The sequence below is a fragment of the Pinus tabuliformis genome, chromosome 2_1 (assembly GCF_031772625.1).
Source record: "Pinus tabuliformis cultivar Carrire ecotype Pingquan chromosome 2_1, CPIR1, whole genome shotgun sequence".
Classification (NCBI taxonomy): domain Eukaryota; kingdom Viridiplantae; phylum Streptophyta; class Pinopsida; order Pinales; family Pinaceae; genus Pinus; species Pinus tabuliformis.
This window is the reverse complement of record NC_142299.1, coordinates 703,057,079-703,129,167: the sequence shown is the minus strand read 5'-3', so window position 1 is coordinate 703,129,167 and position 72,089 is coordinate 703,057,079.

The following is a 72,089-nucleotide window of genomic DNA, read 5'->3' as shown; positions in this document are numbered from 1 at the left end:
ACTCGGTTTTTAGTGAATCGAGTTGCATTGGTATCTTTTCGCCGAGACGGATGCATTCGTTCATGTTTCAATCCATTCTGAGAACTTTGATTTTTGAGCTAAAACTTGAGTGCCTAATCATTCCTCCCCACTAGAAGCCTTTTGAACCCCAAAACATACTATCAATTGTTCAACATATGAGGGTATAGCTCCCTCACCTTCTCGATCTGCAACCATTTGGATTTAGAAGGATTTTGTCCCTTGAGTCCCAATCTAAGGTATTCAACATTCCCTCTCTTCAAAGTTCTGGTTCTTCTGTCAAGTATGAGATCGTACTGAAGTTCATCAAGATAATCTAGTGAGAAATCATCTATTGATGGCAGTTGAACATGCTCTCCTTGATCATCAATCAAAGGAGGCTCAAACAATCTCAAATTCTCAACATTAACAACAGAGTATATTTGCATATAAGGAGGCAAATCAAGCTTAAATGCACTGTTACCAATCTTTTCCAGAATTTTAAAAGGACCATAACAGATTGGCTTAAGGTTTTTACCTTCCCCTTGAAGTCTCTCTTTGCTAATATATAACCAAAATTCGTCTCCAACTTGAAATTTGTGATCGACCCAGTGTTTGGCATGCCTTGCCTTATAGCTGCTCTAACTTCTTTCAAGTTGTTCTTGCATTGTATGATGTATCAACTGAATTTGCTCTATGAACTTCCTTACCTTATTGATGTCGTTGTGACCATCGATGGCGACATGTTTCTCAAATATGAAGTCCAATGGAAATCTTGGAAAATACCCAAAACATACCTCAAATGGTGATGTGTTTGTTGAAGAATGCTTTGCCCTATTGTATGCATGATGTATGTAATGTAATTGTTCATCCCACAACTTGGGATGTTTGCTGCAATATCCTCTAGGAAGATGAATGATTGTCCTATTGACCACCTTAGTTTGTCCATTTGTTTTTGGATGAAAGGTTGTAATCTTCTTCAACTTTGTGTCCATCATGTCCCACAAATTTGACCAAAAAATCCCAACAAATCGAGAATCCCGATCACTTCCAATGGAAGTAGGAAGACCAAAATGAACCCAAATGTTTTGGAAGAAAACATGACTTGTGGAAGAAAACATGAGTTGCTTGTTTAGCTGTAATTTACTTTTTACATGGTGTTAGGATACACATTTTGCTAAACCTATCTACAACTACATACAAGTAATCATGACCTTTCCTTGACAATGGAAGACCTCTTACAAATTCCATTGAAATACTCTCCCATGGACATGAAGGTACTGGAAGTGGAGTGTACAATCCTAGTTTCCTATTGCTAGGCTTAATTGTTCCACACAAATAACATCCTCTAATGAAACAAGATACATTATCAAATATGTGTGGCCAATAACAATACCTTTGGATATGCACTATTGTCTTGGCTACACCAAAGTGTCCAGCAATCAATGAAGTGTGCACCTCCCTTATGATATTGTTTCTTTCTCCTTGTGGAATACATAACTTGCCCAAGTGATACAATTTTTTTTTATGTACATGGTAATCCAACTCTTCAATTTGGTTTTCTTAACTCAAGCTTGCATACACATCTTGAATCATATGCATATTTCTCAATGTAGCTTTCATGCAAAACAGAAGTATGCTTGAGTATAACAAATGAATTTACAATAGGCCTAGAGAGTATGTCAACTACCTTATTGTAGATTCCCTTTTTGTATTTGATAACCAAATGAAACTGTTGTAGAAAACCCATCCATCTGAAGTGTCATGACTACTACAACTTTGGTTGTGACTGTAAGTACTGCAATGGTTGATGGTCGGTATGGATAATGGTCTCCTTCCACATCAAGTAGTGTTTCCATTTTTTGACACTTTGTACCAATGTGTAAAGTTCTTTGTCATAAGTGGGATAGTTAGTCACAGCTCCATTAAAAATTTCAGAATGAAATGAAATGGGCTTACCATGCTGTATAAGAACTGCTCCCATGGCATAGTCACTAGCATCCGTTTGAATCTCGAATTGTTGTCTAAGATCTGGAAGAGCCAACACTGGTGTTGAGTTGATCTTTTGCTTCAAAGCATCAAATTCTTTCTGTTGTACATCTCCCCAATAGAAGACTTTCTTGACGCTAGTCAATGCATATAATGGTGTTGCAATGGTGTTGTTGGGAAAAGTATCCAATATGGAATGACCCTATCCCACTCTAAGGGTGATAGTACCTCAGCAACAATCAAAGTAAAGCTATTTGAGATTACTTCTTTATGAGATGTAAGAGAGAGGGGGAAGAGATCCACTAACCGATGTCTTCCGCTAATGATTGATCCAATCTTCTCTCTTTGCTGCTTGCTCCCAGCTCCTTGCTCTTTTACTGGCCCAGCTACACCAAGATCCTGCAAAATCACAAGAAAGGGAAACTACAAGAAGCATACATTCATAATTGATTCAAGGATTAGAATAAATCAAATATACAAGTATCAATACGCCATTGAGACACATGCATATAGAAGAACCTCAAATGCTTTATTAATGGAAGAAGTAAAGTTCAGGAAGTGATACAACCATAAAAGGCCCAATCCAGCATCACCTCCTAGTAGAAAGAAATCTCCTCTTCACCTCCTTCAAGCAAATCACCCAATAGTTCTATACTCAAACCAACAGCACTTCCTTACAGTCACAAGATTCCAGCCTCCCTAGACCTCATGAGAGAGCTCTATATATAGGAGTTTTGGAGAAAGGATGAGTCAGCTTGAGGCTGGCATGAAGCTGACTAGTGTCCTCTCCCACTTCAGTTATTCTTCAGTTCTTGAGTCCACTTGGAGGTTCTTGCTTCCACTTGGAGATCTAGACCCTCTTACTCATCACTAGGCGAATTCCCTGATCCAAGTGTCATTTTGGAAGCTTCCTGGGCATTGACACCTTGAGGAATGACTGTGCCACTTGGCCAATCTCGCCCAGCGCAGGTAGCCTTCATTGGAGTTGACATTCAGCGTAGGTACCGAGTGGAGCAGTTGACATTCAACGCAGATGCTCAGTGGATCAGTTGGCATGATCCAGAATTAGCTTGTTTTTGAGTGTTTTCAGGTGGAGAACTGATTTTCAGTGTTGTGGTTTGCTGACCTTGTTCCTCTAGGGGTAGGAACAACATGTTTGGGGACTTTGGATCCCTTAGATTATTGACATTTCATGCTTCATGCTGTAAGGCACAAAAATGTCTATAACAGTTGCCCCCTAAAGTATGAGGTCGTTTATCGGGTGAAATGCTTTATCAGGAGGATCCGAAGTTCATTCAATCGCTGAGAGGTGACCTGTAATAAAATACAATACAATACATTATTTTTCATTCTGCTTTCATGATCTAGCTGAGGCGGGCATTCCCATGCTCAGCTTTATAAATTCATTTTAGTACATAGAACATACGATCGTCTGATGATAGACTGATAATTCTCTGCTGAAATTATCATCCTTTGAGTAGGATGATCATGTGCTGCACTGATGTACATGTCAAATGTCTTTATGTTTACTGAATATATATCGCAGCCCGGATGGATGAAACTAGATCCGGGGTGTTCAAACTCGTTCGATCTTCACTCTAAGTACAAGTCGATCCATGTGAGAATTGCGCTGAAGTCGAACATGGAAAGACATCGCTTGATTACCGGTCAATGATGTAAACCGTTAACAAGCGCGAGAGGAATCACCAATAATGATAATGACCCTCAAGGTACTGCAGTACAATTCACGTGGTGTGAATATAGGACTTGGCGTCGAACACCACGCAAAATCTTCTGGTCGAAGGTCATTGATGTATACCTATCGCCGGAAGTGAGAAACTTGCCATTGAGGCATGCAAGCTTCAAAGTACTGAGGGGGGTGTTCCTAGATCAACTTCTTGGATAATGAGCTGAAGTCGACAAGAAGCGATCCGTCAAAGGAGGGCCTTAATGAATCCCACATCAGTGACACGGAACGGAGCTAATGATTTTAGTGGAGGTGAAAACAATTTGTGAAATATGATTCAGGGTGGCGATCATGGGTGGATGAAAGATGATGTATGGTAGTGGATGGGACACGGTTGACTCTTTTTGAACAACATCTCTTGAACATATAACGACACTGATGCGATGGATCGTTAGCATTACCCCAAATGTGGATGGTTTGGCGAAGACCATGGTGATGAGACCGGTGAATGAAACAACCCAACCCGATGTGATACGGAGGAAAAGTGTCATGTTCAAGAGCGACTTGCTACCATTAAAGCTTTGAGGTTCTCCCAATTTTTCCCCAGTCATTTCTGACCAGTACCTCTTTATTTTTGTCAAGCTTGAGGAGGATAACATATGCTTGTTCTATAACCTGCCATTCGGGCAAGCCCATCGCTATGTTTTAACGAGCCTAGCGATAGGGAAACTCATTCTCATCTAAAGACAAGTTTGTCACTATTTAATCGTTTTAACGAGTCTAACGACAAGGAAAACTCGATCCTTTTCATTTTTAGAGAGTCTGAAAAGGTACAGAAAGTTAACTCCAAAATTCCTTTTTCGTGATCTAATCCCTTAAGTCCGAAAAAGTATAAAACACTACAGAAGGGATGAATTTTCGATAACTTTAACGAGCCGAATAAAACAAGTGCTCGACCTTTTTGTGCAATAATCCCTCAGGTCCAAAAAGATTAAAATCTAGAGGAGGGATAGCTCTTCCGGTCATTTTAACGAGCTGGAAGGCCAAAACTCGGCAAACTTTTCATATTTTACGAGTTAGTTGAAAAGAGCTCAAAGAAGACTCGTCTTTTGAGGAACGAGTGATAAACAGGGATAGCAGCAGATTCCAGGTACAGGTTGGAATTTTCCAATCACGGCAGTGTTACAAGGATGGCTAGGTGAAATCACTCTTCGCAGCTGTTCCTCAAAATGGGTAAACAATCATATGGGGGTGAACGATCGGCCAAATGGAATGGAGGTGGCAGGTGCAAACACGACCAAGGCTTTTTATGGCTAATAACTTTACGATCATAATGGTTATTTACTGGAATAGGTTCATTTTTTAATGAGCTTAAACTCTGGAGGAAACTTTTGCTCATGCTTTTCTATTTTTTAACGAGCATAAATTCCACGGTAAAATTGCTCGATCTTATGTTTATTTTTTAACGAGCATGAACTATGTGCTAAAACTGCTCAGATCTCGCTTTTCTATTTTTTAACGAGCATGAACTATGTGCTAAAACTGCTCGGATCTCGCTTTTCTATTTTTTAACGAGCATAAATTCCACGGTAAAACTGCTCGATATACCAGTCATAAGATAAGAAATGTCTCCTGTGAGACTCCAATTTTTATAGAGCTTGCGCCTCACATAAGCTATGCTCCCTCTCATCCTTTCTTTATGCAAGTTCGGAAACGGCTAATCCCAAAAACAGATAAATAACTGCTCCTAGCTTGTACTCCAAAAGGTTTGCATGCCCCGAGGTATAAAGTACAATTTCAAGGCTGCCCCTACTTATCCGATAAAACATTTGTTTTAAAGGGTGAGGCTTGCCTCTTCCTGGTTACCCAAAGATTGTTTTGTTAACACCATCAAATGAAAACATTTCCTCGGCACTGTCTACCGTAGTAGACAATGGTGAATGACCTTTGTCAAACAAGTAACCTTATCAAAAGAATCCTGTTCTAGAACAACCCCTCTTCCATCCACGGATGGGGTACGGACTAGTCATATTCTTTCGCGGAAATTCTACCTTATACCCAAGGTTTCCTCTGCCCGAAGCAGACCAGGATGCATGCCCCCTGGGTTCCAGTCCCATCTTTCCGAATCACTCGCACTCATCGGGAAGGAGGACTGGGGGTGGAGACATTTCTTGAGTGAATAGACCATTCAGGGTTGGTATTTGACTATTTGCGATGCGTGATCCCGGAAATGAAAGTTGGTCTACGAGCTTGACCATTCTTCCTTCGTGTGGAAAACACATTACTCTAAAGAGTGAGGAGACTATAGCTCCCATGCAATATATATAGTCTCGTCCAAGGAGTAGGTTATAATCCAAGGGTCCTTGAACGACCATCATGTTCATTTGAACGGTCTTCCCTTTCAATGTAACAGGCACATTGGGGAGGATCCCTAATGGTCGACTGGTTCCTTTATCAAAACCCGAGAGATTTCTTATCTTAGGCAGAAGCGCCGGGGAACCCAGTGCTTTCCAAGAAATAGAGGAAAGGATACTCACAGATGCCCCTTCATCAATGATAGTTCCAGCCATCACCATTCTATAAATTTGGACTATGATTCTGAATGGTATACTGGCTGGCAACCGGGGTCTACCTAGTTGGTTCCAATCAAAGGACACAACCAGGTTGCTTGGTGGTGGGACCGAATACACGGCCGGATATGACCCTGACGATGTTCCTTCCTGCGATAAAGGAATGGGAGCATTGCCCTGATGCTCATTAGAATCTGTGTTGATGAAAAGAATCTGGATGGTGTCATCCTTATTCTCTTCAGTGAGGGTGTCATTTGAAGATGAATCTTCAGTGACGGTGTCATTTGAGGATGAAACCTCTGAAGGAAGAACCGGGTCAACTGCCGTATCGACCTTTATACTTTCGTCAGGTCTGGATTCAGTAGGTTCATTTTCAATGACTGACGCTTCAGCTGACCACTTGAGCGGGCTGGCTGTATTTTCAACCAACGAAGGACTTGGCACGAGTTTTTTGTATCCAGGAGGAAGTCTCAACGGTGAAACCGGGCGATCTTCCAAAACTCTCTTCGCTTCGTCTAAGAAGGGACAACGGTGGATGGCGTGATCACCTTCACACAGTCTGCAGGGGGATCTTGCTCCCCCTCTTTGTCTTGAACCTTCACTTTCGCTGGTTGACGGTAAGCATTCAACATGGTTATCAGAGGTTGATGCTCCCGAATTGTGCAACCGAGGGGACCAGTCCCTTAGTATCCGGGGAATACAGGGACAATCTCTATGGAAGTGGTCTCCTCTACATATGACACATGGCGATTTAGGCCCGGTCTGTGCTGTGTATGGATTTTTGTCAGATGTCTTTTGCTTGCCCCCAGTCGCCTTAGGCTCCTTCTTCTTCTTTTCTCTCTTCTTCTTCTCCTTCTTCTCCATGGGAGCTTGGCTTTTGCCGGCTCTACCTTGCGAAGATGAAGGATTGGAGGAAGAGTTATAGGAAGTAGAAGGCTAGTGGGCCGCTCTAGACTGATCTAACTGTTGACTCGACTGTTCAGGAACCATGGTGTTCTGAACTACATTGGTTGAGAATAGCCAAATTGGCAGGCCAATTGTCAGTCCTGGAAGCGACAATGTGGCCATGTGGGGCGCACCAACTTCTCCCCAAGAGGAGAAAGGACTAGGATTTCCATCATGTGGAATTCCTTGGTTGGGGCGTTCCATGTGTAGGAATTTACAGGGTAAGTTCCACAGAAAGAATACCAAAAGGACACCGCTCACAACCAGATCTCAAATCAATACACCAGTATTTTTGACGTGGTTAAAACCCTCAGAGTGCAAGGAGGGAAACAGTCCACGGCCTGTCCCAACGTGGGTACTACAGGCAATTTATTAATCAAAGAATGAAAATTTACATAAGCTTCTCTCATGCACGGATTACCCGAACAATGACCCTCCATGCGCTTTAAATAGAACTCATGGACCAATCGGGTGTCAAGCCATGGATCAAGTGTCGGTAATATCGAGGTGAGAGTGAACCGTCGGATCACTACATATCGTGACCGTCGGATTGTAAGTTACAAAATGTACAACGGTAAAGAAACACACTTTACCTAACTCTATACTAGATCAAGTTGAACTTAACTATATCCTATGTGTCGGAATATCCTAACATCCCCCCTTAAGAACAACTTGGGATAGGATTGAAGGATTTACAAATATGACACAATAGGAGAAGGAAGGAGGCACTAGAGCCTATCCCCCCTTAGTGACAACTTCCTGAACTCCAAGCATATATCGAAGTTTAGTGAACTTCGCCTCTGTGAGAGCCTTTGTGAAGATGTCTGCAACCTGATCATCTGTTGGACAATATTGCACTTCAAGAACATGGTCATGAATGAGCTTTCTGATGAAGTGCATGTGTAGTTCAATGTGTTTGCTGCGCTGATGCTGGACTGGATCTTTGCATAGCTGAATGGCACTTTGATTATCACACCAAAGTGTGGTTGGATGCTGCTGCTCAAAGCCAAACTCTGATAGGATCTGACGAAGCCACAAGGCTTCCTTACTAGCTTCCACGGCACCACGATACTCTGCTTCTGCTGACGAAAGAGAAATGGCAGCCTGTTTCTTACAAGCCCATGTAATAGGTCCTGAACCAAGAGTGAAGACATAACCGGCAGTAGACTTCCGATCATCAGGGTCACCAGCCCAATCAGAATCAGTGAAACCAACTAACAGAGGAGCTGCTTTGGCACTGTAATGAATCCCAAACTGTATTGTACCTCGAACATAACGAAGTATTCTTTTAGCTGCTTTCCAATGACTTTCACGGGGGTTTTGCATAAAACGAGCAACAAGGCCAACAACAAAGGAAAGATCAGGACGAGTATGGGTTAAATACAAGAGTTTTCCGACAAGTTGACGGTATAAGGTAGCATCAACTTCAGGAGAAGTACAAGAGACTGAAAGTTTGACTCCAGACTGAAAGGGAGAAGGGGCTGGCTTACAGTCTTCCATGTGAAAATGACGAAGAATATCACAAGCATACTTGGACTGGGAAAGGAAAATACCCTCTTGGGATTGCAAGACTTGAAGACCGAGAAAATAGTGTAAGTGTCCTAAGTCTGTCATTTCAAATTTCTTTTTAAGGCTGGACTTCACATGGTTTATAAGGTTGGGATCACTACCAGTAAGAATAAGATCATCAACATAAAGAACAAGGATGATAAGAGAGTTGCCCACTTTCTTGGTGTAGACAGTATTGTCAGAATGACACCTAGAAAAGCCAGATTCTAAAAGAAAGCTATCCATTTTGGCATACCAAGCCCGAGGAGCTTGCTTGAGGCCATAAAGGGATTTCTTAAGTCGACAAACAAGGCTGGAGTCTGTTTGTATGAAGCCAATGGGTTGTTCCATATAGATTTCTTCCTGCAAGTCCCCATGCAAGAAGGCAGATTTAACATCCATTTGATGGACTTCCCATTTTAAAGAGGCAGCAAGGGAAAGAACAAGGCGGATAGAGTTCATTTTGGCAACTGGAGAGAAGGTTTCAGTGTAGTCAATGCCTTCAACCTGTGAAAAGCCCTTAGCAACTAGACGAGCTTTATGTTTATCAACTTTCCCATCTGGTCCATACTTGGTTCTGTAAACCCATTTGCATCTAACAAGTTTGCGTCCCTTTGGTAGAGGAACAAGATCCCATGTATCATTTGTCATCAATGAATGATATTCTTCATTCATAGCTGCTTCCCAATGTGGATGGCCTGAAGCTTCTGCAAAAGTGTCAGGATCATGATTTACTGGAGCTTGAGCCAGTAAAGAAGAGGCTCTTTCAAACTGAGAACGTGTACGTCGCTGATCTGTAGGATCACCGGCAAGATCACCTGCTGCATCCCGAGTAGCACGGACCCATCTTGGAAGTTGAGGATCCTGAGAAGGTGGGGGAGGATTATCATCCTCGCTTTCATCATCAGAAGAAGAAATGTTTTCAAAGATAGAAGAGATAGGAAGAGGTGGCACATCCGCCGGACTAGGCTCGCAGGCCGATTTATTTTCATCAAATTTTACATCTCTTCTAATGATAACATTTTTGGACTTAAATGGAATAAGTCTATAACCTTTTACATCTTCAGAATATCCAACAAAAGTACATTTCTCACTCTTAGGTTCTAAAGCTTTATGCTTTTCATCTGGAATATGGGCCCATGCTTCACTTCCAAACACACGAAAGTGACTTACATCTGGTTTAATGGAACTCCAAGCTTCTTCTGGAGTGATATTCTCTAGAACCTTAGTAGGAGTGCGATTGATTATATAATTTGCACAATTAATTGCTTCGGCCCAAAAACTAAGACTGAGTCCTTTAGATTGCAGCATACAATTAGCCATTTCCTTTAAGGTGCGATTTTTCCTTTCAGCTACACCATTTTGTTGTGGAGTGTATGGAACAGTATGTTGCATTTGAATTCCATTTTCGGTGCAAAAGTTGATGAATGTGTTTTTAACATATTCTCCACCATTATCAGTTCTTAGCTTAAGAATTTGATGTCCAGATTGTTTTTCAACAAATGCTTTGAAGGCCAAAAAAGTGGTAAATACTTCGCTCTTGAGTTTTAAGAAGTATACCCAAGTGCGTCTGGAGAAATCATCAATGAAAGTTAAGAAGTACTTGCAGCCAGAGAATGAAGCAACAGGAAGAGGACCACATAAATCACTGTGCACAAGCTGTAAAGGGGCTGAGGCGTGCCAAGAGGCACGTTTGTCAAAACTGTCCCGATGATGTTTTCCGAGTACACATCCGGAACAAACACCATCTTTGCAAGATACCATAGGAAGACCTGTCACCATATTTTCTTTACATAGATGCTGAAGGGAGCGATAGTTTAAGTGACCAAACCGCTCATGCCAAAGTTTGCTCACTTCATCATTATGAGCAACAAATACTGAGGGAAGATGGGATGACCCAAAGTTGTGAAACTTATACAACCTTTTGGAATCATCAGCAAGACCAGTAGCTAGAATCTGTTTAGGATCTTTTAGATCCTTGATTACAACATCATGAGGTGAAAATTCAACAATTTTACCTTCACCTGAATGAGTTATCTGATAGACAGATAGAAGGTTGCAGGATAAGTTTGGAACACATAATACATCATTGAACTGACCATTGTCTAGATGAACAGTTCCAGTCCCTACAACATTAAGAGATCTATCATCACCAATATATATATTTTTGGTGTTACAATCATTTAAAGAAGAAAACATGGCTTGGTTTTTGGCCATGTGACAAGAGGCTCCAGAATCAATGAGCCACTCATGAGAATGAGAAGAAGAAGAAGATACATTTAATGCATAACCAGACTGAGATGATTGACGATGACATGCAGAAAGTGCCGTTCCGGAAGTTGAAGTTGAAGTAGGCTCCAGATGGATGTTATGTTTCTTCATTGCGGCTTCCAAGGCTTCCATCTTCTTAAAGCATTTAGATTCTAAGTGGCCATCTCGATTACAAAAGTTACAATGTCTATCAGTCTTCTTCCATTTGTTTTTATTGGTCTTATCATTTTGCTGAAATGATCTTTCATTTTGAGGCTGAGATGGTTTAGGACCATTCTTTTGAGGATATGACTTCTTAGGATTCTTTGAATTTGGGTACTGCTGGGCGGCTAACGCTTTCGTGGAAGAGTTTCCAAGATTAAGAAGACCAAGGTGTAAGAGTTTTTCTTGTTCTCTTATTAAGGAATCACAAAAGGAGTCAAAGGAAGGGGCCTTGTAGTCTTGTCCTTGACAAATGAAAGCTTCCCTTGTAGAATGGAAAGTGGAAACAAATACAGAGTAGGCTGGTCCTAACTTAGTAAGGATGGAATAAATAAGGTTACCATCATCTTTCTTAACTTTAACACCTTCCAAGAGATATCTAAGGGTCTTGAATTTGGACAAGAAATCTTCAATGCAAGAAAAATTATTAGGATCCAAAGTAAGCAGCTCATTTTCAAGTTGATGGGATCTAATTTCATTTTTAATCCCAAAAACTTTAGCAAGTTTTTCTAATGCTTCATGAGGAGTCTCAAGTCCTGCAATGTGGAATCTAAGATCAGGAGAAATAGACATCCCTATCAAACCACGTGCTTGATCTTGTCTATTTTCCCATTTTGCCGCCTTGTCTTCATCTGTTGGTTTCTTCTCTTGGTTTGTGGCTATTCTGAAGAGACCTTTACTTCTAAGTAAATCTTCCATGTATTCTACCCATTGGAAGTAGTTAGTGCTGTCAAGAATGACTTGGCATGGACTTTCCATTTTTAAAAAAAAAAAACTGAAGCTGAAGATGCTAAAAGTAAGTGTACCAACGGATAGATCTTGAAAAAATAGGCGGTTTTAAAAAAAACGGCTCTGAAAAAGGCTTCCGGATGAAGAAGTTATGGCTTTTTGAAAAAACACTTGTTGACGTTGCCAGCAAAGTGCGCGAATGTGCGGGAATGAAAAAATCCGCCCCCACAAAATGGAGACTTGAACCCAAGACCTCTACTCTCTAAAAATAGCTTTGAACCAATTGATCTATACAAAAAATTTGAGAGAGAGAGAGAGAGAGAGAGAGAGAGGGGGGGGGGGGCCTCGGTTTGCGTGCTTGCCTTGAGAAAGCTCTTTTTCCCTACAAAACACAAAACACAAAACCCAACACGAATATGCAAAGAAAAACGAACCTTGCGGCTCGAAGTTAGCTTTAGCCAAAAAACTAGAAATTTTAAAAAAATCTCAAGGTTAGCTTTAGCCGAAAAACTAAATATTTTTCTCAATGTTTCTGATTTTCCCAGATCACACTAAGGTGCAGGGAAAAGAGCATACGCATGAGAAAAATCCTTCCTTTCTGTTTCTGATTTGCCCAGATCGCACAGAGTCGCAGGGCAAAGAGCATACGCAGAAATGAAAGGTATAGATCCGGTTAAAAAAAAAGGCTAAATAAACTGAGACCGAAATAAGCAGAGAGAAATTAACAGTAAACTGCAAAAAAACACTGTATACCTCCCGATCTGAAAAATGACGCAGCTAGGGCTATCGGAAACCTTTTCGCATGAAACGAAAGGGGTTCCTCACTGGAACAGATGCTCCGAACGCAAAAGAGCAGTCCTCTCGGCCCAAAAGCAGTCAGAAACAACAGATCTAGGAAACGACAGCCACATGCAGTTCTACCGGCTTCATATTTGGATCACCAACGGACGCGACCCTCAAATAGCTCTGATACCATGTAGGAATTTACAGGGTAAGTTCCACAGAAAGAATACCAAAAGGACACCGCTCACAACCAGATCTCAAATCAATACACCAGTATTTTTGACGTGGTTAAAACCCTCAGAGTGCAAGGAGGGAAACAGTCCACGGTCTGTCCCAACGTGGGTACTACAGGCAATTTATTAATCAAAGAATGAAAATTTACATAAGTTTCTCTCATGCACGGATTACCCGAACAATGACCCTCCATGCGCTTTAAATAGAACTCATGGACCAATCGGGTGTCAAGCCACGGATCAAGTGTCGGTAATACCGAGGTGAGAGTGAACCGTCGGATCACTACATATCGTGACCGTCGGATTGTAAGTTACAAAATGTACAACGGTAAAGAAACACACTTTACCTAACTCTAACCTAACTCTATACTAGATCAAGTTGAACTTAACTATATCCTATGTGTCGGACTATCCTAACACCATGTTCTCAACCTACAGATCAACGCAGGAATAGGAGGTGATTATGTTCCGTTTAAAATAAATTTTATAACGACGCTTTAGACACAACTTACTTTTTCACTTTTTAAGAGTCGAGAAAAAGCTAAAGATGACTCTAGTCTCCTTCGATGTTTTAACGAGCCCGAAGTGACAAATGCTCGGATGGACTTTTTCAGTTATAGAGTTTGAAAAAGGCCAAAAGAAACTGCTCTGGAGATCTAGGCAGAGGGTGTGCCAAACCTTTCGCAAAACCACAGAATACGTTTTACGGTACGAGTGGTCGATCTTCGTGAATGTTGTGTTCACTGCATTGCGATCAATAGGGCGGCCGACACGGTTTCCTATGGATAAAGGCTTTGATCCTATAGGGGTCTCCCAATATATACGCAATGGTACGTGGGAGCATAAGTCCGTATTGATACTTATCGCTTCACCGTGGAGGAATCACCCAACCACTCAACGCTAAGATATCACGTTTAATGACGCCGGAACACGTCTCTAGCTTAGACCTCTATGTTTTTGCGTTATGTTTCAATGCGTTGTTATGTAAATTCAATTTATTTTAAGGTTGATCTTGTTTAGCAGTTTGCCTTTATGGATCACCACAAGATGTATAGTAACACTCCTAAATGCAGTCTAAGATGATAAGCAAGCTTTTCAATCTTTCAACTTTGAAAATCTTAACTACTGAGGGAAAAGAAAGACATCATCTTTTCACACAGATCATAGAGCACACACTAATGCACTTTTTCCTAAATCAACATGCAAATTGTCATAATGCACATGCACAATGCAAGTATTTCTTTTCTCTTTCTTAATGTTGGTGTGATACAAAAAGAAATCTGTTGTATAACTTTGAATTCAATTTCAAGTGAAAGCAAACAAGCTTGTCCAAAATCAAAAGACACCTTAAGATTTACTTGTTTCGACACTAGAAATATATAAATTCAAACCATATGACGAAAGCGAAAGCTTAATCAGCTATGAACAGTAAACAAACTAACTCTTAAGATCAAAACGACACTTATCACAGGTCTAGATCTAAGAGGCCACAACAAGACTAGTTCACTTTCGTTATGGGAAACTGTAAATGATACAAGAAATACACAAAGAACAAACACAATTTCTTTATACAACCGAGGTGGAATAGTGGTAAGGAAAGTTGGTTTCAGATAGGTACATTGACTGGTAACTGGCAGCAAAAACAAGAGTGAAAACAGGGCAATAAACAGGAGGGAACCCCAGTAGCACTAGGCAAAACTGGTTCAGCGCAGGTAGTACACTGGAAGTTTGACCTTCAACGCAGGTAGCCCCTTCGGGAACTGCGCTGAAATGCAGACTGCCTTCACAGTGCCTGCACTAAAGATTCAAACTTTCGTTTTTCTCAGTTTCCGGGTCACAGATTGTTCAAAAATTCACAGTTTTTGGCCAAATCAGAAGCTATCAGTCAAGTACACACTAAGGGATGAAAAGGAGGATGAAAAGCTATCACTAAGAGCTATTTAGAGTCCTTGTGAATCAGCTCTTCAAACCATAAACATGCCCAGAAACCGAGCTAGAGTAGCTGCCCTCTACTTTGCATTTGAAAGATCCAAATGCAGTTCGATTCGGTACTCCCTGTGTTTATGAAATGAATAGCAAAAAACACAAACAACCAACAAGATACGATCCCCAGCGGAGTTGCCAATTTGTTGTTGGGAAAAGTATCCAATACGGAATGACCCTATCCCACTCTAAGGGTGATAGTACCTCAGCAACAATCAAAGCAAAGCTATTTAAGATTACTTCTTTATGAGATGTAAGAGAGAGGGGGAAGAGATCCACTAACCGATGTCTTCCGCTAATGATTGATCCAATCTTCTCTCTTTGCTGCTTGCTCCCAGCTACTTGCTCTTTTACTGGCCCAGCTACACCAAGATCCTGCAAAATCACAAGAAAGGGAAACTACAAGAAGCATACATTCATAATTGATTCAAGGATTAGAATAAATCAAATATACAAGTATCAATACGCCATTGAGACACATGCATATAGAAGAACCTCAAATGCTTTATTAATGGAAGAAGTAAAGTTCAGGAAGTGATACAACCATAAAAGGCCCAATCCAGCATCATCTCCCAGCAGAAAGAAATCTCCTCTTCACCTCCTTCAAGCAAATCACCCAATAGTTCTATACTCAAACCAACAGCACTTCCTTACAGTCACAAGATTCCAGCCTCCCTAGACCTCATGAGAGAGCTCTATATATAGGAGTTTTGGAGAAAGGATGAGTCAGCTTGAGGCTGGCATGAAGCTGACTAGTGTCCTCTCCCACTTCAGTTATTCTTCAGTTCTTGAGTCCACTTGGAGGTTCTTGCTTCCACTTGGAGATCTAGACCCTCTTACTCATCACTAGGCGAATTCCCTGATCCAAGTGTCATTTTGGAAGCTTCCTGGGCATTGATACCTTGAGGAATGACTGTGCCACTTGGCCAATCTCGCCCAGCGCAGGTAGCCTTCATTGGAGTTGACATTCAGCGCAGGTACCGAGTGGAGCAGTTGACATTCAGCGCAGAGGCTCAGTGGAGCAGTTGGCATGATCCAGAATTAGCTTGTTTTTGAGTGTTTTCAGGTGGAGAATTGATTTTCAGTGCTGTGGTTTGCTGATCTTGTTCCTCTAGGGGTAGGAACAACATGTTTAGGGACTTTGGATCCCTTAGATTATTGACATTTCATGCTTCATGCTGTAAGGCACAAAAATGTCTATAACAAATGGAAGAAAAATTAGCAATAAATTTCCTCCCATATTGTGTTTCCCCCAAAAAGCTTCTTACCTATGTCACTGTATTGGGCTTGGGCCAATTCAGAATGACCTCAACCTTATAGGGGTCGATATTCAGCTCACTGTTGGAAATAATACTGAGAGGGGGGGGTGAATCAATATTATCACATTAATAAAACGTTTTCATTTCCATAATCAGATTCATATATGCTACTTCCACAACTTCTTATGATTAAGTTAATTGATCTTCAATGAGTGCATTAGAACATTATCAACCATATTATCAGATAACAGATGCAGTAATAGAGAATAGATCATCACACATAAGGCACACACATGAACACCATGATATAAGGTGGAAACCCAATGCGGGAGAAAAACCACCTGCTGCAAGTCATCTCAATCTTCTTCTTAATAAGAAAATCCTTTTACAATATTTGTACTGGTGCAGTCTTATACCAGTATGGGAGCTACAACCCCCTTTGCTCTTGTACTAGCCGATCCATTTACTAGTACGCAGGCTGCTACCTGCTACAATGTTCCAAATATCTCCCTTAGCTTTTGTACTAGCTTAGATACTAGTACATAGGCACTGGCCTACAATCTTCTCTCCTGCAGGTACCACGTTTCATCAATTTTCAGACTGGATACACTGAAGCACAACACATAATCTGAAAGCCCACTTTTCATCCAATTTTCATACTGGACCCAACAACAACATTGAAGCTCATAATCAATCAACCTTCTGAATCACCCAATCACCAGATCCATACATTATGAGAGTTATCAACCAGATCTAGTACATAAAGATAAGTCATTAATCATGTTGTTATCTGAACTCAATACCAGTAACCAAACATCAGTTATGCACCCAAAACCCTGCAGAATAGTCAAAGGCAGTTAAAACAAATTTTAAGCAGGGATCGCAACTTCACCGGTATAGATCTGCGGATATCTGTACTACCTCCGCACTGCGCCTTCTGTGGCGCCTCTGTGGCATCTCCACACTGCGCCTTCTGTGGCGCCTCCGCACTGCGCCTTCTGTGGCGTCTCCGCACTGCGCCTTTTGTGGCGCCTCCGCACTGCGCCTTCTATGGCACCTCCACACTGCGCCTTCTGTGGCGCCTCTGTGGTGTCTCTGCACTACGCCTTCTGTGGCGCCTCTACACTGCGCCTTCTGTGGCGCCTCCGCACTGCACCTTCTGTGGCGCCTCTGTGGCGTCTCCGCACTGCGCCTTCTGTGGCGCCTCCGCACTGCGCCTTCTGTGGCGCCTCCGCACTGCACCTTCTGTGGCGCCTCTGTGGTGTCTCCGCACTGCGCCTTCTGTGGCGCCTCCGCACTGCGCCTTCTGTGGCGCCTCCGCACTTCCGCAGCTGCAGCGCTCGAGAGATCACCCTTCACAGATTCGCTTTCAACTTCACTTTCATAGATCAAACATTCAAAACAATAACCCAATATTTTAGATCTTAAGATATTCAGTTGCAAGGATGAATTAGCCAAGTGATCTCCTTTGCTTTATATAGGCAAGCTTCTTCCTAAAATCATGGATCAATACCATAGATAACCAATACAAGGGGCCCAAAAACATGGGGCTCAATAATACCAAGGACTAACCACCATGGACCAAAGGTAAGTTCTCCAACATATACACACTTTTGACGAGGTACCATGGTCCAAAACCATAGGTTCAAATACCAAGGACTAACTACCATGGACCAAAGGTAAGTTCTCCAACATGAAAGTGCGTGAACTTTTTCTCTATATGAAAGAAACTTTTCTCTACATGAAATAAACTTTTCTCTGCATAAAAGTGCATGAACTTTTCTCTACGTGAAATAAACTTTTCTCTACATATAAGTGCGTGAACTTTTCTCTACATAGAATAAGATTTTCTCTTCATATAAGTGCGTGAACGTTTTTGCACTATAATTTATCATCTGAGATGAGTGGGTTGCCATCAAGTACAACATATGTATCACAAAGCCATACTAGAATCATAATGCCAACACTCACCTCCTCCAACAATGTGTCCCAAATACACTAAAGAAGTCTTGCCAAATTCACACTTCGACATCTTTAAAAACAACTATTGTTTTCTTAAGACATCAAGTACTTTGTTCACATGCATGACATGTTCATTTCTGGATTTTTTGAATATGAGAACATCATATATGTACATAATAACAAATTCATCTAAAACTAGTCTCAATACATCATTCATAACTCTCATGAAGTAGCTGGAGCATTTGTAAGACCGAAAGGCATAACAAGCCACCAAAAGGCACAACAAGCCACTCAAACAATCCTTGTTTAGTTTTAAATGTGGTTTTCAAAATGTTCTCTTCAGCTATTCTAACCTGATGATAACCACTTCGTAAGTCTAACTTAGTGAAATACTTTGCATACCTCAACTGATCAAGCAAATCATCAATTCTTGGGAGTGGATAACGATTCTTTACCGTGATTTTGTTCAATGCACGGAAATCCACACACATGCACCAAGTCTCGTCCTTCTTTGGCACCAAGACAATGGGTGAACCACATGGTGAATTATATGGGCGTATGATACCTTTTTTCAACAATTCTTGAATTTGCTTCTTTATTTCCATGCTCTCCATAATTGACACGCGATACATGCCAATGTTTGGAAGTGGAACATCCTGTTGCAGTTGTATCTCATGTTGAATTCCAGGTAACCCCTTTGGTTCCAGAAACATCTCATCATCCTTGCTTACCACATCAAACAAATAAGATTTCAATTTGTCATCACAACTTTCAAAAGATTCATAATCAATGTCATTATTTTTCTTGATCATGAGAAGCACAAAAATTTTACTTGCATTTACTAGTCTCTTCATCTGCCTTGCATTGACCAAAGAAATTTTTAGCTTTTTGCGATGTGCTCTCACAATTTACTCCACCCCATTCTTGAGCAATAAGTATTTGTTCTCATGGAAATAAAATATTGCTTTCCTATCATACAAATAAGGACTACCCAAAATGGTTCTTGATATGTCAAGTGGAACTACATCTAACTCAACTTCATCAATGAACTTTTCAGTAATGTCAAACTTGAATAAGGACTTCCTTGTAACTTGTAAATTTGCATTGTTGACTTTCCAACCCAATGGATATGGCTTCTGATGAGGTACAGTTTCAAGGTTAAGATTTTTGACCAAGTCTTCTAAAATTAATTTTGATTGTGACCCACTATCAAATAATGCATCAATCTTTGTATGATTTGAAATTACCCTTACATGAACAATTCTATTCTTGATTCTTCATTTGGAGTATTGTTCTAACTATGTGAGGAACTAATGCTTGCAAAAACTTCTTTTCCTTTTGACACCATGGCTAAAATCTTGGTCTCATCACTAGAATCTGATCCAAGATCATGTTGTGTGGTAGCGGTCGTCTTTTGTTTTCCCTTATTGTTTGGTTTCTTAGGCCTTAGTTCGGGATGTAATTTCCAACAATGGGCTTCATCATGCCCAGATTTGGAACAATGTTGGCATATGGTTTTCTCCCCTTCTTTATTCACACTTGCATTCTTCTTTCCCATCCATTTTCCTCCCTTCTCTTTTGCCTTGCCCTTGAATGGCTTCTTATTACTACCCTCTTCATAAATGTTCTTTCCCCTTGCTTCAAGGTGCGTGGCTTGCACACATACCTCATCCAAATTGCTTGGATTGAACATAAGGATAGTATGTTTTAAATAGGAATTTAAACCCCCAATATATTTCAACAATTTATCTTGGGAATTCAAGTTTACTCCTAATAACAAAGCCCTCTTTCTAAACTCCTGGGTATAGTCTTGGACTGTTTGGCCCTTGAGCTGCCTAAATTTTTTCCAACTCATAATGGATTTGCATATAGGCTAAAGGGTAAAACTGTCTTTTAATTGCAGAAACAAATTCAACCCAAGAAATGGATATCTTACCATGAATTCGCATTTCCTCTTGATTCTTTTCTTCCCACCAGACTAATGCTGCTCCTTCTAGCCTCAATGAAGCCAACTAGATATTTATGTCATCTTCTTGAAGGTTCTGAATTCTGCAATAAACCTCCAATTGTCAAATCCAATTTTCTAACCTTTATGCATTCACTTCACCATTGTACATGGGAAGTTCAAACTTAATGTCCAATTTGAGTAAGGGAGTTTTTCCTTTTGGGGTTTGGGAATGCGTATGGACAGTTTTTATGGTGGAAGTGGAAGATGTTGTTGTTTGAGATGTTGAGGATGATGAAGATGATGAGGAAGATGAATATGGTGGAGATGGAGGAGACTTTCCTCCATTACGCTTTGAATCCTTATTTTCATATTTTTTATCTCCTGAGCTTCCCTCCCCATGTGGAGGCTCAGAAATATCTCTAGCCATTCTAGTGTTCCTCTCTTCATAGAGGACTCTAACCATGTCAGTCAAGTCATAGAAAGCTTTCTTGAATGCTTCCTCTTCTAAAAGACCTTTAGTCTCTCTTGCTCCAAACATGATGACTTTGGATTCAAGCTCAGCTTCTGGTACTACTTGTACCTCCTCAATCTCAATTGAAGGTAAAACTTGAGGTCTTTCAAGTGCAGCTGGAATTGGAACTCTAGGTGGATATTGTGGCCTTGTGTCTCTCCTTCTTCTGGGCATTACCTCAAGAGTTGCAACCAACAATTTCCATTCTCCTCTTTACAACTTTAACCTTGTAAGCATCACAATTTTGAAACCATTAAAACCCTGCTTGCACAAAACTCAAGAAATCAAGCAAATAAACCTTGCTCTGATACCAACTTGATCTGTTGTTGAATGTTAGTTTTGTTGTGCTAATTTCAACTTCAGATTTATAAACAAATGCTTGTCAATTTCTTCATGTGCATGGTTCTCTTATGGTGTTTTTGATTGGAAGCAGGTAAATTTTATCAATTTTTTATGTGAGATACATGAGCAAAATATTATGAAAAAAAGTGTTCAATAGCAGCAATGAAAAGTACAACAAACCATCAACATGAACACTTAAAACGATGTTTTCATGAAGGATTTCACCCTCCCAGGATACATCTCCTTGGTCCAACTTCCATGGCTTAGGCCTCTGTATTAGCTCAATATGGAAAAAATTGTTGTTTATAAGGCTCTGTTGCACTAACGGTCTTCTCGGTAGAGGACACATGGTAGCATTAACTATCGAGTTATGGTCTTTAATCCACATAGTTTCCAAATGGTTGGCTCAACGGTTACATGGAGGCGAGGTCACATGCAACGTGTTGGAGTTTGAGGTTATGGTTTGTTGGAACCACCGGATGTGTGGTAACCGTAACTGCTAGAGCGTTCACATGGGAGGGTTGGCCCTCCTAACCCCTAACTTCATCCACATTAAACTTTAAATATGTGCGGAGATCTATACGGTTAAGAAACATTGGCATGGTGCAACCTTATGGCTTGTGGTTTATGCAGAGCAGGTCCCGGGTTCGACCCCCCGGCCTGCCATAAAATTTTGGTAAGCACTACACGCCGAGCTAACCTTTAGGGAGGGACACATGGTGGCCTCTGGGCTTGCCACTTGTCCCCTCCTCATTAGTCCGCCATTAACCAACCAAATCATGCCACATCACCACATTTGATAACCAACCAAAATATGACACTTGTCGAAGCCTGATTGGACCATTGACCATTGTTGAACTTGCACAGTCACCTGCCACGTCAGCAATACGAACTGTTGACTATGTAGTGACTATGCATTTTTTTCAAAAAATTATTCTCTTTCGCAAAGTGGAAAAAACTCATTATCTTCCTCATACGAACTCGGTTTTCAATGAAACAAGTTGCGTTGGGATCGTTTCGCTGAGTCAGACGCACTCGTTCAGGTTTCGAGCCATTCTGAGAAAATTGATTTTTGAGCTAAATACTGAGCGCCTAATCATCTTGTGATGTGGAATTACAATTTTCTCCTAATTTAATTCTAGGGAAAGTTAAATCAGGATTTTCTTGTTGCCATTTTCAACAACGCCCAATACCATCCATAAACTTCCAATATGTTTTGCATCCAATATTAGTATGGATTGTTTGATCAAGTCCTTCTCCACTATTGGATCTATCATATGCTATACTACACATTAACCTCTGCACATGTCTGCACCGAATGTTGATCTGGGACATCAGATCAATTTGTTCTTTATCGTCATATCTATCATTTGAAAACCCAAACGATTTCTTATGTGCAGGTTGTGCACCTGCTGTGAATTTGAATTGTTGGATTAAAACTTTCTCTATCATTGGCTCCATTGTGTGCACAAGAGCTTTTTAATCTCCTTACATGTCATGCACCCTATGTGAATTAGTATTGTTGGATTTAAACTTTCTTCGTTGTGCACACTCACTTTATAACCTATGCATATGTTTTGCACCTAACATCAATAAGATTCAATGATATTTGTTGATGGTGAGGAATATTACCTGTTGATTCATAATTCGGTTCATGTGTCATGTTATTTGACCATCTGCTACTCGAGCACATTATTCTCATCCTATAGCTTCACAACTTACTTTACAAGGTCGTGTGATGCTATTTTATTCCCTTGACGGTTACCTTACTTGAATTTCATAACTATTTAGGTAATGAGAATGTACTCTACATGATTTAAATGCTCGAATTTCCTGCTAATGCTCCAATTATACAAAACCTTCACCAAGTGGAACTTTGATTGTACTGCTACACTTCAAACCCAATTTCCTCCTATGTCCAACAGAGTTAGGCTAAGTGTTATATGTCATTGCAAATCTCTCTGAAAAGGATATCTAACCAAGCATTATTCATTCCCTTTTGGATAAGGTAATTATGGGGAAAAATCCTTCAAGGATAGGCTACTAGGTTACATATCCAATGATGGGTCCCTGTTGGGATTTGAAATGTCGAAAAGTATGATTATTACTGTGGGCACTTTGAGATTCAACTTAAAAGAAATGAACCATAGATGCCTGAAATCCAAAAATACATATCCAATACTCAAAGACAAAGACATCAATGACATCATTAGCTTAGCATATTGCTAATAAACTAAATAGGCTCTCCCTGAACTTGACATCACCTGACATAAATGAGAACAACAAGATGTCAACAAGTAATATATAATGTCGAAAAAAGGGTAACTTGAGGCATAAGCGCTCCCTTTACAAGGGTTCTCATGAGGATGAATATGTTATGTAAGCTTAATACTAGTGACATCATACCTATGAAACAAACATAAGACCAATATACCATTTACATTTACACTTACACCTTAATAGATTTTTTAGGTAATATTGTTTTACCTAGGTAATGGCACACCTAATAAGGTTTTACGATAATCCTCCCACACCTAAACTTGGTAAATTGCATAAATTCATAAGCTAGTGTGAATTTTGAAGAATATACTTATTGTGATCCACCAAATGACTTAGACATTGGACATGACTTGTTTTTTATGTTGCAATGACTCTTGTAAATACCTTGGATTGTCACATTTGGTTGCTCGGATCCCCTCCTTGATGATAATGCTTGCATATACATGGTCCTTTAGAGGATGTTGAAGATGACTTCTTCCACTCTTAATTGACGTTATTTGACCTTTCTTGGAGAGTGTTAGATATTATAATGACTTGGCACCCTTGATAAGACATCTTACAATGCATGAGAGGTGAGACATCACATATCTACTATGAAGTGGCACTTGGATGATGGAAGTTGCACCTCTACTATGATGTGGCACTCGGATGATGGAAGTTACACCTCTACTATGATGTGTCACTTGGATGATGGAAGTTGCACCTCTATTATGATGTGGCAATTTAATGATGGATGTTGCACCTCCTCATTATAATCGGACACCTTGATGATGATGTCACACCTTTTAGAGATCGATGTGACCCTTGGAGGTGAAACATTGTGCCTTTTGGAGGTAATGTTTCACTTTTGGAGCCCTTACTTGCCACTTGGAGTGAGCCATCCATTTCTAAAGTGTGTTTATGCCACACATGTGGCCTTGGAGCACACTATTTTATTAGGATGACTTGATAATTTGAGCATGATTATTTATTATATGGAATCATTAGGGGTTTTAATATCGATACACTCTTGTATCATGGATATTTTATGTGTTATTACCTTATCTCTAAATTATGTAAGAGAAAAAACATAATTTTATGTTTTAAGAGATTTTAGTGGATGAGGAAGTGCTAAATATCTCATATAAATAAGAGAATCACTTCTCACACAAAAATGATTGCTACTTGTGGAGATATATCACTACAATGGAGAGATGACTGAATGCACCTCCTTAAGGAGATAACTTGTGGATTAGTTTGCAACTTCAATGGATTTTTTTGGCTATGGTTTATGGTTGCACAATAATTTCTTGAGTAAGTGGTCTCTCTAAGTCTTGTGGATTTACTCACGAATGTTATTAAGTGGAAATGTACTTATCTAGTGGTGAAGGTGTGATCTCTTTGTATTGTTCCTATATAGATCCTTTATTTTAAACCCTATGAATATTTCTAGTGGAGAATCTTCCCGTGAATTAATCTTGAAGTTTGTAAAAGTACTAATTGGAGCTTCCAGGGTTAATGATGGACAACCCTAGTTGTCACCCTAGTTCTACTTACATTTCTTCAAGGGAATCCTTAGTTGAGCCCATATGCCAAAAAAAAATAGCAGACACTAGTCTTCTCCGACTAGTAAATCATTAAAATCCAAAATTAATCAACTATTATACATTTTCAACAATAGTTGGGTTAGAGTCTAGGGTTATTGTGCATTTACATTGTTAAAATTTTACCTTATCATTATATTTTGCGTTGTTTGTTTATTTTATAGCCCTTCTAGTGCTAGATGTCTCATGTTCTAAGGTTATTATATGCATTTTAACTTTTAGATTTAGTTAATTGATTAAAACCTAGTTTAATTAATTATTTGTTTTCATTGATAATTACTTGTAAAAATGTTGTTTTATTTATGGTTGTTATAATTGTTGAGCCTCCAAAATTGCCTTCTTTTTTATAATTTTATCTTTCATTTTCACCTATTTTTTCACTTATTCCCATCTCTACACCTCTTCCATGAGTTAATAGTCATTTGGGCCATGCAAATACTTTGATAAGATAAATGTTCATTATCATCTCAAATATATATGTTTTTCTTTAAAATTGGCTTGATTAGACATAAGCTACCAAATTGTGCATATTCTGCAGTTACTTTAACATTATGAAGTTGAATCAAAGGTTCTTTAGGTTCTATAGGCTGCGAAACATTACCGAGATGGCGATCAACTTATCAGCCACAGGTGGAAGTTCATAGGTTCATCACATCTCTTAAGCCAAACCCTTGGTTAAAGAAATTGTCTCATACCTATAGCAATCAAGATATCAAGTGAGCAAGATCCATCATCAATTCAACAAGGTTCAAGAATGAAGATTTAAAGGATGGAAGCTAATAATGTGTCTTCTCCGATAGTGAATCATGAGAAGGAAGATTCCTATTTTAATTAAGAAACTAAGATGTGAATTTAGATTCTAGTTATTAGGCAGCAGACTCTCGAAGTTGTTAATTTTGAAATCCTATATAAATTAATTTTGAAATTCTATATAAATTCTTCATCTGGAAGCAAATGCTAGTTCAGAAATTGATATATTTTCATACTTATTATCGCGGGGAGAAATTTTTTTACGCATTTCATATAATATAAATCTTTGTGATGACATTACTTTAATCTTTGGTGTTAATTTTAAGTTCATGATTTGAAGTTTCCACGTATTTGTACATTTCAAGAGGGCCCCCTACAGAAGTGTGAGAAATACAATAGTGTTATTTCAATTTCTTATGCTTTGCTCCACTCAAAAAATTTAGATTCATGCTCTATTTTTTTTTAAGATTATATGCTATGTTTTCCTCATTTATATTGCACTCTTTTTTTACTCATTTGTTTTCCTTAATCTTTCACAGGTCAAGCACTTGAGAAAAATCTAAAATAATCAAAAACATTTATTTTGTTGCTCTTGAAATTGCTTAGTCTCACATTTATAGATAGTTGATAGTTATGATTGGCTCTAATTTGGTATTCACACATCAGTAATCTTAATAGGATTTATGCACTTTAATTTCAGTTATTTGCTTTTTAATTTCAGTTATTTGCTTCTCACTTTAAAATAAAGTTTTATGACTTTCCTAGAATAGAGTCTTACAAATTTCTTTAGATTAGATTTGGTTTTAAAAATTTACTTCCAAATCCAATAGATTACATTTATTTTCAAGTTCAATAGCTCATATTTATTTCCAAAGCTTAATAGACTAGATTTATTTTCAAGTCCAATTGAATAGGTTTTGACTTTATGTTCACTAGAATAACATTTTAAAAGCTTTCATAGTATAGTATTAGAATAGCATTTTTGTTTCAATTCAATGAGATACATTACTTTTCAAGTTCTGAATTTGATGCCTTATTATCCTGCCGCATGCAGGTATTACGAGTTTGTTTTTGCGCTCACTGTGAATTACTTCGTTGTTTGAATCAAAATCAAATAACACTTTTTAAGGTTAACATTATAGATAGATAGATAGATAGAGAGAGAGAGAGAGAGAGAGATTTTATTTTATTTTTCTTCATTTTTATTGGCTATTCTCTTATTTTACAATGATTGATTTTTGTACCATAGTCATCATAACAGTTCTAAGGTTACAGGTTGTACAGTGTATTAATAATGATGAAACATTTAATGATACAAACATATACATCATATATTCACCGAGCTTCAATGTTTTACCTATGAATATCTCTATTATCCAACCAGGGCATTAAATTTTGCTAGTTTCTTAGACCCTCATGTCATCATCTTGGAGAACTTCAAAGTGTAAAGGTCTTTTTCATACTCACTTTTAGTGAACTTGGTGTACTTGTGATGTAAAGGAATCGGGATGTATATTATTAGTATTCTTGTGATACAAATTATCACAAATTATAAATTAAAATCCAAAGCATGGGAAATCTTGAATAGCTTTATCATAATATTTTTATCGTTGGATAATGTGCAGTGTATTAAAAAATCGTTTTATTCATGCGTTATGTGAAGTTAATTTGGTCTATATCAATATTTAATGCTATTTTATTTAGTTCCATTGTTATTTTATTATTTTGATTTGTTATTTTATTATTGTAACTATGTTATTTTATTTAGTTCCATTGTTATTTTATTATTATGATTTATTTTTTATTATTATAACTAGTTATAGTATTTAATTTTTAATATCTTTATTTAGGTCACTATTATTTTATTAATATGATTAACCACAGTGTTTTAAAAAAAGTGAAAATGTACTATTATAATTTGGGTCGAATTTATATTTTCAGGCTAAGCAAGTAATATATTTCAAATATAAATACAAATATAATTATATTCAATGCAACATTAACTGCATATTTGAGTTGGATAATGCAACTTTTATATAATGTGATTGCTTTGGAGTAGATTAATTTATAAATAATATTATTGTGTCCGCAATGATACATTACAATATGGAAAACCAGGAAAACTTTTATAGTTGACCGATAGCTCGTGGTATTGTAAATGTAATAATGGAAAGTTGGAACTTTGATCCCGAATTGACATCAGCTCGCTATGTCTCCATTTTTTGGCTCAGAGGGTTGGAAAAACAACTTTGAGGTGCATAAATAAGTATGCAAAAAATTCTCACTTACCAAAACAAAATCTTCTTACTAGGGTGAACAGATTATAGTTTTTTAAGGCTATGTTTGCACAGGCATTGAAATCAATCTCTTGTGCTCTTGCTCTTTAATTGCACAGATCAAGGCTTTACCAATCAGTAGAACCTAAATTGATCGAATTCTAAACCTTTATAATAACTTGCATTCTATGTTTTTACTCTAATTTAACTATATTTAAACTAAGCGGCAGGACTCGCTACTATGTAGCACTTATTAGTTATAGTCTTTCAGAAACAACATGTGTGTGTGCTCATTTATATCTTTTCATGAATAGGTTTCATTTTAGCCTTGCAATCATTTCCATAGGTTAATTTCTTTTTTGATTGAGAATTAATTTCCTAGCATATATTGTGTAAGTGTACTTCACAAATGTATGAACATGGATTGTTAATTTAATGCTAAGCAATTTAACTAACAATTAAATTACCCAACATTTTTGGCATCGTTGTCAAGGAAGTATACATAGGTGTTCACTTTCAATTTAGGATGTCTTTCTATTTACACAACTCTTTTTAGGAGGAGTGGTAAGAAAAGAGGTAAGAACATGTGCATCATGATTGTGGGGTTCTTCCTAATTAAAGTTGTCACAAATTGCATCTCATAGTAGTTGCATTCATTTTTAGATGCATAATTAAATATTCATATTGAAATAATTTAGGATGCATGTATAAAGAACAAGATTTTAGGGGTAGATTTGTTAGAGAATGTAGTTCAATCCCAACATCACCAACCACCCCCACTATACCACGTAGTGCCACACCATCTTCCACCACACACATTCCATCTTTTGCAAGTATATTGATACTCCCTGAGGTATAAAGATGCAAATTATACCTAGAGAATCACCAACTTCATCTACAAATACAATGGTAGAAGAACCTACATCTACAACCAAAGGAGTTATATTCCTTTCTTCAACAAGTGAAGAACACATTGGACAAAAGTTAGATTACCTAGTCAGGAAGGAGAAGAAGAGGAGGAAGAAACTTTTTCAGAAGAACCATTGATAGAAGAACCAAAGGAAGAGGAACTAGTTGAAGAAAATTATGTGGAGGAACCTTATATAAGTTCTGAAGAATCTACAATGGCATAAGTAGAAAGAGAGGTACATCATGGAGAGGAAAGACCATAACTTGGTGGAGGTAGATGAGGTAGAATACCACAAGGAGGTGGTAGAAGGGGTCGAGGTGGAAGAGGATGAAGAGGATATGTTGGAGTTATCATGAAGAGGAGGATCCTTTTGGATTTCATATCCAAGATACTGACATTATTTCTACTATGAAGAGTATTTCTCCATCCATTCTCCCTAACTTCCATGGCATGAGAACTGAGGATCCATAAACATTTCTCTTTGAGTTTGAGTTATTGTGTAGATATTATGATTATTTACTTGATATTCAAAAGTTGAAATTGTTTCCAAATACATTGAAATATGGGGCTCTCAAATGGTTCATGTGTTTAGGAAGTAATTCTATAAGGACATGGGATGACATGAAAAGAATATTCTTAGAAAAATATAAATATTATTGCATATATCATGACCTTAGAGAAGAATTTTTCAAAATGACTCAAAAATAAGATGAAAGCCTTGAAGATTTAGTACAGAGATTTACATATAATGTTAAAAGAGCTAAATTACATGATTTAGGATTTGACACATTAAAAACTCTCTTACTAAAATCTATAAGGGATGAATGGATTGATCTTCTTAACTTAATGGGTAAAGGAGATGTGTCTTAGTTATCTTTTCAAGAGATTTGTGAATTGTTCAAGCATATTTCAAGAGGAAAGTCAAAATATAGCAGTATTCTAAGAGATCCATTTATGTGAAAAGAAAATCTGCATTGGGAACGGTAAGTTGAGCAGAACTTGGTAATTTGCTTGATAATTTTAAAACTGATATTCTTGGAAATCTTAGTGAAAAACTTTATATTCTAAGAGTACAAAACAAGCAAAAAGCTGAAAATGTTGTTTTATCTAGTTTTTGTCCTAGATGTAGAATGAAACATGCATTACGATAATGTCCTCTTGACAGTGTTGAAAATTGTGTTATATGTGTAGAGACTCATGCTACAAAGGTTTGTCCTTCAATACGAGGACTGAAACTTGTTTACCAAGTGGAAGTTGGAACAAGTCAAACATAACAACTTTTTTATGTTGCTCCTAGAAGACCTTGGCAGCCTCATCAAACAGGCATGGCACAAGATCATAACGCACAATTTCATTCATATGCACAACCAAAATTAATTGGAACACACTCCTTCCATGGCAAAATTTTCCACCTCAACAATAAAACTCATATTGGTAACAAGAATGGAAATGTTCTTAAGGTATAAATCCCCAGTATCCTCAATATTTCCAACAATATCCTTAATACCAAGCTCAGTATTATTCTCCACCCCAACCTCCACAACCTACCCAACCGCAACTCCAACCTCAATTGACTACAAGTCAACTCCTTCCATTACCATCCACTTCATCTCCTCAAGAATTGAATCAGTTAGATGCAGAACCACTACCCAATCCCAATAATAAAGTGCCTCAACAACGCATTTATAGTCTCGAAGTCCAAAATTTTCAAGCTTATATGATAGTTCCTCTAGATTTAAATGATGTCCGACTTAGAGTTTTACAAAAGAAAACTCCCCCTATTTTCATTCAAGAATATAAAGAGGAGAAAACTCCTAAAAAGGAGAAATCTCCTTAATAGGAAAAGACTCCTCAAAAGGAGATATTCCTACACAAGAAGATGAAAATAAATAAAACCAACTCCTACAATTCATATAGTTGAGCAACCCTATATTTCCTTACAAAATCCTCCCTTTCCAAAGAGACTACAAATTGATAAAGATGTCGAAACGAAAATAGTTTTACTTGATTCTAACATGCTATATGAGATAAAAAAAAATATTTGCATCAAAAATCCATTGCTTTAAGCTATAAACGAAACCCTTATTTTTGCAAAAACAGTAAATGAGTTGTGTGTTAAGAAACCTGGAAGAAAAAAAAAAGTAATGGTAGGAAAAATTGCAGACATTATGATGGGAAAACAAATAATTGAAAAATACTTAGATCTAGGTAGTCCTGTTGTAAAGATTTGTATCAATGGCATTGAAATTCCAAACACTTCAATTGACTTAGGTGCAACTATAAATATCATGACAAAGAATACTATGGTTAAATTAAGATTAATCAATCTTCAATATACTCCTACTTTGTTGCAATTAGCATACATATATGTTATCAAACCTGAGCATATATTAAAAGATGTATTTGTATCCATATATTCATGGGAGTATCCTATGAATTTTATGTTATTAACTCGCAAAATAAATCTAGGACATCCATTGATTCTTGGTAGGCCATGGTTAGCTACAACTGATGCATTCATAAATTGTAGGTATGGTGATATGTTCATTTATTATGGAAATTCTACTAAAAAGTTCACATTATATCCACCAACAAGAGAAATAATTGAAATAGAGAATGAAGAATGGATTGAAGAAGATGATGAAGAGTATGAATATATTCAACCAGTTTTAACTATCTCACAAAATGATGAAGAAGATCAATTAATGAATCTAATGAATAATCATGATTTTTCTTCATATTGTGAGAAAAATTATTGTGTGCACATGTTAGATCAAAACTTTCAAGAAGAATGCAGTATTGAATACTTTTCATCTCGAAAATCTAAAATATCATTAAACTCAATGGAAAATTTTGGCAATTCTCTAGTAGAAATTTATCCAGGTAAAACATTAAACATTAACAATAACTTGGAGGAATTTCAAAAGAAACAATTAATAAAGATGCTACAAAAACATTCCTCTGCATTTGCATGGGAATATACTGACATGAAAGGAATCAATCCAAATACATATATGCATCATATTTATATACAAGAGAATGCCAAACTTGTAAGACAACCCCAGAGAAGGATGAATCCTAATCTGAGGGAGATTGTTAAAGAAGAGTTACAAAAATTGCTCAATGTGAATTTTATTTATCCCATTTCAAATAGCCAATGGGTTTCACCCTTGGTTATTGTGCCTAAGAAAAATGGAAAGTGGAGAGTATGCATAGACTATCGAGAATTAAATAAGGCAACTCTAAAATATCATTTCCCATTACCTTTTATTGATCAAGTATTGGATACACTAGCGAGAAAGAAATATTTCTCTTTTCTTGATGCTTTCAACAGATATAATCTGATTCAACTTGCACCTAAAGATCAAGATAATACAACTTTTACATTTCCATGGGGTATGTATGTTTATAGGGTACATCCTTTTGGTTTATGTAATGTAGTTGCTACATTTCAAACAACACTATTTTTTTAATTTCCCCGACCCTGGTGTCTAGGATAGAATATTAAATCTCTGATGCTACCAAACCAAGAATCTCAACAAAGTTGCTTTGCACATGTTATAGCACCATTTACCACCCTTGGTAGATTTGATGCTCTATTATATGGCCTAGGGAAACCCTTCCCTACCAGACTTGGTCCATTTTCTAAAAAACAATGTTTTAAATCCCATACGTGGTTATGCCCTATCTAAAGCGCATGTACACGTCGGTCAGCCTATACCCAATCGATGTATATGTGTTAGAACAATAAAAATATATATAATCTCCCTTAATTTGGGAGGGGTTTATGCATTTGACCAGATACCCACCTACTATAGCTCGTGGCCCAACTGTTTCCTAACTTAAAAAAAAAAAAAAAACAAAACAAACAAACAAACAAACAAAACAAAAAAAAACAAAACAAAACAAACAAACAAACAAACAAAACAAACAAAACAAAACAAACAAACAAAACAAAAAACAAACAAACAAACAAAAGCAAACAAAAACAAACAAAAACAAAAAAAAAAAACAAAAAACAAAACAAAACAAATCAAAAGCACTAATTTGGAGAAGTATAAATACATATCCATGGGAAGGCCTAAGGGAGAAGGAAGGATTAGATATTGATATTATAGTTGATGACATCCCTGATCAAGTCTGAAGATATATCTGTGCCTTTTGCACTCCCAAGTCATAGGAAACCCCTGTTTCCTTCTTGAGATGTTCATCATCCCTTCATGACATCCTTGTGTATACTTAAGGAGGAGGATTGTTGAGGCCCGGGCAGGACGGATCCAAAGGACTGTTTCGCTTGGAGTTGGCGAACGACTTAGGTTGTAGTTGTTTCATATTCTCTTTAGCTTACATTAATAAAGAGGTGATGTCTTGTTCCTAATGATTATGGTATTTATGCATTAATTTATGTCATGATTTGCTTATAAAATCTCACATTAATGCTTATTTTCTTACATGATTCTATGATCTAACCTTGATATCATGAGCATGCGTTCAGTTATTTTTGGTGTATATGCTTTGCCTTGAATTAATTGCAGGTCTTAAAGTGCAAGGAAGAAGCAGAGGGTTTGAACCCTACGAGAACAACCTCAAACATAGGACCTACGGGTAAGACCTTTTGTACCAAGTTTAACTATTTAAGTATTAGGACTGCTTGTTTGTGTGTCTCTTTATGTTGTATGCCCTCCACTCTGTTGGGGTTCCCAACCCAAGACCCTAGGGTGATTCTACCCGAAATAGAATTGGCGACTCTGTTGGGGAAATCATTCTTGTTTTTCCTAGATTGGGTTGTTTCTTCTTGATCAGGGCCTACTTGATTGATTTCTTGCTTTTACAGTGTCTATGACTTGTTTTCTTCCTAGGCATCAAGTCTGATCTTTTGGATCAAGCCTGGATTTTTTTTCTTTATTGAGCTTTATATACGCGCTTTTCATAGGATACAGTAGCGTATACACGCTAGTTTCTTCAAAGAAACTCGCGTATATGCGAGTTTCCTTTGTTTCAGTCACATATACATGCTTCTTTGTCTTTGCACAATCGCGTATACCTTATTTTGAATAAAATTTTCAAAATCTTTGACCCAGTTAAGATTGTTTCCTGGTGGTTTTTATTGTTTTATGGTCATTCACTGTCAGTAAAGCTCTTCTTTCATGTGAGTTTTCAGTTTCTAATCTTCTTCTTGTTGAAAAACCTAGTCAACCTAGGGTTTGTTTTTTAGTAAAGTTTCAGTTTGGGCTTTGGGTTCAAGGCTTCTTGTAGAATTTCTTGGTTGTTCTGACTTTTCGAAATAATAAACTGGTTGTAGTTTTGTTTATAACCCAACTTTTGGATTTCTTTGCTTTGCTTTCCTTTTTTGGTTGACCTATTTTGTTTTTCATGGGTTTTGAGTGCCTATTTGGCGATCTTGAAAGTCTTTCTTGACCTTATTTTTGGTTTGTTGAAGTCCTTTATACTGATGTTCAGATCAATCTATGCAAGTATGTAGTCCTTTGTCGTTTCAAGTTTTATTATATTAATGATGTGCATAACTTGCGAATTTTGGGACTCTTTATTCTTGTTTTTGGTCTTGGAATTTTAGCAGTCTTTGTGTTCTCAAAAACTTCTTTGGGTTCTTTAAAAAAGAAAAAGACAAAAACATCATTCTTGCCTTTCTTTTTCTTTTCAGTTTTTTGTTTTTGGTTTCTTCATTATTTTTGAGCAATTGTGAACTTTTTTCGATTAGTTTTTCTTGGTTTCGAGGGAATTTTGTCATTGAATTTGTGCCCTCCTTGTAGTCAAGTTGGCCTATTGATCTTGTGAAGGAACACATTTTCTTATTGTATGAGCATCCATAGAATCTTGCACCATCATTATAGTTTGCATTAAGTTAGTTTGCACTGCAGGCATTTTAGTCTTTTTGTTAGATTTTGAGTGTGTGGAGCGTGTTTTCTAATAATAATAATAAATAAATGCTTTTACAAGTTTATTCATAGAAACTTATATAAATATCTTTTCATCGAAGAAAAATAGTTGCATTTTCATATAGCTAAGTTTCTATTGATTTATTTTGCGTCAAAACACCACAAGTTGCACTCTCATTTTACCCATGACCTAAAGAATAGCCTTTTAAAATCAAGTGCTTAATTAAAAAGAACTAGAACATTTTTTTATTTGTCATTAATTACATCAACAAGTCTAGCTCTTTAGGGCCTTGGAATAGGTGAGTGGAGAGTTAACTCTCCAAGGCCACTCAAACTGTTAAACATAGATGTTGAATAATGAGTGAAATCCAGTGTCATTAGAAAGACCGAGAAAGCTCCTTTCTACTGGGAGTCAAGCACGAGGGAGAGTGAAGACAAGGAAAGAGAGATACCCCCTCTCCTACTTGTTGGATCCTACCTCGAGACTATTCCACCTGAATTTTGATATGAAATGGTGTCCATAGTTGTTATTCCTAGGGACCACATAGGTCGCTGCGGAGGGGAATCCCATGGCACCTGAGGTAGACGTTGCATCACGTTCATTAATACTTTTGGAGGGTACCCTTGCAAATCTTGGGTACTTGCACCTGCAAAGGATTTTGTCTAGGGGTTAGCGTAACTATTTCTGTCACTTTCACTGGTAGGCTGGGTCTTCATTATCCCAAACTATCTTCGAAAGGTCCTTGATTTCACTTTCTTGTATTTTGGTGTCCGACCCTCATCACCCAGAACAGAAATACTTGGAAGTTGATTGATTGATTGTATCTTCTAGGGACTTTGTTAGAGAGTGCTCTTTGGCCATAACTTTATAAATTTTTTGAGTCTTTAATTAGTTCTCTTAAATAATTAAAAGTGGTTGATCGACCAGTTTGTCAGTCTAGGAGGCTTCATGGGCTTTCACCTATGAGTACATAGCCTTCTTTTAGAAGGCGTAGGAGAAATTATATCGGTGATTTCCAATCATTAGCAACAAACGTAACAGAGATTGATCCTCTAGTTCAAGCTATTATTTCACATAATAGACTTGGTGTAAGTTGAGATTTGGAGAGGAACACTCCAGTCCTTTCTAGAGTCCTTTTCCAATCAGAAGACATTATAGAGGTTGAAGAACTCCATGAGTCTCCTATGACTCCTTCTTCTCCTCTCCCTCTCTATTATCTAGAAATTCTATTATATGTCGAGACCCCAACCCATAGGCCTTTGATCCCTAGTCTATATCGGTCTTTTCCTTCGATGTCCACTGTTGGGAGCATGGTTTCAACTATGGGTGCTACTAGTGTACATACTCCTTTCTCATTACAAGGAGCAGGTGCAATTTCCATACCTTCAATCACTCCTAGCACTACAGTCTTTGGCTCTACCTCAGTTCCATCTTTGAGTGGGGACACCCAAGCTTTTTCCTCCAACACTAGTTCTTTCTGTTGCACGGAATGTGTTTATCTTGCGGACAAGATAGACCTTCCTAGAATCTAAAGAAGACCTAACGACAAGCAAACCAACCAGACACTATCTTTCTCTAAATATGTTTCAATAAACAATTAGCAAACAAGTGTTTTTAGGGCCTACCTTTGGTCCAACGCAAGCTTGTGTATGCCCTCGCTCCTTTGATCCAAATGAGATCCTTTTTGCGAATATGCAAACACAAACAAGGCAAACACATTAAATAAAGCGGCCTGGTGGTGTATGCCCTGGTGGTGTTCCAGTCGCGATTATGTTCCTTTTAACGAGCTGAAAGGAGGCTCGGCTATCTTCTCTTGTTTAATGTCGGAAAAGAGCTTAGAGACGACATATTTGGGGACCATATGCACGGAGAACCGTCATGACCAAGCTGTTTTATCTGAACCTGCACAAGAGCACTACCCGCATAAATCCATTCGATATGTGTAAAAAATATATTAAAACATGTATTCGACAAATTTAGGGCTAAAGTCATGGCTAAAAATGGTAAAAACCCAAAAATATGGCCATTTTATGAGTTTTTACTATAAATAGGGGGAGTAAGAAATCATTTTTACCATTTTACCATTTTGGGACGTGAAGGACGTGGAGAAGCCAGAAAGTTGACGGAGTGATTTCCAGCCCGTACGGACACCATTTCGCGAACCGTTTCTTCCAGGTAGGTTCTCTCTTCCTTGCCCTGCATTTTGATCATGTTTAGTAGATTTTTAGCGGTCGGATTTGCCCAATTGGGTGAATTTTTGGCGCATGGATGCGCTCTCGGTCAGCGCGGATATCCCACGCGGGTCCGCGCTGGCCGAATTAAGACAAAACGGGGCCAACTTCGGGTCAGCGCGGAAAACCCGTGTTCTTCCGCGCTGACCTCGAAAAATAACAAAGGGCTGCCATGGCCAGCGTGGCTGTTTTTAAAACAGCCGCGCTGGCGCGGAAAAAAAATTTGTTTCAATTTTGAACGTGAAAATTTCTATGCCAACACTTCTAATTTGTTTTCATGGCTTGTGCAGGACATAATGGCTTTCCAATGGCAGGAAAGAGTGCACGATGTCGAAGATATTGCTGCTTGGGCCAATGTGGATTGCTGCAATGCCATGCGGGCTTGCGGTTTTATGAAATTTTTTCTCACACCTCGCCTAAGAGCTCAGCATGATCTTCTCGAGCTACTGATCAGGGCATGGAACCCGGTGGATATGAAATTCACTATCCGGGGACAGGATATTGAATTTGACCATATGGACATCTTCTTTCTGACTGGATTGTCACGCCGGGGCGCGAGGCCCATCATAGAGGGACAACGACCTGGCGGCGGTCCTCTAGATGATCTGATGGCTCGAGTATGTCCGGGTGCTGAGAAGACACGGAGTGGGAAGGTGGCAATCCCCACAGTGAGAGACATAGTCCTCCGCACTATTCTGTTCATGGTGACCCGGGCAGCGGGAAGCATGGCCAACCACGAGGCTTCAAAGACCCACCTCATGCTAGCTCTCGATTGCCTTGAGCCTACAGTGTTTGATTGGTGCACAGCAGTGACCAACAACATGAAGAGGCAGCTGAGCAACTGTCGTCGCGGGGAGACGAAACAGTTCGGCTATGGGTCTATCCTGGTCCCGCTCATTCTGGAGCGAGTGCCAGCCATGCGGCTGCAGACGATGGCCGTGGATGCCCCCAGGGATCCTCGGGAGACGAGGGCCTCACGATGGGCTCGCATCATGCCACGCGGTGGTGGTGGCAGGCCACATAGCTGGGGAGCATTCTTCCGGGACTGGCTGGACCAGCAGGTTATTTTCGTGGAGGACTGGCCATATGCGGGCATGGATTTCCGCAATGACCCTGACTTGGTGCTACCCCCAGGTGAACAGTGGGATGATGCAGGTATAACACTTGACTTTTTGAGTTTTGCAATGTTTTTGAATTTTTTATGTACATGTCTTAATAAATGTCATGGTATGCAGATGTGGGGCCTACTAGACCGATTGGCCTGGCTGCCACGGCACGGAGAGAAGGACAGGGAGCCGAGGTTTTGGCCTTAGTCCCTCCAGGGGTTGACACATCAGAGACTGTGGCTCGCAACCTTGAGGGGTTGCTGGAGGGAGTGCCTGACTACCAGGGAGTCGAAGAGGTCCCCTTAGAGCATCAGATCAATACAGTGGGGGTGGAACCCAGGGTGCATTGCCTTCTGAGGCGGGTAGCACGAGCAGCTGTGTACTACAGAGAGCATCATCCAGCTCCATAGTTACTTAGGTTTTATTTCCACTGTTATTTTGAGACACATGACTCAGATGTACTGAGATTTTGGACATGTACACTTATTTTTGAGCGCCTTAGTGCACCACACGATATATATATATATATATATATATATATATACATACCGGTTTTTGGATGGATCATTGTTACATGTGATGATGTCTTGTTTATGTTATGCAATTTGTTCAGTACAATTGTGATCTTATGTATGAATTTGCATGACACATGACCCATGGATTTTATATTTTTTAATGCAAGCTTAAAAGCACACACATGCAAACTATGCTTGAAATGATCAACGTATGCTTATTCTTAGATGGATCTTTTACATATGATGATGTGTTTTATATGTTATGCGACTGTTCGACACACATGTTATCTGATGTATCTACTTGCATAACGAACGACCCATCGTGAAATATGCACATATTTTATTTTTATGAAAGCTTGAAAACACACATGATAATCACGTATGCAAACTATGCTTTGAACAATGGATTTTATTTTTGATGCAAGCTTAAAGGCACGTATATACATGCAAACTATGCTTGATAGGAAAGGAACGGGCATGCCCCCAGCATCGTGTCTCAATTCGAGGTACATGCCCCCCAAGCTTCAAGCCATTGAAAATGGGTTGAAGGTTGACAAAATGGTTATTGCGCTCGAATTGCACGAGCTCATGTTTCATTGTTTTAACGAGGTTGACACAGGTGAAAGAACTATCCTCAAAACGCCGTGTTTCATTTTTTAGCGAGCTTGACACAAGACAAGGAACTGTGCTCCAAACAGACTTCATCATAATGAACGGGAAGTGGAGGCCCCCAAGAAAGTGGCTCCGGAGGGGAGGCCAACATCTTGGAAATCAGGACCTAATGCCCCCAGGACACTATGCACGATGGTGTCATCACTGGGTACGGGCATGGGGTGGGTGGCCACGTAGTTGATTTGCGGCGAGGCAGATGCAACTTGTGGATGAAAGCCAGGAGGGAAAGACGAATGCGCGGGAGGGGCTTGTGGACGAACGAACGATAATTGATCGAATGTCACGATTCTTCCGTCGTGTGGAAAGCAGACCACACGGAAAAGTGAAGAAACAAGGGCTCCCATGGCATACACATAATCGCGACCAAGGAGAAGACTGAAGTCTAGAGAACCTTGGGTAACTGAGACGTCTATATAGACAGTCTTGCCCCCCAAAGTAATATGGAATTTCGGGAGGATCCCTAATGGCTGACTCGTTCCTCCGTCAAACGCTGTGAGATGCGGTGCGACAGGTACAAGCGATGGGGAACCCAAAGCTCGCCAAGTAGTAACGGGCATGAGACTAACCGATGCTCCTTCGTCTAACACAGTGCCGGGCAGCGCCTTATTGCAAGCATAGGCAGTGACCCAGAAAGGCACATGGGACGGAAGGGGAGGGGCAGTCAAACGACTCCAATCAAAGGAGATGACCGAACTACTTGGTGGGGGAACCATATGGTTGCCCCCCTGCTCGGAAAGAACTGAATCTAAATTCTCCGGAGAGGTTTCAGGAGAACCTTTATAAAGCTCAGGGGAATCCAAGGAGACGAGAAGAACATGAGAATTTTTCTCTTCCGAAACAGAGTGGTTGAGAGGGGGTGAACTCGAAACAACACCCTTTCCGACCAACGGCGGGTCTGGAACAGGCTGGGAACAGCCAGGTTCGGGAAGAGGGGCCTGGACGAAAGGAGAATCTGAAGCGATCTCTTTGTGAACAGGGGCGCGATCGACAGCTGTAGAAAGACGCTGATAACCAGCGGGGAATGGATTCGGAGGAGCAGCAAGACTTTCCAACACAATAGAGGCTTTATCCATGAGTGGACAAAGGTGAAGGGGATGTTTGGCTTCACAAAGTCGGCAGGGGATTCGACACTTCCCTTTCTCCTTACCATTCCCAACCGACGAGGTAGCATCGCCATGATCATCAGTGGACGATGAAGGGCGGGCCGGATCATGAAACCAAACTTCTAATACCCTGGGAATGCCAGGGCAATCACGAAGGAGATGGTCCTCCTTGCATAATCGACAAGGAAACTTGACCTTCCACGGAGGAGCAGAAGGTGACCCGACTTTAGGTGTACTGGAGTGGATAGCTGGACTTGAGGGGGGAACTGTGTGTGTAGGCTCTCCCTTAGGGGACTTCTTCTTCTTGGTCTTCCTCTTCTTCTTCTTAGCCACCTGGTTATGCGAATCGAGACTTTCACCAGGCGAAGTACAAGAGGAAGACGTAGAGGTAGGCGTCGAAGGGGAGAGATCCACCTTAGGATCAACATGATGTTGTTCAGGTGGAGGGATTGACGGACTAACAGCCGATACGGTAGAGAGCAAAGAGGTTGAAAACAACCACACAGGCAACCCGACAGTTAACCCAGGTAGGGACAACGTTGCCATGTACGGAGCACCAACATTCCCAATAGGAGGGAATTGTCCTGGATTCCCATCAGAGGGGGAACCTGGGTTCGTGAATCCTGGAAAAGTTGCCATAGCAAACGAAAACGAAACCTACTTAAGCTAACGCACACAAGATCTAACTGGGTGATGTTATCCTGGCTAAATTAATTTTAAGACATAAGAACCAAACTTGACCTTTTCATGTTTCAGGAGTCGAGAAAAGGACGAAAAGATGACTCCAGTCTCCTTCGAATTTTTAATGAGCACGAAGTGACAAGACACTCACAAGCACCTTTTCATTTAGGGAGTCTGAAAAGGATCAAAAGTGACTGCTCTGGAGACTCTAGGTATAAGGTTTACCAAGCAACCCGTAAAACTGCCTATACACCTCAGCAATCGTATGAGAGCCAAGGACTTTCCGTACTGCAGTCAATCTTCCCGAATGCTGTGTTCGGTGCGTTACGGTTCACAAGGCGGCAGACTCGGCTTCCTATGGATAAAGGATAAAAGCCTAGTGGGGTCTCCCTATATACGCGACGGTACGTGGGAGCACAGTCCGTGTTAGACCACTATCGAGTCACGGAAGGAGGAATCACCCAACCTAATGTGAAACAACAGTGACTATGTTTAAAGACGCCGGAACACGTCTCTAACCTAGACCTCTAGATATTTTCGTTTAGTTCCAATGTGTTTTTAGATTCATTTGGTTCATTTTACAGTTGATTTTGAGATTAAGTTTCGATTTCAAGCTCTATCGTATGTTCTCTCACAATTACCTAGATGCAAACTATATGCCAAAGAGTTTCATTTTGTTCGATGAATTCTAGCTATGACAGGGCAAATAATTTTAACCAAACAAAACAAATATAAGCAAACAAGCAACTTGATGCAACTAAAGCAAGGAAAGGAAACTTTTTCTTTTGAAGATGCAAATCAACGAAATGTCCTTTTCCTTTTCAATTTTTTAAAGCAAAGCTACTAGTTTGATTTCCTTTCAATGACACAAAGCATCTAAATGAATTTGGAGGAACCGGAACACCAAGTAAACTACTTAATGAAAGCACACAAAGTTCCCGAAACACTCAACCAAAGCTTCCAAATCAAAGGAAAACAAAGTTCTGCACGAGCTATGTGATCTAAGCTCTGCAAGACAAGCAAGGATTGCAAGCAAGGAGGAAGCGAAAAACCACTCGGAAACACAAACCAAAACACTCCAACAATCACTGAACAAGTGCATAAACAAATCTGAAATCGGCTGGTCAAACAAGCAAACAAGATTCCTACGGTAGGCTTGACACACACACGGCCTCTAGATGTCCTAGGGCTTGAGCGCGAAATCAATAGAGAAAAGCGAACACCCGAAGGATAAGAGTCACAACCAGTCAATTAGAGACTCAACACAATCCAGCGACTATAAGAGTAATGATGAAACCACGAACCAAGCAGCGAAAGCAAAAGGGAAGGTATTTGCAAGCTTAACAAACTGAACAAAAACGGAACCCTATGGAACCAAGCTCCGCAATCAAGCAGTTCAGAGTTCAGACCATGAAAAGCAAGTCATAAAACAGGTGGAGAGAAGAAGGGATAGTCACAGCAAGAGGTTCAGGAGGCCAATTTGGTCAAAAATGAACTTTACAGGATCAGCGCGGGTAGCCTTCAGCAACTCAGCGCTGAGAGGAGGAGGCATGTAGCAACTTTGCGACGTCAGCGCGGAAGGACAGGGATAAAGCGTGCTGTCTCAGAAAAATGAGGTCAGCGCGGAAAGAAATCACACGAACGCGATGACACAAATCACAAAGAAGCGGGGGCGCGATGCCAGCACGGAAGGACACGAATAAAGCGCGCTGACTCTGAAAACGAGGTCAGCGCGACTGTTAGACATACAGGCGCGATGGAAAGGATACCAAAGGAACGGGGTCGCGATGTCAGCGCGACTGTTCTGAATTAAAACGCGCTGAGAGCAAAGAACAAGCAAGGCCAAAACAAAAACTTCCCAAACCAAAGGCAAGAGCCTTTCAACAATTAAAATACTTCCCAGAAGTACCCAGAAAGTTTATAAGGAAAGAGACAATCCCAAAAACTCGGAAAAAAGACCAATCAAAGTCAAACACAAAAGTGGACACAAGAGACAAAAAGGCTGATCCCCAGCGGAGTGGCCAAATTGTTGGAGAGGTAAATCCCCTCTACGGATAGAGGCAATCCCTACTAGCCCAGCAGGGGTCTAGCAACAATCACACAATGCTGTTATGCATGTTCCTAATTACGATTAAACAAGAGGTAAAGAGCACCTACTTGGATTCCTGCGCTATCGTTTGACGAAGAAATGTTGCCTTCGCTCCTTCACCTCGGCTGGTCACAATCCTCCGCTATCTCCGCGAATAGATACCTGCACACACGAAGAGGAAACAAACGCAAGCGTGAAATCTAGTAAAAGCAACCATACATCGGTCAGAAAAGATGTAATTCACATTTAACCATAGCATAGACAAATGAGAATGGAACAATAATAGCAGTCATCTATTATTAATCAGAATAGAGAAGAGTACAACCAAATGTTCTGACGTCGGTAACCTTCTCAGGAGGGGCCAGTCAGCATGTATCTCAAGCATTCACCTTTGAGGATGATTCTCCCAAGACAAACAACTCTCTCTCACAAGACAAGTAACACAAAACAACCTTCCCTAAGCAATCAATCACTTCCACACCTAGCACACCAAACCTATAGCAGCAATCTGAGCACTACAAGCTCTGTACAATCCAAGCTATTCCAAGCTATGTCTAACTAGCTGCTCATGGTAATGGTGAGAGTTTATATAGGAGAAGGGGTCTCCTAAAAGGGTGGAAGGATGAGCTTATCTTCAAGGGAAGTTGTTGGAAAGGGTCGAACAGACATGCCATAGAAGGGAGTCGACATTCACAAAGCTAACAACCAAGCCTGGAATTATCTGGAAGGCTGGCTGTTTGAACAAATTCGCCCAAACTGGATCAGCGCGGATTATTAGGAAACTGTCGCGCTGTCGCCGCGTCTCAATAACTGGGACAGTCATGTCAGCGCGGAAGCACACGGGAAAGGCGTGCTGTCGACCATCGCGGAAAAGTGATGTCCTTCCGCGCTGGCAGCGCACGGAATACACTACAGGGCGCCAGTCATCGCGGTTATTTTAGGAACAGACGCGCTGATGAACAAAACTTTGGAAAAATGGGTTTTTGGGCCAGTTCAGGAAGCAGGAACTCAGTGATTGTGAATTCTGGGCACAGCAGGGTGACTGACAGGAAGGCAGTGACAAATTGCTGTGTAACACCTGTATTTATAGTGCAATGGAGGGAAGTTACTAGGTCCTCCTTCAAAGGGATAAAGCCCTCCTTCAAAGGGATAGCTCCTTTAGTCAAGGGATTAGCTCCTTCTCTTTTAGGATGCATGAACCACCTCAGAGCGAACAATCCATGTCAAAATTCCTTCTAGAAAACTCTAGAATTAACCAAAAGTGAGTTTTTTAAGATAAAAATTGTGCCTTTTGACTTTCACAGGGGTCCGCACCTACACCGTTAGGAACAGAGTGGGTAGGTACGCAGCTTTTGTACACAGAAGGTGCGGGACCGCAGGTGACCATGAGAGAAAGTGCGAAACCAGAGTTACATTGATATTTAATGTCTTTCTCCCACTTCTAAAGCTTGATTTGAAGAGCTGAGGTCTTAGACTTGCTTAGGAGGACAGTACAAGTGATGATAGACCCATACTGACTGCAAATAATCATGGTGACGATATTTTAGTGTAACAGATTGCCCCCTAAAGTGCGAAGTCTATAGTAGATGAGGATTTCATTTATCATATAGGAAGAGTGAAGTACTTTATCATTTCGAGGATCATCTTGTGGAAAGCCTAGTCGGAACCTGTAAAAACATTCAATGCAAGATATATATATGAGATCATATCATCGCTGAGGTAGGCATTCCCATACTCAGATCAAAACTAACTAGAAAACTATCTACTGCTCTGATATAAGAATGATCTTGTAAAACATCATAAGTATAGACTCGTGTGAACACAGTATGGACGCAACCATCTGTTTATGAATAGTCCACAACATAATGATTCCTCGCAGCCTAGATGGTGGAAACTAGATCCAGGGTCTTCATTTCTATATCCCGAAATAGTACGATTCTATCCATGCGAATAAATGTGTTGAAGTCGAACATGGTAGAAACCACTTGATTACCAGTCAATGATGTAAACTGTTAACAAGTGTGAGAGAAACCACCAGTGATGTTAATGGCTCTCAAAGTACCCAGTACAATCCATGAAATGTGAATAAATGTGTTGATGTCGAACATGTCACGAAATCCTTCGATCGAAAGTCAATGATGTAAACTGTTGTTAAAGGCAAGAAACCTGCCATTGAGGCATGCATATCTCAAGGTACTAACGATTCCTAGATCATCTTTCTAGATAATGAGCTGATGCCGATAGAAAGCGATCCGTCGTAGGCAAGCCCACAACACGAAATCATAGATCAAGTTGAAGAAATTTAGTTGCAAGGACTGACTCAGGGATGGTCAAGATGGATGACAGATATTTTGCAGATGAATGGCTTATTGGCAGTGACCTCTTGAACACACAACGACACGAAAGATAGCTTGGTAACAATTGACCCAAAGTTAATACCCAGAAACCGGCTGAAGACTTTCAATGGTTTGACCAACTGTTAGGCAAAGGATTTCCCAACCCAGGTGAATAAAAGTGTCGTGTTCAAGAGTGGTTACAAATTATGACAAACAGACTCATTTTTCTCTCTTTTTCCCCACCATTTCTGGCAAGTACCTCTTTATTTTTGACAAGCTTGAGGAGGATAACATTTGCTTGATTATAAGCTCATCCTTCGGATGAGTCCAACTTAGTTTAGATTCGAACCCTAAGAAGGAGTGGTTTGTTCTTGTTTGTAATTGAACAGGTCCTTTACTGTGAAATTTTAATGAGTCCAGTATAGGAGAAACTCGACGTTTTTCAATTTTAGAGAGTCTGAAAAAACTTAAGAAGACTCCAGGGTTGACCTTTTTCGTAAATTTGTGTCTCCCAAGCCCCAAAAAGTATAAAATAATTCTTGAGAGAACCGCTTGATCTTTTACGACCAAGGAGTACTTTTCATTATTAGTGTCACTGATCCGAAAAAGTAAAAAAGCGATCAACGACACGTCGTTTTATAACCAATATCAAATTCGAAACGACAAAAATCTGGCAATCTTTTTATGTTTTTACGGTCAGAAAAGAGCTGTAAGTGGACCATCTTTTAATTTCGTTTTAACGAGTGTAAAAGAAACGCTCGGAAATCTTTTCATATTTTAGGAGTCAGAAAAGGGCTTAAAGATGACTCTACTTGTTTTTTCGTTGAAAATGATAGATTTCGCCTGAATAATCCTTTATTCTGCACAGAAACACAAACATTACTCATACCTATTTGAAATGGATAAAAGCGTTGCAAAATACCTTTTCAAATTGAAACATAAACAAATTTGTGATTTATTTACTCAAAAAACTTATAAAAAGGGCCTTTGTCAATTCATTTTTACCGTTTGAGTTTGGGTGAGAAAATAGTGCTTTTGCTTAGAAAACTTCCCATGAAGATTGTGGAAAATCCAACCATTGGAATTGAGCGTCGTCTTCTCCAGGTAATCCACATCATCCTACTCTTCATTTTCAACCGTTTAGTTTTTTGATTTAGTCCCTCATTTCATTTTTTGGGAGGGTTTTTAGGCACAAAACCCGCGCGCGGGGGTCCGCAGGTTTACCATTGCGGACCCGCGGACCCCGACTTTTTCTCCATTGGGAAAAAGCTTGGGGTCCGCACCTTCCATGTAGACAAAGTGCGGACCCACGCACTGTGTCTAACGTGGAGGGTGCGTACCCCGCAGCAAGGGTTTTGAACCCAAAATTCCTCAAAAATGGACCAATCAAAATGTTTTCTAGCAATCTAATTAATCTTTATACTTGATGCAGAGAGTATATCATGCTAGATTGGCGTGAACGGGAGCATGAGGACGTGGATACCGCCGCATGGAATCATCAGCCTTCACTTGATGCTTTGAGGGCATGCGGATTGTACAAGTTCTGGACCATTCCTGGCATGAGGGCTTAGGTGGACTTCTTACAGTGGCTGGTTGACAAATGGAGCATACAGGACTAGTGTTTTTTCATTAGCAGGCACCAGCTCGAAATTGAGCCGGAGGACATTTATTTCTTGACTGGTTTGCCTAAGAGAGGCGAAGACTTGACTCTATACGGGACTAGGCCAGGTGGCCAGTCTGTCGATAGCCTCCGGCTAGAGTACTGCAACAGCCAGGCTAAAGACAAAGGGATAGACATAAAAACCATATCCCGTCCTGAGCTCATGGTGATTGCGTTTACTGTCACCAGACTTTGCGGAGTTGCCGCATTACATGTTGCCACCGAATCCCAGATGCGTATGGCAGTTGATTGCTTTCAAGGCACCATCTTCAACTGGTGCAATGCTGTGCTGGCCAATGTGAAAGGCCAACTGACCAGGGCCAAGAGCGGACGACTAAAGACCTTTGGTTATGGGGCTTTGGTTGTGAGTTTTGGCCTGGAGAGGGTTCCTATGCTGATCCCACATCATCTTACTGTTGGAGCTGGGCTTCCTTGAGAGCCCAAAATGATGCGATGGGTCGCAGTCATGGCTCGTCACCCGGACGAGAGGACATAGGTTGCTCGGTTCAAACCTGAGTATTTCCAATGGTTGGAAAACCAGGTCTTTGCCATTCAGGATTTCCCTTACACTGGGATAGATTTCCGTGGTGACCCAGACATGGCTCTTCCACCAGGAGAGCAGTGGGACGAGTCAGGTAAAATCCTTTTCAACTTTTCCTATTTAATTTTTTTTTTTTCCATCATCTCAAAACTGATAGTAAAAATTTCAATTGCAGATGTGGCTCCACAGCGACCAGCCGCTCTCCGGCCTTTCGAGAGGAGGCAACTAGTTTCACCCGCGCCAGCCCCACAGGATGAATCAGTAGAGGTTTTGGCCGAGTTGGAGGATCATCTTGAGCGCTTGACAGGGGATATTCCTGAGACCACTATAGACGACATTCCTCGTTGACTTCAGCGCTATGTGATTGGAGTCCCAGGACCTTTTAGGAGGTTCCTTTGCAAGGTGGCCCGGGGAGTGGTTTCTTATAGAGATCATCATCAGTGATAGGATGATCGCCTTTTGTGGGCACATGTGACATTTTTGTTTTTTGTACTTATCATTTTTGCCGATCATAAGGTGTTTTTCAACCTATGATCGAAGACGATGTATTTTTTGACACACTCATATATATATATATATATATATATATATATATATATATATATATATATATATATATATATATATATATATATATATATATATATATATATATCTATATATATATATATATATCTATATCTATATCTATATCTATATCTATATCTATATCTATATATATATCACTCTTACCGGCTTATCCTGTAAATCATGTTATGGAATGGTTTTAAATTTACATGTATGATTATTGCAAATGTCTATTTAACATTCGAGAAGCAATTGCATCTGCTAATGTATTTAAAGAACTTGGAATATGCTGATATTCAATGTAATCAAACTCACGTTCCAAGAGACGCACTCTCAAAAATAATCTTAATAACACTGGATTTCTAATGGCATACACTCTATTAAGCTGTAATACAACGAGTTCAGAATCTAACTTCACTATCAAACTCCGAATCCCAAATGAAATAGATTCAGACAATAACTCAGTCACTGCACTGTACTCTGCAATGTTGTTTGTTGTTTGACCGAGGCTTACCCCATGCATAGAAACTAACTCGTCAGAGGGCGAATAGATAACCCAAGCTGCGAAAGAGATGTTTCGTGTATTACGAAAGGCACCATCAGTAAATCCAATGTATGTTTGGAGAGGCATCGACATCTGCAATATCAAGAGTAAAACCAAGATAAGCAGGAATAATGACGAAAAAACACTCTCTAAGCTAAGCACACTTTGTAAACTAAAATACACCAGCTAGAAAGAAAAACTATCCTAACTAAAAATCTCCATACCCCATTCCTTTAAGCATAGTACCTCTTCAAGTAAAGGCCATTTCTGGGTTTACCCAAAGAGTCCCCATCAAAGTCTACCAACTCATAGGCCCCTTGTGCTAGCTTTCACTTAACAATATAGGGACCATGCCACATAGGAACGAATTTCCCAGTGCCTAATTTATCATTAGCTTGATCATACAATAACACTAGGTCTCCTTCCAAAAAATTTCGAGGGGTCACATTCCGATCATACTGAGCTTTCATACATTTTGCGTGAGTCTCAATTGCCAATGCAGCATCACGTCGATTCTCATCTAATTGAGCTAAGTATAACAAGCGCTTTTCCTCTTCAGAAGTGGCTGGAAGTAACTCGATGGCCATTTGCAGTGACAGGATTTTGCACTCAATGGGTAACACAACTTCCTAACCATAGACTAGTTGGAAAGGAGTGAACCCTGTTGATGTTTTTACTGAAGTTCGGTACGCCCAAAGTGCTGAAAATAGCATGTTGTGCCAATTCGACCAATGAATCCCAATGATTCGTCGGATCATGATAACTAAAACTTTGTTGATGGACTCAACCAGACCATTCGCTTGTGGATAATAAGGGGTTGAACTATCGTGACGTAAACCAAGCTGGCCTGTTAGTTCGGTCATCATAACATTTCGAAAATGTCACCCATGATCGGTGATTATCGCTTGTGGGACAACAAACCTAGCAATTATATGATTGAACACGAAAATTGCAGTTGTCTTGCCGTCTGCCTCGAATGTAGGCATCGCCTCGGCCCACTTAGTAAAATAATCTACCGCAAGGATGATATACGCATGCCCCCCGGCCGAGTGAGGGTTACATGTAATAAAATCGATACCCCGTTTGGAAAAAGGGCCAATGACAATTATAGGGTGGAGAGGAGCAGGTGGAGCGTGCATCTTATGATCAAAAATCAGGCAGTTGTGGCATTTTCGGACCGCCGTAATACAATCTTTAAACAAGGACAGCCAGAAATAGTCAGTGCGCAATATCTTTTGGGTTGTGGCATACCCAAACATATGACCGCCACATGCTCCAGAGTGACAGTCATTTAGAACCCTTTCAGCCTCTTTGTGAGTTAAGCAATGTCGAAAAATAGAGTCTGCCCCACGGCGATAAAGAGTATCTCCAATAATTTTGATTTGTTGGGACTGGAAGCGAATTTTCCGACGTTCCGACCTTGAAGTTTCTGGCCGAAAGGATTGGGTCTGGAGATAGATGATGATATCCCCATACCACGGATCTAAAGTGCTAATTAGAAACAAAGATTCGTCCACAATGGGCTCCTCTGCCACAGTTTTCGTGTCAGCACGCGGGAAGTCACACATTAACTCTGTAAAAACTAAAGATTTCTTAGACTTAGATTTCTCAAACTCCAAGTCGAACTCCTGCAGGATAACGATCCATTTAGAGTACTTGCCCCCTAGCAATTGTTTGGTCACAATGTAAATCATAGGGTTGCAATCCGAAATTACTGTAGTTTTACGTAGTAAAATGTAGTGATGAAAACGTTGGACAGCTTGAACGGCTGCCAATGCCAATTTCTCCACATGTGAGTATTTTAGCTCAGTTGGATTTAACGTTCGACTAAGGTAATATATCACATGTTCTGTTCTGAATTCATCTTCCTGAACTAAGACCATTCCAATGGTGGAATGGGAGGCGGCAAGATACAAAAAGTAATCCTGGTTGTAGTTGGGAGGATGCAACAACGGTGCATGGGTCAACGCGTGTTTGAGTGCATCAAAAGATTTCTGAGCTACCTCATCCCAAGAGAATTGAGTGTTTTGTTTCAACAACCGTGTAAAACCCTTTGTAACCTTGGTGTAGTTAGGAATGAATCGTCGCAAAAATTTTGCTTTCCCCTACAAACTTTGGAGTTGGAGAAGACTTGAAGGAGGAGGCAAATTGATGATAGCTTTGACTTTCGAGGGAGCAACGCGAATTCCGGCTTTTGAAACTACAAATCCCAGCAATCGACCCGTTTCTATACAGAAGACACATTTGTGTGGGTTCAACCGAATACGATAATGCCTACACCTCATAAAGATTGCTTGTAAATGGATGAGGTGATCAGCTTGATGTAATGAATGAGCAAGCAAGTCATCGCGATAGGGTTGCACAATGTGCTTGATGTCATGAAACGCATAAGACATCGCCCTCTGAAAAGTTGCTCCGGCATTCTTAAGCCAAAAAGGTAGTTTGCAATAAGCAAATGTCCCCCATGGACAAATGAAAGCCGTTTTTGGTTGATCGGCAGGTAGAATGTTGATTTGATTGTATCCGGAAAAACCGTCCATAAATGAAAATATTTCGCTGCCGGCACAATCATCAATGATTTGATCGATATAGGGAGTTGGGTAGTTGTCCTTTGGAAAGGCTCGATTAATGTCCCTATAATCGATGCATATTCTTATTGTCCCCTGTTTTTTGTTAACCGGAACAATATTCGATACCCAATCCATTAACGGGATCGGATAAATGAAACCTGCTTTCAACAGTTTTTCAACTTCTGCTTTAATCGCAGCAGCTTTTCGTCGGTGAATCTGATGCAAACATTGTCGGACGGGTTTAGCGTCCGGGTAAGTCTTGATCTCATGAACAACAATCGCGGGATCAATTCCTGGCATTTCCTCATAGGACCAAGCAAACATGTCGCGGAATTCTTGAAATAGGGCCTTATATAATTGAATTTCGTCATCTGTACACGAGGCACCTATATGAATGTTCTCAACAATTTCGGGCTTAACCGAAATGTCAATGGGAATAGTTCAAGAGATGTTTCCCAAATTTAACTCTGAATCGGGATGTTTCATTGGATTCTGAGGTTCCTTGACATATTCAGTCGTAAAGATTGATGAGAAATCATTTTCAAAGCGATCATCTTGAGGTAAAAACAAAGATCTGTGATGGATATCTTCCCATGGTAAATCATCTACACATAGGATTTCACGAATTTGCTCATCAGAGTGAACAAGTTCAGAAAACGTAGTTAAATCCGAGGTTGATGTGAAAAGTGATTCCTCATGGACCACATTCATTAAGTCATTTTCGGTTGAACACGGGTCGGCAAAAGACTGCACGGCTTCATAGGCAATTTCATATGGACTCAAAGGCATGGAATTACCAAATGAGTCTATTTCAAATTCAGAAGGAACGATCCAAGGGTCGTCATAAAAAATAGTGTCTAATGTAATCATATGAATGGTTGCAAATGAAGATGATGCGTTGATTGGAGGAAAAGGAAAAGTTCCCAGTAAACCGGCATCTTTAACTAATCCTACTCCAACATCCTTATATGGGATAGTCGTTTTACCGACATGCTGAATACTTTCCGAAGAGGCTAGGTCGGATGAAAAGTAAGCCAGCTGGTCTATTGTTACGATCTTTCCATTATGTGGAAAGTTTATGACTTTAAAGACCGATGAAACGACTGTTGTCATAGCATATGACCAACTTCAACCCAAGAGAAGGTTGTAGTCTAGAGGGGCATCTAGACTAACGATTTTTCCTTCAACCCCTATAGGCAAATCCTGTAGAATGCCAAAAGGATGAAACCCACGGCCATCAAAGGCCTTAAGAATTGTCGGGGATTGATTTAGTGAAGGAGAACCAAGCGATCTCCAACATTGTATCGACATAACACACGTTGAGGCTCCCTCATCAATTACAGTCCGATGAATAGGCCTGTTTTTTACTATCACTGGGATCTGGAAAGCCATTTGAGGAGGCAAATGCGGTGTACTATTTTCTAGATCAAAGATTATTAGGTTCGGGTCCTGAACATCAACAGCTCCTATAGCCGACAAAAGTAATTTACGTTGTGCTGGGCATGATTACAGCACTTCCAAAGCCAACATTGCTGAGGGTGAAACAACTAAATCCTCAACAATGTTATAATTCTGAGCCGCTCTCGCATGTGGATTGAAAGTTGACTTTCGAAGTATACCCTTGGCGGGCGATTTGATTACTAAGTCTGGATTAGGTTTCTCGATCTGTAGTGGATCGAAACCAGGAGCTGAGGTTGATGGATTTGAATGAGAAGATTCTGCTTCTTTGCCATCAACAGGACTTTTACTACCATAATCTTGCGATCGAGTCGCAATCCTTACATGGGACATCATCAATATGGGTTCTTCATTGGCACCCAAGGAAGAACCTATCATCTTATTGTCTTGACTTGGAAATGGATCCTTCAAGACAGCAGGAGTTTGGGAACCTTTGACGATCTTAGCAACCTCCGCTCGATGAGGGCAGTCTCTTGTAAAATTTTCTTCGTCACAATGAGACGTGGATAAAAGGTTTGTGCTTTTCATCATTGGATTCCGCCTTTTCAGGTTTCTCCTTTGAACTTTTGTCCGTTTTATTCTTCTTCTTTCCTTTCTTCTTCCCACCGGATTTTGATTTAGCCGTAGATGACTCTACAACGTGAATATCGGCAGAAACCTCTGCAGAAGAATCTCCTGTCGGGGAATCAAGCAGGGTTTATAGGAGAAGAATTCTTGGAAGACTTCTTCTTACTTTTAGTGTTAACCGTACCAATCATACCGTCAGCGGCATGAGATCCCGAAGGAGCTGCAGTGATTTGATTTGACTTGGGAAGATCGGGGATCTTTTCGTGTAACGTACCTGACTGAGTATAGACCAAGTCAAGGTACTGTGCTTGAGCAATCACTTTCTCTTCAGTAACAACTCTGGCTTTAGCAACATCTTCAGTGATCCTTGGCAACAAAGATTTTACAAACCACTCAGCCAAGATTTGATCCGGAATAAATACCTTCACTAAGCGTTGTCGACGTCTCCACTCATGAATATGATCTGAAATATACGTGGATGTCGATTGTTTTAGCGAAGTTAACAATTCCGTGCCATTGTCATACCTGACTGGCAACTGAAAATGAGTTAAAAACGAGGTAGCTAACTGACTAAAATTATAAAAAGTGCCTCGCGGTAACTCAATGTACCACTTGGCCGCGAGACCAATTAGAGTGCGCTGGAAAAGTCTAAGACGGATCGAATCATCTGTGATGGAGTTAGACGCACACCAGAGGTGGTAAGTCATCACATGGTTCGGGGGTCCTCTCTAGATTTACCTTCGAACTTGGGAATGTCACTGGGCAACTTATTCGGCATTGGCGGCCAAAACGGAAGATAATTAATCGGATCGTTCATTAGGCGTGACAAGTCTGGTAAGTCCAAAGTTGCGATAAACGGTAACTGCCGATTAGGATCCCTAAAACTCTGGGTCATGAGACCATCCCCAGGAGGAGGATATTCAGGATAACTAGGAATAGGAATCGTGTTCGGGATATTGTATCCTCCCGGAAAACCAGGATTAACTGGACCATACTGGGGTTGTTGAGGTTGTTGATAAGTGTACCCAGGATACGGTTAATACTGATAAATTGGCTGCTAGACAGCAGGACCGAATTGGTATTGTCCCTGGTACGGTTGATAGGTGAATTGTGGTTGACTTGTGACAATCGTACTTAAACCAGGTTGTCCTACAGGCATCTGAACCATAGTTTGAATCGTGGATCCAGATGGTGGTAAAGATGTCTGAGGAGTAGATACAGGAACAGTAGAAACTGGAGTTGTCGATACTCGAGAAGTAGGTGGGGTAGATTGAACAGATGTTGTGACAGTTGCAGCAGTCGTTTGAGATGGAGTACGAGGTGCAGTAGGCCCAGACTGAGAAACTTCCGAAGGTACAGAAGTTTGAATATTAGACTTGACTTGTTGCTGGGGTGAACCAGAAACTAAGGGTTGTCCAGTTTGAGATGACAACTGTACATTTGGCTGCAACACCTGTTGAGTTTGCGATGGATCCCACACTATGTTCATTCCGGGGTACTAACCCATAACAGGTTGAGAATATTGAGGACCATAACCAGGTTGAGGGTAGGATTGATAATTGAAAGGTACATTTCTCGTTCCTTGAACATAAGATTGACCTTGGGGTGGTTGGAAACCTTGGTTCGAGAACTGACCTTGGGGTAGATACCCCTGAGGCATGTACTGATACTGGGGTTGACCTTGAGGTATAAATTGATACTGGGGTTGACCTTGGGGTACATATTGAGTCTGGGGTTGATCTTGAGGAACGTATTGTACCGTAGGTACGTACTGTCCTTGAGGTTTCCCCCCAGATGCAAATTGTGTACCTTGAGGTTGCCCCCCAGGCGTTAATTGAGGCTGCCCCCCAGGCAGTAACTGGCCACCTTGAGGTTGAGAATTGGGAATAGAACTTGACATCATAAGAATGTCCTCTACGCTCAACGGCTTTGCACCATTGCTTCCAGTGAATAACCCTTGTTCACTGGGTTGAGGAGATGCTCCCGAAAAAGTACCAGAAAGTGACTGATACCCAGAGGGAACAGAAGTACCGCCATACAAAAAAGATTCAGGCGATTGAGTAAACATGGACGACTGCCCTAACATATTTACGGGAGTATAAAAACCTCTAGGATGATAAGGAGCACAAGGTGGTGAAAAACTTAACACTGGGTTTTCCAAATAATTAGTCAAAGAAAGATACCAAGTAGTACTTGTAGGTGGACTGTAAAAAATTGATTCACGCTCCCTTAGATCAATAACCGGTTGATTTTCAGGGATAGGGATGCCTACTTCTTCTTCCGGAGCAAGTTCTTCAATAGTTATCAAACCAGAAGGAAGATTTTCGGTGATTACTCTTTCTACCCTAGGTGAATTAGGAGCACTAGAAGTTGGAGAGACAAACCCCGATGTTGGAGTAACAAGTTCAGATATCTCAAGTTCTTCTCCTATATCACTAGTAGATGAAAAGCTACCAGCAAGTTCGGAAACCGAAATAGATTCAGGATTATAGCCTGTTACTAGAGTTTGGTAATCAGGATGTACAACCAATGAAGACTCTCCTTCTTCAGGTGACCCAACTTTACTGCCACTAGGAGTTACAAGGACTTTCAAGCCTTCAAGATGGCTCGGGACTTCTTCAGGAGGTTGGCCCCGAAGTCTACGAGACTGTCTTGGTAATTCAGCCACAGTTAAAAACTTTTAACTACTTCACGCGCAAACAAAGTAAAATCTCAATGAAAACCACCTAAAGCCTCTAAAGAACCAAACAAATTTGAATCACATGCCTAAAGAATCTAGAGATCAAACACACACAAACAGTAACTTTTCAGACCGAAAACACTAGTTGGTGATGAAATCCAACGGTGCATAATTCAGTACAGAAATGGCGGTTGGAACAGTTACCCCGGCAGCCTGCTTAATGAATAGACTGGACCAAGTTCCTCCACTTAACCATCTTGAGTGAAGTGAACCCCCCAGAAAATCCAAGTGAGTCTAGCCGACGTCTGCTCCAGGTATAGTGGGATCTTCCCACCACTGTCACCTTAGGAAGAATCCTAAAGAATATGGTCACTAAGGCTACCAACTAAGACAAATACACCTAGGGGAATAGTCTACGATCCGATACGCACGCAAGGGCAGAGTAGCAAGCTCAATCCCCTTGAAGGCTCCTTGACATAATCCAAGGTTTACCAACAAGTGACCCCAGGCTCCTCGACAATGGTTAATCCGAGGTTTACCGTTTTTAATACGTGAATATCTGGCGTTGTTCCCAATGAGGAAGGATTGATTCCCACACTGGTTTAGACACGATCTCGTGCTTCTCCTTAAAGAGGAGCTTTCCCAGAGCATAAATGCAACAATTGGATGTCTTCCTACCACAAGATACAGCTACTTGTTTGTTTTTACTGTCTTGGAGAGTTAATTACTCTCCTACTCCAAGACACTAGCCTAAGCTAAGTTGATGTATCAGAGCCCTAGAAATAAAATGTTACTAGGTGAATTTTACTTTAAGCATTAATTTTAGTGGTTGTTGTTTAAGTCAAGAGGTGGCGGAGATGAAACTCGTGGTGTAAAGACTCGACTTGAAATCACTAAAACGATGCACCTAAGATGATTCAAACAATCTTTTCTCTTCGATGAACTTCTAAACTAAGAAAGAGTTTGAGAATGCAAATACTTGGTAAACACAAATCTTTCTCAATTAAACAAATTAAAAGAAGAGCTTTTCCTTTCCAAAGCACTCAAAAACGAGACAACTAGCTATTTCACACAAATTTCCCTTTTCTTTTCAAAGCACTCAATCACTACAAAAACAAACTTTTCAAAAGAGATTTTTTATATTTTGTAAATAAAACACTCAAAACTAATGAAAATGACTAACTTTGAGAGCTACAAACTATAAAAAGCTACTTGAAGTCAAAGCCTACTAAAAGTCTTTTTGAGGATGTTTTACTTAGCTAAATGTGAGCTAAGGACTAATTTATGCAGAATCACAATTAGTCAAAAAACAACCAGATCTTTCGTTTTCTTTTTAAAAATGAAAATCCAAACTTTTAAATACAAGCTTTTCGAAATTTTGAAATGAGAAAACTCAAAGCGGATTCCTCAACAAGGGGAGATTTCATAAATGGTCAGACTCATAAGAAGACTGGTACACACCAAGGTAATCTGAGGTCCCTACAGCTTCTAAGCTCAGAGCCACTACACAACCAAAAACGAAAAACAAACCCAACAAGAAAAATTCCTAGGAGTTCCACCTAAAACCCTAATGCTAATTAAATTAAACCAAGGAAAGTTTTTGACAGGGAACAAGCAGGTCTGGGCAATGGCTAAAACCTATAAACAAATTCTAAACTGATAAAAAAGAGAAAAATTTAAAATTTTCCAAATTTTTGATAGGGTACGCAAGCAACCTGTTTACACAGGTGTGTCTACGCTCTTTGCACAAAGCAAAGGTGTGTACAAGTACGCACTGTGCTTAACTCAGAGGGTGCGTACCTCTCCCAAAATTATGAAAAATGAAAACTAACTCAAAAATAATTAAATTCACCCAATCCCACAATCATCAAGTCAAAAACAGAAACAGAAAATACAGTTTCTCAGGTCAAAGTATAGACAAAGAAAACAATCAAGTCCCCAGTATGGTCGCCATTTTGTCGCACGGAATGTGTCGATCTTGCGGACAAGATAGACCTTCCTAGAATCTAAAGAAGACCTAACGACAAGCAAACCAACCAGACACTATCTTTCTCTAAATATGTTTCAATAAACAATTAGCAAACAAGTGTTTTTAGGGCCTACCTTTGGTCCAACGCAAGCTTGTGGATGCCCTCGCTCCTTTGATCCAAATGAGCTCCTTTTCGTGAATCTGCAAACACAAACAAGGCAAACACATTAAATAGCACCTGAAAAACTAATTGCATAAAACATATTTAACATGAAAGTCAAGGAGTCCATGAAACAAATAACATAAGATACTTGTTGAGAAAAATGAGTTTGATTGTATTAATTCAAAAGAAGAAGAACCTTACAACCTTTGCCTTGACGCTGTACAAGCTCCTCCCAGGGTCCAACAAGGTGTCTCCTCTACTTTGACAAGCTTCACTCATTCTCCAATGGAACCAAGAGGTATGTGATCTCTCCTCTCAAGCTCAACCAAAGAGTCTCAATTTCACCAGCATTTACCCTCAAGATGTTCAGCTTCTAACCTCCCTAGACCTCACCCCAATGCCTGTATTTATAGTGCAATGGAGGGAAGTTACTAGGTCCTCATTCAAAGGGATAAAGCCCTCCTTCAAAGAGATAGCTCCTTTAGTCAATGGATTAGCTCCTTCTCTTTTGGGATGCATGAACCACCTCAGAGCGAACAATCCACGTCAAAATTCCTTCTAGAAAACTCTAGAATTAACCCAAAGTGAGTTTTTTAAGATAAAACTTGCGCCTTTTGACTTTCACAGGGGTCCGCACCTACACCGTTAGGAACAGAGCGGGTAGGTACGCAGCTTTTGTACACAGAAGGTGCGGGACCGCAGGTGACCATGAGAGAAAGTGCGGAACCAGAGTTACATTGATATTTAATGTCTTTCTCCCACTTCTAAAGCTTGATTTGAAGAGCTGAGGTCTTAGACTTGCTTAGGAGGACAGTACAAGTGATGATAGACCCATACTGACTGCAAATAATCATGGTGACGATATTTTAGTGTAACACTTTCCCCTTTGGAATGCCTTCCAACGCAATTCCTTTGGTTCCCTTAACTTTTCCATTCGCTTCTTTCACGTCTATGACATCCATGGCGAGTGGGCCAGCTTCTTTTAAGGGTTTCCCTTTTTGGAGTGGTCATATGCCACATTCTAACCTGTCTCTAGGATCAATACCTTTTCCCTCAGGTCAGGGTTATAATAATTTCCAAGGATGGACTAATCCAGCTGTTAGCAGCTTGGGAGTTGGGAATCAGTTCTCTCTCGGCTAACAGGAGAACATGTCGTACTCCTCTGTGAGTTCATTTCAGAGTTTTTCTCCCTTTTCTAATGCATGGAACCCTTACCAAGGGCTCTCTTCTCCATTTAATACCTCACTAGGGGGGAATTTCACTGGATATGGAAATTTTTCGACAGGAGTTGGACAAACTCCAAATTTTTCTAGGCCACAAGGTTTTCCTTATGGTTCAGACACTTCTATGAATCACCTCAAGAAACTTGGTGCCTTCACAAATCCAGGATATTATTTTCAGAACATTGGGAATTCTGCCCAAAGTGGGTGGAATCCTCAAGGTCCTCTGCGCTTACCTTTCTTGGAAACTTAAAACTTGTCAGATCTATCAAAGTTGACTAACGATCCTATCCGATACAACCTGATTTGGCCTTTGTTTCCAACCGAAATTCCATCGAACATACCTAAATACGAAGGGAAGACTGGTGAAGATCTGAGAGACCATATAACCACTTTCCACTTATGGTGTTCGTCGAACTCCCTGATTGATGATTCAATCAAGTTGAGACTTTTCAACGCACCCTAACTGGGAATGTGGGTAAATGGTATATTGAGCTTCTAGGGGGGAACTTTGCTTTGTTTGGTTACTTAGCCACAGTATTTTTAAACCATTTTCATTTGCCCATTCATTATGATGTTGGAACTGAGCTCTTAGTTAATTTCCACCAAGACCAGACAACCCACATTTCTGATCACATCCAGGAATGGAGGAGAAGGAAGAGGCTCATTAAAGCTGATGTTCCCCAAGAATTCCTTCTTGAATGGTTTTTCAAATCTTTGTAGCCTGCAATTTCTAAGGGTGTATCGCTCTCCGGTGTATTCACCAAGAATACGCTATTTTTAGAGCCCAGCAGCTAGAACTCATATATTCTCAATCTGTGATTCTTGAGAAAAAATTTCCTGATGCTCCTAGATCTAAGGTTGATCTTGCCAAGCCGAAGTCGGGTCCCAGTGCCAATGGGCTAGTGAGATCAATTGATAATAGCATGGCTAACCTGCTAAAACAATTGCAGTAGTTTTCTTTGCAAATTGTTTCTTCTATTCAAGCTTCACCATAAGTTCCCATGCCTTCTCAACCTTTGTCTATCAACCTTGTTCAAACTTCTAACCCCAAAGGAAATCAACAATTCGATGGGAAGAATAAAGGATGTGGTAAGAAAAAGAATCAGGATGGGAAGGGTAATACAAATAAGCCCGACAATGATGTTGGGGAGGGTAAAAAAGGGTCCAAGAAGAAAGTGAATTTTCCATGCAAGTTATGAAATGGTGACCATTTGACTCATATTTTCCCAAAGATTCAGGACACTCAACACTTATTGGTTCAGCAAGTGTCTTCTAGCTCCCAGGATGTGCTAACTAACCCTTTTCCACAAGGGCAGAAGTTGTTAGTTGGCGCAAATGCTAATACTGGTACCCCCGCTTGGGGCAGGGAAAATTTTAAGAACCCCCCCTAAATTTATAAATATAATAAATGGGCGAATCTCCATGGTATATAGGAAAAATGGAAGGCGATTTTATCAATAATATAATATGTATATATAATTTTTTGGCAAATCTCTCACCAGGCATGGCGAATATTTTACTCAATTATAAAATCTTGTAAGATCTTGGCGAGTCTTTCACTAAATAATAAAACTTTGTAAAGTCCTAGTGAATCTTAGCATAGGCTATATGCTGGTTTAATTCCCCCATTTAAATAGGCTACATTCCAGGTGAATACCATGGGTCAATACCATGTGCCATTTTGGTGAATACCATGGGTCAATACCATGTGCAATTTTTATTTTTATTAATTCTAATATTAGGGTTAATAATGGTTTTTTGCATGGTATTAATAACAATCTAGTCCATGGTATTTGTCCCATAGTATTTTGGCCATAGGTTTCACCTAAATATAACCCATTTTTTGAGTGTTCATAAATATAAGGTGACTTATGGAGTAAATATAAAAAAATGTTTTATTTGTTTACCATAACTCTCGTTTATTTATATTTTTATTAATTTACCATACCTCTTTTACAAATATGGTATTTGGCCCATAGGATTCACTTAAATAAAACCTCTTTCTTGAGCCTTCATAAATAGAACGAGGGTTATGGACTAAATATAAAAAGAGGTTTTATTTATTTACGATACGTCTACTTTATTTATATTTTTATTTATTTACCATACCTTTTGAGTAAGTATAAAAAGACGTTTTATCTATTTACCATACCTCCACTTTACTTATATTTTTATTTGTTTACACCCTTACATGTATATAAGGTGACTTATGGAGTAAATATAAAAAATGTTTTATTTATTTACCATACCTCTCATTTATTTATATTTTTATTAATTTACCATACCTCTTTTATAAATATGGTATTTGGCCCATAGGATTCACTTAAATAAAACCTATTCTTGAAAATGGGCGAATGGAAGGTTGTAAGTCCTAATTTCAAGGGCTAAATTTACCTTTTTTACCCTCTCCCTTAAAATAAGGTGGGCTATTTGAGGTGATTTGTAAAAATGTACTATGATACAAAATATTCGCCCACTAAAAGTTTAAAACCCCTTAATTTCACCAAAGGGAGAACATTCGCCCCTAAAATTATCCTTGGCTTGGGGCAACCAGGAAGGGGAAAATCCATCAAATGTTTATATGATGAGTTCACATGTTGACATTTCTACATAGTCACGTGATTATGATGAACCGGAATCATCTAAGGCCAAGAGTACTCCTGACATTTCAGAGCCACTCCATATCGAGAGGCCCGTAGTTGAGACTATACCTCGGATGTCGAAAGGCTCCGCAAAAGCGTTCGACAATCAACCCCAATGCCAAGGTGGCTCAGAACTACACCATTGTAGAACCTCTAGCTCAGAGTCCTTGTGCCATGTCAATGTTAGAGGTACCCCAGTCATACCCAGCACAAAGGAGTGTGTTTCTCACTAAGATCAAAGCATAGATCCAAAGAACTATCTTATCCTTACATTCCACATATCGAATATCAAGAAGAGACTCCCACATCATACAGCTTTTCAAATCAAGTCTACATACTAAAATACCAATATCATTCGTACCGTAGTTGATGAGGGAGCTTCCACATGCGTAATGCCTATATCATGTTGGAAGGCTATTGGATCACCTCAGGTTGTTTCATCGCCTACTTTCTTAACAGCATTTGATGGTAATTCTCATACGATGCATGGGATTACTCCAGCCTTTCCCATCTGTGTTGGGGGCAAGGTTGTAAATATCGAAGTAGAAATAGTTGATGCAAATTTGGATTATAATCTCCTTTTGGGAAGAAATTAGGTTTACGAGATGGATGTTATTGTATCATCGTTATTCCACATCCTTTGTTTTCCTCATGAAGGGAGAATTGTAGCGGTCAATCAGATGGATTATTGTCCGAGTGAATCCAATGCATCTTTTGAACCTACTAAACAATCCTAAGCAGCCTATTGAGAATCTAGGAGTTGGGATGTATTCTTTCTTAATGGGTACCTTTGATTTTCCTGCTCCTATTGCTCGAATTAATGTTATTTCATCTTCCAAGGCACCTTCTGGAAGAGAGTTCTTTAGAACTCATTATTTTTCAGAACCTTGGCCCTTACCCTCTTCTACCTCCACATTAGATGAGGGGCAAGTGGGTGGAATGGCATTTGCTATGTATGTAGCTGAAATTGCTTATCAATTTATAATTAACACTACATACTATGATCCTACTCCTCTTTCACCAGAGGATTTGGATGGGGATGTGGCTCCTGCCTGGACTCTAGATTAAACCTGTTATGGATTGCCTAGATATGGTTTTTCCATCCAAAGAAGAAATTCTAGAAGCAATGACGGGTATTGACAGGCCATGGGATGATTTGCATCATCAGTCATATTTCCTCCTTGATTTGCAAGAAGTAGAATGAAGCTTGCCCAGTCCTCCATCTACTGGTGATGTTCACGCAGTTTTAAATCCTTTGAGTCGAGCATAGTTTTCGGTCAAAGGTAACATGTCTTTCATTTCAAAAACTGTTCCGGAAACCATCACTAGGAATCCCAACATTATTGAGAATGTCTTCATTGGATCTTATTGTTCCCCTGAATAAAGTCAAATTTATACCAATATATTTAAAGAATTTCGAGACGTGTTTTCTTGGTCTTATGAGGAAATCCCTGGGATAGATCCATCTATTGTCTAGCATGAGATCAAGACATATGAAAATGAAAAACCTATTGTTGGCTTAGGGGGTCCTGACCTAGGTTCAGAGTTAGTTGCGCCAACCAACAAATCCTTACACTACTAGCCCTTTTGGCAACAACCTGCGTAGTGCAAGCTGGAGTCTCACCCAAAGCAGTATGGGGGGATGCAAGAACCAAGTTTTTGCATCCAGAGACTAGCGTGATGTCTTTTAGCTCTTCACATCTACCTTCATGCAGATTGATAAACTCTTAGGGCACGCTACTACAACTCTGTTAAAATAGCCTTCAGACCTTTGCAAAGGTCTACGATCAGTCTTTGTGAACCCTTAACAGTCAATTTATCTACTTACGCGCATTAGAGAACAACCCTAAATTAGTATTCATGTAGATATACTTAATTTATTAGTAAACATTATAGAGATCATCAGAGTCTTTGCGAAACTACATGAACATGATTTGCGTACATTATTAATAGTTATTCAACAGAATCACGCAAAATTCAATCCATATTCCATAAAACGCATTATTCATTGACATCATATATCATAAACAGAAGTAAACAAAAATACACAATAATTCTTCGAAAACTGTCTTTATTGATCTTCAATTCAGGATTACAGACCCAAAACTACCCTGCGCACTCAGCTGCAGGGGTCTATGCACTTAGCTGTGGACTCTACCTAGACCTTTGTGCACTCAGCTACAAAGCCTTTCTTCTCCTATCTGACCCACTTCTCTTCGCTATCACTTCTCTTCTATCTATCCATTACATCCCATATATCTAACATATTCCTTAGACTCTCTAAGACACACCTATTTGTAGCCTTTTTCATACAATCTCATGGTCCACAGACCATGGGTAGATCTCAAAACCGACTCAAACTTTACATAAAAAAGGGGATAAAACCCCTTTGACTCCTAATCATCTACGTGCTTCACATCCACAAATCACGGAGACTTTACATTAATTACAAAAATGTATCAAACTTGGGTTATCTTAACCCCAAAACTGACCCAAGGGACCCCATCCCAATAGGCCCACAACACAAAGATTGTGACTCACCCTCGAGTCACTCGGTTGGCACTGCAATCTTGTTGCGAAGATCCCCCAACTCCACCTGGATTACTTTGACTTTGGCAAAGCTCTGAGTTGTTGCTTGCTCGACTTCCTCAATGAGTTTTTTTGTAGTTGGTCCTTCGACTGCCAGCCTCATCGTCTGTTGTGTTTGCTAAAACCCTTTTAGCTTATCCTGGATAGTGGTCGTGACTTGATAAGCTTCTTCCAACCATGGCTATAGCCTGGCCTTTAGCAAGGCCTCCTTTTTCTACGCTTCCTCCACCTGTGCGAGGAGTTTCTTTCCTTCCTGCAGTTTAGCAAGGCATTGTGCTGGTGTAATGGAGCACACAGTGGCCCTGACTTCATCGTATTACCACTGCAACTCCCTTACTTCTGTGTTCAGTGTCTGCAGGTTTGGATCCTCCTGCAGATTGGTCACTAACTCCATCGCTTTCTCAAACAATGTTGTACAATCAGCAACTATGGCATCCAAGGTGGTCATTCCTTCCTTTATCATGGCTCCACGCTGCTCCCGGACCTCGGGCAGAGTTGTGGGTTGTAGCTTTAACTATAGCTTTGTGATCATCATGTTAAGATCAAACTAAACTCGGCCAACCTCTGCTTTAGCTTCGCGCACACCAGCAGCTAATTTTCTGATCTTTTCTTCTGGTTGTGCATCCTCCAGGATGTGAAGCTCAGGCACTATCATGCATGCCTCTATGATTGCTGACTCAAGTCATGAACTTTGCGCATGAAACATCTCCTTTTCCTTTAGAGCCTATATATTTTCAGTGAACATCAGTTCATTGTTCACTCTATATTCACTAATGAGGTTGAGGGTGCGCTGCTCCTGGGATCTCAATTCATCTGCCACCCCTACATGCAGCGTGTGGAGGGTGTCGTTGGAGAGTGTCACTATGTTCAGCCTGATGTTCTTGATTGTGCTCAGGATAATGCGATCATCGGTTGACTCTGCGCAAAGACCCATTTGGAAATGCAATAGTCCTAAGGTTTAGGGTCCTTACCAACTTGGCTGCTTGGCTTGTCCCAGGTGCCAAGCTCACTTGTTCCATGCTCACTTATCTGATGCCCACCTGTATTCTGCTTGCTTGGATCTATAGCTCTCGCAGATCCTTTTGGATGCTCCCCAGCGGCTACATGTACTGCTCCTCGAACTGTTGCAGCACCTCGGTTGTGGTATCCCTAATTTTATCCTCAATCTCATCAAGATCTCCTTCTGTTAATACTATGGGATCGACTGGTGACTTATCTAATTTCTACTTTTTCCTTGTGCCTTCCTATTGCACCTTACCACATTTCTTCATAATGAATGGGGTGCTCTGCCCCTCATCTCCGTCGCTGCCTTGCCCTAAAAGTTTCTCCTCATCTGTTTTCGGCGAAGGTGACTTGTCACCTTTTTGTGACTTGTCACCTTTTTGTGACTCACACTTCTCTTGTTCTACCTACTCCTTGGCAGCATGCTCTTGCTCCACTCAAGCCTTCTCTACGACTTCCTTCTTTTTTCTACATGGCCAGGTTACGTGCAGCCTGCTTAGTCGCCTCCTTCCTTTTCTGAGCAACAGAACTTCCCGAACTCGTGCTTGTTCCAGCATCTAAGTCTAAGGGGGCACGCCACTCTGTAGGCCATCTTGTTACCACCTCCTACACATATGTTTCTATCACCAAATATGGCAAGTCATGCCATTTCTGCTGTGGATCCTTCCGCGCTTGAATGTACACTTTGTGGAAGTTGGCCTTGAATGCCGCGTAGGGTGACAACTGCGTCTACAATGTTGGGGACAAACTTGGACGTTGGTTAGTGGCCATGCAGAGACTCATTTCCATAAGGACCCAAAATATTTTTGTCTCTGTAATCCGCGTGGGGTCCTTTATAGCCCATAAGGAAGTGAATTGTGTTGCCTCTAGAAATCCTTCCTCAAGCAGAGGAAACTGGCTGTCCTCCGGCAATTCCCATGCGACAAGCACAATGGACAACAATAACCAAGCGTAGTGAAACGACTTTGTTTCATCCTGGGCTTCTCGGTAGTTCGCAAGGAAATCTTGATAGAGGTATCTCTACCAATTGAATTGTACGCCCTTCGCGCACTAAGCAGCCAAGGAAACTACAGGCGCTAGAACTTCATCCACGCGACATTTTCTCATCACCTTCCCTACTAATATCTGGGTGGAAAATTGAACTGTTGGGTCTGTTATCGACAAAATTGAATACCCTCGTGACTTCTTCACAAGGCCGTAATCTCTCTTCATTCTTTCGGCAAGGTCCTTTTCCCCCGTCTTTCCACCAAACTCCTTAGCCAGGTTCAATCCTTCCTACAGCAGGTGCATAATCCTATGAATTAGCATGTCTGTAATGGGTATAGGCCCTCCTAGCCATAGACAACCATCGTGCACCAATGTGAGAATTTGGCGCACACAGATTGTATTGATGGGGTGTGGTGATAATGGGGCACCCACGGTAGATTGAGTAACCCCGAGTTCTCGACACCGCGGACCCATTCCTTTGTTTCCAATTCAGTAACACCTAACTTTGCGTAGTAGACACACCTCATGTACTTATCTGTCTCTAAGTGTGGAAACCTAGCATGATCTACGAGGTCCCAATCCTCCATTTTCAACAGGGGAATCCACACAAGCCGCGGACCTTCAAAAGGGACCTGCTCTGGTAGCATGGGCATGGAAACGGTGAACTTCTCGGAATCTGGGTCCCTCAGGACCTTCGCCTTTCCCTTCCGTGGAGGGATATACTGTTATGAAACCAGCTCAAGAAAAGATAGAAAAGATAGATCAACGCCTTAGAATTCAGCCTCTTCGAGGGGGCAACCTCCTTTACATTACATAAATGAACAATTCTTCGATGATACAATTGAAAAGACCTCCTTTCTATATATAGGAGTCTAAGGGGTCATAACATAATCAGAGCCGACATAACAATAATAATGTAAGGGCACAATAATAACAATAGTGGGCTTCTATGTGGACAATAGTAACAATATGGGCACTACATGGGTACATCAATATAATAAGTGGGTTGTACTAATAACAATAAGGGGTTACACTAGGATTATAGGGGCCTAACATGCCCCTCTCCTTCAAAAAGCGTTGTCCTCAATGCTTGAGTAGTTCTTGATGCTTCTGTATAAAATTCTTATCCTCCCATGTGGAATCTTCAGCGGGTAAGTTCTTCCACTTGATGAGATACTCTAAAATTGATCGATTTTGTAGCTGTGGAGTTCTTGTTTCTGTGACTGCTCCAGGTTCCAATATGATTTTTCCTTCCTCTTCAATTTCTGGCAATATTGTTTGAATTGGGATCTTTTGCAACTTTTGAATAAGTGACCATACTTCTTTGTCCTTCTTCCATTCATCCCTTGCTTTGTTTATCCAATCTGGTTGGATAATAGAAATAGCACAAAACAATGCTTCCACATCCTTATCCTTGAAGAGCCTTCCCATTCGGTAAGGTCGCCATTTTTTAAGTGCATGTAGTATTTCCAACATTTCCTTCTCATAAACAGCTTGCTTGAGATGTAGCTGTAAAAGTACCCAATCACCTACATCAAAATATTTTTCACTACGATGTTGATCTACCTGTTGTTTCGTTTGATTTTGCACCGAAGTGGCGTTATCCTTTAAAATTTGGAGAACTTGTTGTTGATGCTCGATGTGATCTTTCACTGCTTGAACCTTTTTCTTCTTGATATGTCCTTCTATCTCTAGCAAGGATAATTTTAGGGGCGAATGTTCGCCCTTTGGCGAAATTAAGGGGTTTTAAATTTTTAGTGGGCGAATATTTTGTATCATAGTACATTTTTACAAATCACCTCAAATAGCCCACCTTATTTAAAGGGAGAGGGTAAAAAAGGTAAATTTAGCCCTTGAAATTAGGACTTACAACCTTCCATTCGCCCATTTTCAAGAATAGGTTTTATTTAAGTGAATCCTATGGGCCAAATACCATATTTATAAAAGAGGTATGGTAAATTAATAAAAATATAAATAAATGAGAGGTATGGTAAATAAATAAAGCATTTTTTATATTTACTCCATAAGTCACCTTATATACATGTAAGGGTGTAAACAAATAAAAATATAGGTAAAGTGGAGGTATGGTCAATAAATAAAACGTCTTTTTATACTTACTCAAAAGGTATGGTAAATAAATAAAAATATAAATAAACTAGACGTATCGTAAATAAATCAAACCTCTTTTTATATTTAGACCATAACCCTCGTTCTATTTATGCAGGCTCAAGAAAGAGGTTTTATTTAAGTGAATCATATGGGCCAAATACCATATTTGTAAAAGAGGTATGATAAATTAATAAAAATATAAATAAACGAGAGGTATGGTAAACAAATAAAACATTTTTTTATATTTACTCCATAATTCACCTTATATTTATGAACACTCAAAAAATGGGTTATATTTAGGTGAAACATATGGCCAAAATACTATGGGAGAAATACCATGGACGAGATTGTTATTAATACCATGTAAAAAACCATTATTAACCCTAATATTAAAATTAATAAAAATAAAAATGGCACATGGTATTGACCCATGGTATTCACCAAAATGGCACATGGTATTGACCCATGGTATTCACCTGCAATGTAGCCTATTTAAATGGGGGAATTAAACTAGCATGTAGCCTATGCTAAGATTCACTAGGACTTTACCAAGTTTTATTATTTAGTGAAAGACTCGCCAAGATCTTACAAGATTTTATAATTGAGTAAAATATTCGCCATGCCTGGTGAGAGATTCGCCAAAAAATTATATATACATATTATATTATTGATAAAATCGCCTTCCATTTTTCCTATATACCATGGAGATTCGCCCATTTATTATATTTATAAATTTAGGGGGGGTTCTTAAAATTTTCCCTGATCTCTAGAGTTTGAGGAGTGATAATTTCTTCCAATCCTTTACAACATATGGTTGGATTCATTTCTTGATGCTCGATGTGATCTTTCACTTCTTGAACATTTTTCTTCTTGATATGTCCTTCTATCTTGATAGTTTGAGGAGTGGTAATTTCAACCAATGAATTACAAGATATGGTTGGATTCATTTCTTCTTTCTCGATGTGATCTTTCACTTCTTGCACCTTTTTCTTCTTGATATGTCCTTCTATCTTGAGAGTTTGAGGAGTGGTAATTCTTGCCAATGCTTTACAAGATATGGTTTGATTCATTTCTTCTTTCTCTGGGGTGGGGTCCTGGCGTATATCTTCTTCTTTTGATGTTTCTTGATTCTTTTCTTCCTCTTCTTCATATTCTATGTAAAATAATTTCTTCTCAGCACCCTTATGACCTTTAGTGCATTTGTTATCACAATTGTAACAAAGCCCTTTTTCTCTTTTTTCTTCCAATTGTTGTGGTGTAAGCCTTGTAGGTTGTGGAAGGCTAGGAGAAACAACACTTCCATCTTTATAGTTGTGATGGGTATGCTTCCTGGTTTCCATAATTTTGCTTTCCATTATGTCACAAAGCCCTTTTACTCTTTCTAATTGTTGTGGTGTCGCTTTAAAGAAGGTGTTGCTCTTTGTATCCTCATAATGTGTTATCATTTCCTCCATGAAAATTGACCACGTAACAAGTTGTTTACGAGAACAAAGCCATTTATACCATAAAAATTGATCTGGTTCTAAGCATGAAGATGCAATACATACCTTTTGTAACATTGGTACACCATGTAGATCAAAATATTGCTCCATCTGAAGTATCCAATTTACTGGATCCTTACCATCAAACTTCCTCATCTTGATTTTTCTTGATTTTAGGAGCTTGATCTTGAAACAACTGTAACTCTGTACTTTCCGATCTTTAAGTTTTGAAATTGCAATATATAGTAGCCCTCTGTGTCCTCTTTCCAATGCCACCAGTCTGATCCAAATTGGATTCTCCACGAAAGAGTTATGCACAATCTCCCAAGATGACCTGATTATAGACCTTTCTAGAAGAGCGAACTTGTATGAAGTGACACGTGTCAATGTTTCGACCTTTGGATCTGAAAAATACATACAAGAAACTAAATTCTGTCCTCTTTCTGTACCTTCTTACAAAATTTCAATCCGATCCCCAGAGATAAAGTTATGACGATTTTCCCCAAGTCACCTGTTTTGAATGTAATTCAGGAGTCTGCAAAAAGACCAACTTCCTCAGATCATATCTCCGCAAATATCACGCGAAAAGCTTTGAAATTTGGACCCAAGGTTCAGCACGATTTCTTCTCAAATGGGTTTTTTTTGTGACTTCTAAAACATCACAGAAAAAACGTTATAGCGAAAATGCCACAATGACCTGTTTGGAGCAGCGAAACCCTAGAATCCAAAGCTCTGATACCAAATGTTATGAAACCAGCTAAATAAAAGATAGAAAAGTTAGAACAACGCCTTAGAATTCAGCCTCTTCGAGGGGGCAACCTCCTTTACATTACATAAATGAACAATTCTTCAATGATACAAATGAAAAGACCTCCTTTCTATATATAGGAGTCTAAGGGGTCATAACATAATCAGAGCTGACATAACAATAATAATGTAAGGGCACAATAATAACAATAGTGGGCTTCTATGTGGCACAATAGTAACAATATGGGCACTACATGGGTACATCAATATAATAAGTGGGTTGTACTAATAACAATAAGGGGTTACACTAGTATTATAGGGGCCTAACATATACTTGGGTACCTTCGTTATAGGTTCCACTCCTTCAGTGTCAATATATTATGTTCCCTAGCCTTCTTCCACCTCCAGGTCAAAAAATTTCTCTGGATGCTTGTCTTAGTGATTCATGCACCGATACTGGCTTTTTCTACTTGTCCTTATTTGGTTTGGTTGTTTGGTTTTCTATGGTAGGCGTAGGCTTTGGCCTAGGCGACCTTGGTGCCGTAGGCACAAGAGTGGAGCTTCCATACTTACCACTTTTGTGGTAGCTCCCTCGGAGGCAACATCACCACTAGTACTCAGTTTTAGCGGGACTTGGTCCAAGCATTTTCTCTAGAATAAACTTCTGATTTAGCTTAGACAACTTAGCAAACATATGGCTCGCGACTAAATCTTCCCAATACGATCAGTTCATAGGCGACAGACAGCGAATCTCACTAACAATTATGAGGGTGCAAAGTGTTCTATGTTGGACTGGAAAGCGTAATTTACAGGGAATTTTTAATTCAAATCTGATCATTCCCCCCAATTTTTGATAATAAACGTTGTTTTGGCAATAGATCTTCAAATATTTTTTCCTTAAATGCCGCCATCCCACTCCTCTTAACCATCTTCTAGCCGTCAAGTCATGAACAGTGACTCCAACGATCACTTTTTTGCTGGATTGTGCGGCACTTCCCTCCATGGTGCAGCTTCCTGTGCGCATCTTCATAAGTTTCAACTTCATCTCTTTCTGCACAACCTGCTCGTTGTGTTGTCCTCCAAACCGGGCAGTGTCGTTTATAGTCCGACACCCCCTTGCAACTGTCTCGAGCACTAAGACTATCCTGTTTCCATATAGTCATTGCGCAGGATTCCCTATATACAATTTCAATATGCTTCCA